This window comes from Biomphalaria glabrata, chromosome 15, assembly GCF_947242115.1.
Source record: "Biomphalaria glabrata chromosome 15, xgBioGlab47.1, whole genome shotgun sequence".
In the NCBI taxonomy this organism is placed as follows: Eukaryota; Metazoa; Mollusca; class Gastropoda; family Planorbidae; genus Biomphalaria; species Biomphalaria glabrata.
Window position 1 is genome coordinate 23,598,258 of NC_074725.1, and position 72,089 is coordinate 23,670,346.

A 72,089-nucleotide genomic window follows, 5' to 3' on the forward strand; every position below is an offset into this window, starting at 1 on the left:
ATCTATCCATTTATTCTTCCTTTTTATCTCTCCATCTATTCTTCCTTTCACATATCCATCTTTTTTTTCTTCCGTCTATCCATCTATTCTTTCTTCCGTCTATCCATCTATTCTTCCTTCCATCTATCGATCTATTCTTCCTTCCGTCTATCCATCTATTCTTCCTTCTATCTATCCATCTATTCTTCATTCCATCTATCCATCTATTCTTCCTTCCATCTATCGATCTATTCTTCCTCCCGTCTATCCATCTATTCTTCCTTCTATCTATCCATCTATTCTTCATTCCATCTATCCATCTATTCTTCCTTCCATCTATCCATCTAACTTTTTTTCTATCTATCCATGTATTCTTCCTTCTATCCATCTATTCTTCCTTTCATCTATCCATCTATTCTTCCTTCCGTCTATCCATCTATTCTTTATTTCTGTCTATCCATCTTTTCTTCCTTTCATCTATCCATCTATTATTCCTTTCGTCTATCCATCTATTCTTCCGTCTATACATCTTATCTTCCTTCCATCTATCCATCTATTCTTCCTTCCGTCTATCCATCTATTCTTCCTTCCGTCTAACCATCTATTCTTCCTTCCATCTATCCATCTATTCCTCCTTCCGTCTATCCATCTATTCTTCTTTACGTCTATCCATCTATTCTTTCTTCCGTCTATCCATCTATTCTTCCTCCCAACTATCTACATATTCTTTCTTCCGTCTGTCCATCTATTCTTCCTTCCGTCTATTTATCTATTTTTCTTTCCGTCTATCCATCTATTCTTCCTTCCTTCTATCCATCTATTCTATCTTCCGTCTATCCATCTATTCTTCCTTCCATCTATCCATCTATTCTTCTTTCCATCTATCCATCTATATATTCTTCCTTCCCTCTGTCCATCTATTCTTCCTTCCGTCTATCCATCTATTTTTCCTTCCGTCTATCCATTTATTCTTCCTTCCATCTATCCATATATTCTTCCTTCCATCTATCTATCTATTCTTTTATCCGTCTATCCATCTATTCTTCCTTCCGTCTATTCATCTATTCTTCCTTCCATCTATCCATCTTTTCTTCTTTTATCTCCTTATCTATTCTTCCTTCTGTCTATCCATCTATTCTTCATTCCATCTATCCATCTTTTTTTTCTTCCTTCTATCCATCTATTCTTCTATCCATCTCTCCATCTGTTTTTCCTTCCATCTATCCATCTATTCCTCCTACCGTCTATCCATCTATTCTTCGTTCTATCTATCCATTTATTCTTCCTTTTTATCTCTCCATCTATTCTTCCTTTCACATATCCATCTTTTTTTTCTTCCGTCTATCCATCTATTCTTTCTTCCGTCCATCCATCTATTCTTCCTTCCATCTATCGATCTATTCTTCCTTCCGTCTATCCATCTATTCTTCCTTCTATCTATCCATCTATTCTTCATTCCATCTATCCATCTATTCTTCCTTCCATCTATCGATCTATTCTTCCTCCCGTCTATCCATCTATTCTTCCTTCTATCTATCCATCTATTCTTCATTCCATCTATCCATCTATTCTTCCTTCCATATATCCATCTATTCTTCTTTCCGTCTATCCATCTATTCTTCCTTCCGTCTATACATCTATTCTTCCTTCCATCTATCCATCTATTCTTTATTTCCATCTATCCATCTTTTCTTCCTTTCATCTATCCATCTATTCTTCCTTTCGTCTATCCATCTATTCTTTCGTCTATACATCTTATCTTCCTTCCATCTATTTATCTATTCTTCCTTCCGTCTATCCATCTATTCTTCCTACCGTCTAACCATCTATTCTTCTTTCCGTCTATCCATCTATTCTTCATTCCATCTATCCATCTATTCTTCCTTCCATATATCCATCTTTTATTCCTACCGTCTATCCATCTATTCTTCCTTCCGTCTGTCCATCTATTCTTCCTTCCGTCTATTTATCTATTTTTCCTTCCGTCTATCCATCTATTCTTCCTTCCATCTATCCATCTATTCTTTCTTCCATCTATCCATCTATTCTTTTATCCGTCTATCCATCTATTCTTCCTTTCACATATCCATCTTTTTTTTCTTCCGTCTATCCATCTATTCTTTCTTCCGTCTATCCATCTATTCTTCCTTCCATCTATCGATCTATTCTTCCTTCCGTCTATCCATCTATTCTTCCTTCTATCTATCCATCTATTCTTCATTCCATCTATCCATCTATTCTTCCTTCCGTCTATCCATCTATTCTTCCTTCCGTCTATTCATCTATTCTTTATTTCCATCTATCCATCTATTCTTCTTTCCGTCTATCCATCTATTCTTCCTTCCGTCTATACATCTATTCTTCCTTCCATCTATCCATCTATTCTTTATTTCCGTCTATCCATCTTTTCTTCCTTTCATCTATCCATCTATTCTTCCTTTCGTCTATCCATCTATTCTTCCTTCTATCTATCCATCTATTCTTCATTCCATTTCTCCATCTTTTCTTCCTTCTGTCTATCCTTCCGTCTATCCATCTATTTTTCCTTCCGTCTATCCATCTATTCTTCCTTCCATCTATCCAACTATTTTTCCTTCCATCTATCCATCTAACTTTTTTTCTATCTATCCATGTATTCTTCCTTCTATCCATCTATTCTTCCTTTCATCTATCCATCTATTCTTCCTTCCGTCTATCCATCTATTCTTTATTTCTGTCTATCCATCTTTTCTTCCTTTCATCTATCCATCTATTATTCCTTTCGTCTATCCATCTATTCTTCCGTCTATACATCTTATCTTCCTTCCATCTATCCATCTATTCTTCCTTCCGTCTATCCATCTATTCTTCCTTCCGTCTAACCATCTATTCTTCCTTCCATCTATCCATCTATTCCTCCTTCCGTCTATCCATCTATTCTTCTTTACGTCTATCCATCTATTCTTTCTTCCGTCTATCCATCTATTCTTCCTCCCAACTATCTACATATTCTTTCTTCCGTCTGTCCATCTATTCTTCCTTCCGTCTATTTATCTATTTTTCTTTCCGTCTATCCATCTATTCTTCCTTCCTTCTATCCATCTATTCTATCTTCCGTCTATCCATCTATTCTTCCTTCCATCTATCCATCTATTCTTCTTTCCATCTATCCATCTATATATTCTTCCTTCCCTCTGTCCATCTATTCTTCCTTCCGTCTATCCATCTATTTTTCCTTCCGTCTATCCATTTATTCTTCCTTCCATCTATCCATATATTCTTCCTTCCATCTATCTATCTATTCTTTTATCCGTCTATCCATCTATTCTTCCTTCCGTCTATTCATCTATTCTTCCTTCCATCTATCCATCTTTTCTTCTTTTATCTCCTTATCTATTCTTCCTTCTGTCTATCCATCTATTCTTCATTCCATCTATCCATCTTTTTTTTCTTCCTTCTATCCATCTATTCTTCTATCCATCTCTCCATCTGTTTTTCCTTCCATCTATCCATCTATTCCTCCTACCGTCTATCCATCTATTCTTCGTTCTATCTATCCATTTATTCTTCCTTTTTATCTCTCCATCTATTCTTCCTTTCACATAACCATCTTTTTTTTCTTCCGTCTATCCATCTATTCTTTCTTCCGTCTATCCATCTATTCTTCCTTCCATCTATCGATCTATTCTTCCTTCCGTCTATCCATCTATTCTTCCTTCTATCTATCCATCTATTCTTCATTCCATCTATCCATCTATTCTTCCTTCCATCTATCGATCTATTCTTCCTCCCGTCTATCCATCTATTCTTCCTTCTATCTATCCATCTATTCTTCATTCCATCTATCCATCTATTCTTCCTTCCATATATCCATCTATTCTTCTTTCCGTCTATCCATCTATTCTTCCTTCCGTCTATACATCTATTCTTCCTTCCATCTATCCATCTATTCTTTATTTCCATCTATCCATCTTTTCTTCCTTTCATCTATCCATCTATTCTTCCTTTCGTCTATCCATCTATTCTTTCGTCTATACATCTTATCTTCCTTCCATCTATTTATCTATTCTTCCTTCCGTCTATCCATCTATTCTTCCTACCGTCTAACCATCTATTCTTCTTTCCGTCTATCCATCTATTCTTCATTCCATCTATCCATCTATTCTTCCTTCCATATATCCATCTTTTATTCCTACCGTCTATCCATCTATTCTTCCTTCCGTCTGTCCATCTATTCTTCCTTCCGTCTATTTATCTATTTTTCCTTCCGTCTATCCATCTATTCTTCCTTCCATCTATCCATCTATTCTTTCTTCCATCTATCCATCTATTCTTTTATCCGTCTATCCATCTATTCTTCCTTCCGTCTATTCATCTATTTTTCCTTCCATCTATCCATCTTTTCTTCTTTCATCTATCCATCTATTCTTCCTTCCGTCTATCAATCTATTTTTCCTTCCATCTATCCATCTATTCATCCTTCCGTCTATCCATCTATTCTTCATTCCATCTATCCATCTTTTTTTTCTTCCTTCTATCCATCTATTCTTCCTTCCATCTGTCCATCTATTCTTCCTTCCATCTATCCATCTATTCTTCCTTCCGTCTATCCATCTATTCTTCCTTACGTCTATTCATCTATTCTTTATTTCCATCTATCCATCTATTCTTCTTTCCGTCTATCCATCTATTCTTCCTTCCGTCTATACATCTATTCTTCCTTCCATCTATCCATCTATTCTTTATTTCCGTCTATCCATCTTTTCTTCCTTCCATCTATCCATCTATTCTTCCTTCCGTCTATCCATCTATTCTTCCTACCGTCTAACCATCTATTCTTCCTTCCGTCTATCCATCTATTCTTCCTTCCATCTATCCATCTATTCTTCATTCCATCTATCCATCTATTCTTCCTTCCATATATCCATCTTTTCTTCCTTCCGTCTATCCATCTATTCTTCCTTCCGTCTATCCATCTATTCTTCCTTCCGTCTATTCATCTATTCTTCCTTCTATCTATCCATCTATTCTTCCTTCCGTCTATCCATCTATTCTTCCTTCCGTCTATACATCTATTCTTCCTTCCATCTATCCATCTATTCTTTATTTCCGTCTATCCATCTTTTCTTCCTTTCATCTATCCAACTATTTTTCCTTTCGTCTATCCATCTATTCTTCCGTCTATACATCTTATCTTCCTTCCATCTATCCATCTATTCTTCCTTCCGTCTATCCATCTATTCTTCCTTCCGTCTAACCATCTATTCTTCCTTCCGTCTATCCATCTATTCTTCCTTCCATCTATCCATCTATTCCTCCTTCTGTCTATCCATCTATTCTTCCTTACGTCTATCCATCTATTCTTTCTTCCGTCTATCCATCTATTCTTCCTCCCAACTATCTACATATTCTTCCTTCCGTCTGTCCATCTATTCTTCCTTCCGTCTATCCATCTATTTTTCTTTCCGTCTATCCATCTATTCTTCCTTCCTTCTATCCATGTATTCTATTTTCCGTCTATCCATCTATTCTTCATTCCATCAATCCATCTATTCTTCCTTCCATCTATCCATCTATATATTCTTCCTTCCGTCTGTCCATCTATTCTTCCTTCCGTCTATCCATCTATTTTTCATTCCGTCTATCCATATATTCTTCCTTCCATTTATCCATCTATTCTTCCTTCCATCTATCCATCTATTCTTTTATCCGTCTATCCATCTATTCTTCCTTCCGTCTATTCATCTATTCTTCCTTCCATCTATCCATCTTTTCTTCTTTCATCAATCCATCTATTCTTCCTTCCGTCTATCCATCTATTTTTCCTTCCATCTATCCATCTATTAATCCTTCCGTCTATCCATCTATTCTTCATTCCATCTATCCATCTTTTTTTCTTCCTTCTATCCATCTATTCTTCCTTCCATCTCTCCATCTGTTTTTTCTTCCATCTATCCATATATTCTTCCTTCCGTCTATCCATCTATTCTTTCCTTCCGTCTATTCATCTATTCTTTATTTCCATCTATCCATCTATTCTTCTTTCCGTCTATCCATCTATTCTTCCTTCCGTCTATTCATCTATTCTTTATTTCCATCTATCCATCTATTCTTCTTTCCGTCTATCCATCTATTCTTCCTTCCGTCTTTACATCTATTCTTCCTTCCATCTATCCAACTATTCTTTATTTCCGTCGATCCATCTTTTCTTCCTTTCATCTATCCATCTATTCTTCCTTTCGTCTATCCATCTATTCTTTCGTCTATACATCTTATCTTCCTTCCATCTATCCATCTATTCTTCCTTCCGTCTATCCATCTATTCTTCCTACCGTCTAACCATCTAATCTTCCTTCCGTCTATCCATCTATTCTTCCTTCCATCTATCCATCTATTCTTCATTCCATCTATCCATCTATTCTTCCTTCTATATATCCATCTTTTCTTCCTTCCGTCTATCCATCTATTCTTCCTTCCGTCTATCCATCTATTCTTCCTTCCGTCTATTCATCTATTCTTCCTTCCATCTATCCATCTATTCTTCTTTCCGTCTATCCATCTATTCTTCCTTTCGTCTATACATCTATTCTTCCTTCCATCTATCCATCTATTCTTTATTTCCGTCTATCCATCTTTTCTTCCTTTCTTCCTTTCTTCTATCTATCTATTCTTCCTTTTGTCTATCCATCTATTCTTCCTTCCGTCTATTCATCTATTCTTCCTTCCATCTATCCATCTATTCTTCTTTCCGTCTATCCATCTATTCTTTCTTCCGTCTATCCATCTATTCTTCCTCCCAACTATCTACTTATTCTTCCTTCCGTCTGTCCATCTATTTTTCCTTCCGTCTATCCATCTATTTTTTTTTCGTCTATCCATCTATTCTTCCTTTCTTCTATCCATCTATTCTATTCTATTCTATCTTCCGTCTATTCATCTATTCTTCCTTCCATCTATCCATCTATTCTTTCTTCCATCTATCCATCTATTTTTCCCTCCGTCTATACATCTATTCTTCCTTCCATCTATCCATCTATTCTTTATTTCCGTCTATCCATCTTTTCTTCCTTTCATCTATCCATCTATTCTTCCTTTCGTCTATCCAACTATTCTTTCGTCTATACATCTTATCTTCCTTCCATCTATCCATCTATTCTTCCTTCCGTCTATCCATCTATTCTTCCTTCGGTCTAACCATCTATTCTTCCTTCCGTCTATCCATCTATTCTTCCTTCCATCAATCCATCTATTCTTCCTTCCGTCTGTCCATCTATTCTTCCTTCCGTCTATCCATCTATTTTTCTTTCTGTCTATCCATCTATTCTTCCTTCCATCTATCCATCTATTCTTCCTTCCATCTATCCATCTATTCTTTTATCCGTCTATCCATCTATTCTTCATTCCATCTATTCATCTATTCTTCCTTCCATCTATCCATCTTTTCTTCTTTCATCTATCCATCTATTCTTCCTTCCGTCTATCCATCTATTTTTCCTTCCATCTATCCATCTATTCATCCTTCCGTCTATCCATCTATTCTTCATTCCATCTATCCATCTTTTTTTTCTTCCTTCTATCCATCTATTCTTCCTTCCATCTCTCCATCTGTTTTTCCTTCCATCTATCCATCTATTCTTCCTTCCGTCTATCCATCTATTCTTCCTTCTATCTATCCATCTATTCTTCATTCCATCTATCCATCTATTCTTCCTTCCATATATCCATCTTTTCTTCCTTCCGTCTATCCATCTATTCTTCCTTCCGTCTATCCATCTATTCTTCCTTCTGTCTATTCATCTATTCTTTACTTCCAGCTATCCATTTATTCTTCTTTCCGTATATCCATCTATTTTTCCTTCCGTCTATACTTCTATTCTTCCTTCCATCTATCCATCTATTCTTTATTTCCGTCTATCCATCTTTTCTTCCTTTCATCTTTCCATCTATTCTTCCTTTCGTCTATCCATCTATTCTTTCGTCTATACATCTTATCTTCCTTCCATCTATCCATCTATTCTTCCTTCCGTCTATCCATCTATTCTTCCTACCGTCTAACCATCTATTCTTCCTTCCGTCTATCCATCTATTCTTCCTTCCATCTATCCATCTATTCTTCATTCCATCTATCCATCTATTCTTCCTTCCAAATATCCATCTTTTCTTCCTTCCGTCTATCCATCTATTCTTCCTTCCGTCTATCCAACTATTCTTCCTTCCGTCTATTCATCTATTCTTCCTTCCATCTATCCATCTATTTTTCTTTTCGTCTATCCATCTATTCTTCCTTCCGTCTATACATCTATTCTTCCTTCCATCTATCCATCTATTCTTTATTTCCGTCTATCCATCTTTTCTTCCTTTCATCTATCCATCTATTCTTCCTTTTGTCTATCCATCTATTCTTCCGTCTATACATCTATTCTTCCTTCCATCTATCCATCTATTCTTTATTTCCATCTATCCATCTATTCTTCCTTCCAAATATCCATCTTTTCTTCCTTCCGTCTATCCATCTATTCTTCCTTCCGTCTATCCAACTATTCTTCCTTCCGTCTATTCATCTATTCTTCCTTCCATCTATCCATCTATTCTTCTTTCCATCTATCCATCTATTCTTCTTTCCGTCTATCCATCTTTTCTTCCTTTCATCTATCCATCTATTCTTCCTTTCGTCTATCCATCTATTCTTCCGTCTATACATCTTATCTTCCTTCCATCTATCCATCTATTCTTCCTTTCGTCTATCCATCTATCCTTCTTTCCGTCTAACCATCTATTCTTCCTTCCGTCTATCCATCTATTCTTCCTTCCATCTATCCATCTTTTCCTCCTTCCGTCTATCCATCTATTCTTCCTTACGTCTATCCATCTATTCTTTCTTCCGTCTATCCATCTATTCTTCCTCCCAACTACCTACATATTCTTCCTTCCGTCTGTCCATCTATTCTTCCTTCCGTCTATCCATCTATTTTTCTTTCGGTCTATCCCTCTATTCTTCCTTCCTTCTATCCATCTATTCTATCTTCCGTCTATCCATCTATTCTTCCTTCCATCAATCCATCTATTCTTCCTTCTATTTTTCCATCTATATATTCTTCCTTCCGTCTGTCCATTTATTCTTCCTTCCGTCTATCCATCTATTTTTCCTTCCGTCTATCCATCTATTCTTCCTTCCATCTATCCATCTATTCTTCCTTCCATCTGTCCATCTATTCTTCCTTCCGTCTATTCATCTATTCTTCCTTCTATCTATCCATCTTTTCTTCTTTCATCTATCCATCTATTCTTCCTTTCGTCTATCCATCTATTTTTCCTTCCATCTATCCATCTATTCATCCTTCCGTCTATCCATCTATTCTTCCGTCTATACATCTTATCTTCCTTCCATCTATCCATCTATTCTTCCTTCCGTCTATCCATCTATTCTTCCTTCCGTCTAACCATCTATTCTTCCTTCCGTCTATCCATCTATTCTTCCTTCCATCTATCCATCTATTCCTCCTTCCGTCTATCCATCTATTCTTCCTTACGTCTATCCATCTATTCTTCCTTCCGTCTATTCATCTATTCTTCCTTCTATCTATCCATCTTTTCTTCTTTCATCTATCCATCTATTCTTCCTTTCGTCTATCCATCTATTTTTCCTTCCATCTATCCATCTATTCATCCTTCCGTCTATCCATCTATTCTTCATTCCATCTATCCATCTTTTTTTTCTTCCTTCTATCCATCTATTCTTCCTTCCATCTCTCCATCTGTTTTTCCTTCCATCTATCCATCTATTCTTCCTTCCGTCTATCCATCTTTTCTTCCTTCCGTCTATTCATCTATTCTTTATTTCCATCTTTCCATCTATTCTTCTTTCCGTCTATCCATCTATTCTTCCTTCCGTCTATACATCTATTCTTCCTTCCATCTATCCATCTATACTTTATTTCCGTCTATCCATCTTTTCTTCCTTTCATCTATTCATCTATTCTTCCTTTCGTCTATCCATCTATTCTTTCGTCTATACATCTTATCTTCCTTCCATCTATCAATCTATTCTTTCTTCCGTCTATCCATCTATTCTTCCTACCGTCTAACCATCTATTCTTCATTCCGACTATCCATCTATTCTTCCTTCCATCTATCCATCTATTCTTCATTTCATCTATCCATCTATTCTTCCTTCCATATATCCATCTTTTCTTTCTTCCGTCTATCCATCTATTCTTCCTTCCGTCTATCCATCTATTCTTCCTTACGTCTATTCATCTATTCTTCCTTCCATCTATCCATCTATTCTTCTTTCCGTCTATCCATCTATTCTTCCTTCCGTCTATACATCTTTTCTTCCTTTTATCTATCCATCTATTCTTAATTTCCGTCTATCCATCTTTTCTTCCTTTCATCTATCCATCTATTCTTCCTTTTGTCTATCCATCTATTCTTCTGTCATTACATCTTATCTTCCTTGTATCTATCCATCTATTCTTCCTTCCGTCTATCCATCTATTCTTCCTTCCGTCTAACCATCTATTCTTCCTTCCGTCTATCCATGTATTCTTCCTTCCATCTATCCATCTATTCTTCCTTCCATCTATCCATCTATTCTTTCTTACATCTATCCATCTATTCTTCCTTCCGTCTATCCATCTATTCTTCCTTTCACATATCCATCTTTTTTTTCTTCCGTCTATCCATCTATTCTTCATTCCATCTATCCATCTATTCTTTCTTCCGTCTATCCATCTATTTTTTCTTTCATCTATCCATCTATACTTTCTTCCTTCTCTCCATCTATTCTTTCTTCCGTCTATCCATCTATTCTTCCTTCCGTCTATTCATCTATTCTTCCTTCTATTTATCCATCTATTCTTCCTTCCGTCTATCCATCTTATCTTCCTTCCGTCTATTCATCTATTCTTCCTTCTATTTATCCATCTATTCTTCCTTCCATCTATCCATCTATTCTCCCTTCCGTTTATCCATGTTTTCTTCCTTCCGTGTATCCATCAATTCTTCTTTCTATCTATTTATTTATTCTTCATTCCGTCTATCCATCTATTCTTCCTTTCGTCTATCCATCTATTCTTCCTTACATCTATCCATCATATCTTCCTTCTTCTTTCCATCTATTCTTCCATCTATCCTTCTATTCTTCCTTCCGTCTATCCATCTATTGTTCCTTCCATCTATCCATCTATTCCTCCTTCCGTCTATCAATCTATTCTTCCTTCCTTCTATCCATCTATTCTTCCTTCCGTCTTTCCAACTTTTCTTCCTATCGTCTATACATCTATTCTTCATTCCATCTCTTCATCTATTCTTCCTTCCATCTCTCCATCTATCCATTCCTTCCGTCTGTCTATATATTCTTCCTTCCGTCTATCCATCTATTTTTCCTTCCATCTATCCATCTATTCTTCTTTCCGTCTATCCATCTATTCTTCCTTCCGTCTATACATCTATTCTTCCTTCCATCTATCCATCTATTCTTTATTTCCGCCTATCCATCTTTTCTTCCTTTCACCGATCCATCTATTCTTCCTTTCGTCTATCCATCTATTCTTCCGTCTATACATCTTATCTTCCTTCCATCTATCCATCTATTCTTCCTTCCGTCTATCCATCTATTCTTCCTTCCTTCTATCCATCTATTCTATCTTCCGTCTATCCATCTATTCTTCCTTCCATCTATCCATCTATTCTTCCTTCCATCTATCCATCTATTCTTCCTTCCGTCTATCCATCTATTCTTCCTACCGTCTAACCATCTAATCTTCCTTCCGTCTATCCATCTATTCTTCCTTCCATCTATCCATCTATTCTTCATTCCATCTATCCATCTATTCTTCCTTCTATATATCCATCTTTTCTTCCTTCCGTCTATCCATCTATTCTTCCTTCCGTCTATCCATCTATTCTTCCTTCCGTCTATTCATCTATTCTTCCTTCCATCTATCCATCTATTCTTCTTTCCGTCTATCCATCTATTCTTCCTTTCGTCTATACATCTATTCTTCCTTCCATCTATCCATCTATTCTTTATTTCCGTCTATCCATCTTTTCTTCCTTTCTTCCTTTCTTCTATCCATCTATTCTTCCTTTTGTCTATCCATCTATTCTTCCGTCATTACATCTTATCTTCCTTCCATCTATCCATCTATTCTTCCTTCCGTCTATCCATCTATTCTTCCTACCGTCTAACCATCTATTCTTCCTTCCGTCTATCCATCTATTCTTCCTTCCATCTATCCATCTATTCTTCATTCCATCTATCCATCTATTCTTCCTTCCATATATCCATCTATTCTTCCTTCCGTCTATCCATCTATTCTTCCTTCCGTCTATTCATCTATTCTTCCTTCCATCTATCCATCTATTCTTCTTTCCGTCTATCCATCTATTCTTTCTTTCGTCTATCCATCTATTCTTCCTCCCAACTATCTACTTATTCTTCCTTCCGTCTGTCCATCTATTCTTCCTTCCGTCTATCCATCTATTTTTTTTTTCGTCTATCCATCTATTCTTCCTTTCTTTTATCCATCTATTCTATTCTATTCTATCTTCCGTCTATTCATCTATTCTTCCTTCCATCTATCCATCTATTCTTTCTTCCATCTATCCATCTATTTTTCCCTCCGTCTATACATCTATTCTTCCTTCCATCTATCCATCTATTCTTTATTTCCGTCTATCCATCTTTTCTTCCTTTCATCTATCCATCTATTCTTCCTTTCGTCTATCCAACTATTCTTTCGTCTATACATCTTATCTTCCTTCCATCTATCCATCTATTCTTCCTTCCGTCTATCCATCTATTCTTCCTTCGGTCTAACCATCTATTCTTCCTTCCGTCTATCCATCTATTCTTCCTTCCATCAATCCATCTATTCTTCCTTCCGTCTGTCCATCTATTCTTCCTTCCGTCTATCCATCTATTTTTCTTTCTGTCTATCCATCTATTCTTCCTTTCATCTATCCATCTATTCTTCCTTCCATCTATCCATCTATTCTTTTATCCGTCTATCCATCTATTCTTCATTCCATCTATTCATCTATTCTTCCTTCCATCTATCCATCTTTTCTTCTTTCATCTATCCATCTATTCTTCCTTCCGTCTATCCATCTATTTTTCCTTCCATCTATCCATCTATTCATCCTTCCGTCTATCCATCTATTCTTCATTCCATCTATCCATCTTTTTTTTCTTCCTTCTATCCATCTATTCTTCCTTCCATCTCTCCATCTGTTTTTCCTTCCATCTATCCATCTATTCTTCCTTCCGTCTATCCATCTATTCTTCCTTCTATCTATCCATCTATTCTTCATTCCATCTATCCATCTATTCTTCCTTCCATATATCCATCTTTTCTTCCTTCCGTCTATCCATCTATTCTTCCTTCCGTCTATCCATCTATTCTTCCTTCTGTCTATTCATCTATTCTTTACTTCCATCTATCCATTTATTCTTCTTTCCGTATATCCATCTATTCTTCCTTCCGTCTATACTTCTATTCTTCCTTCCATCTATCCATCTATTCTTTATTTCCGTCTATCCATCTTTTCTTCCTTTCATCTTTCCATCTATTCTTCCTTTCGTCTATCCATCTATTTTTTCGTCTATACATCTTATCTTCCTTCCATCTATCCATCTATTCTTCCTTCCGTCTATCCATCTATTCTTCCTACCGTCTAACCATCTATTCTTCCTTCCGTCTATCCATCTATTCTTCCTTCCATCTATCCATCTATTCTTCATTCCATCTATCCATCTATTCTTCCTTCCAAATATCCATCTTTTCTTCCTTCCGTCTATCCATCTATTCTTCCTTCCGTCTATCCAACTATTCTTCCTTCCGTCTATTCATCTATTCTTCCTTCCATTTATCCATCTATTTTTCTTTTCGTCTATCCATCTATTCTTCCTTCCGTCTATACATCTATTCTTCCTTCCATCTATCCATCTATTCTTTATTTCCGTCTATCCATCTTTTTTTCCTTTCATCTATCCATTTATTCTTCCTTTTGTCTATCCATCTATTCTCCGTCTATACATCTATTCTTCCTTCCATCTATCCATCTATTCTTTATTTCCATCTATCCATCTATTCTTCCTTCCAAATATCCATCTTTTCTTCCTTCCGTCTATCCATCTATTCTTCCTTCCGTCTATCCAACTATTCTTCCTTCCGTCTATTCATCTATTCTTCCTTCCATCTATCCATCTATTCTTCTTTCCATCTATCCATCTATTCTTCTTTCCGTCTATCCATCTTTTCTTCCTTTCATCTATCCATCTATTCTTCCTTTCGTCTATCCATCTATTCTTCCGTCTATACATCTTATCTTCCTTCCATCTATCCATCTATTCTTCCTTCCGTCTATCCATCTATTCTTCCTTCCGTCTAACCATCTATTCTTCCTTCCGTCTATCCATCTATTCTTCCTTCCATCTATCCATCTATTCCTCCTTCCGTCTATCCATCTATTCTTCCTTACGTCTATCCATCTATTCTTTCTTCCGTCTATCCATCTATTCTTCCTCCCAACTACCTACATATTCTTCCTTCCGTCTGCCCATCTATTCTTCCTTCCGTCTATTCATCTATTCTTCCTTCTATCTATCCATCTTTTCTTCTTTCATCTATCCATCTATTCTTCCTTTCGTCTATCCATCTATTCTTTATTTCCGCCTATCCATCTTTTCTTCCTTTCATCGATCCATCTATTCATCCTTCCGTCTATCCATCTATTCTTCCGTCTATACATCTTATCTTCCTTCCATCTATCCATCTATTCTTCCTTCCGTCTATCCATCTATTCTTCCTTCCGTCTAACCATCTATTCTTCCTTCCGTCTATCCATCTATTCTTCCTTCCATCTATCCATCTATTCCTCCTTCCGTCTATCCATCTATTCTTCCTTACGTCTATCCATCTATTCTTTCTTCCGTCTATCCATCTATTCTTCCTCCCAACTATCTACATATTCTTCCTTCCGTCTGTCCATCTATTCTTCCTTCCGTCTATCCATCTATTTTTCTTTCCTTCTATCCCTCTATTCTTCCTTCCTTCTATCCATCTATTCTATCTTCCGTCTATCCATCTATTCTTCCTTCCATCAATCCATCTATTCTTCCTTCTATTTTTCCATCTATATATTCTTCCTTCCGTCTGTCCATTTATTCTTCCTTCCGTCTATCCATCTATTTTTCCTTCCGTCTATCCATCTATTCTTCCTTCCATCTATCCATCTATTCTTCCTTCCATCTTTCCATCTATTCTTCCTTCCGTCTATTCATCTATTCTTCCTTCTATCTATCCATCTTTTCTTCTTTCATCTATCCATCTATTCTTCCTTTCGTCTATCCATCTTTTTTTCCTTCCATCTATCCATCTATTCATCCTTCCGTCTATCCATCTATTCTTCATTCCATCTATCCATCTTTTTTTTCTTCCTTCTATCCATCTATTCTTCCTTCCATCTCTCCATCTGTTTTTCCTTCCATCTATCCATCTATTCTTCCTTCCGTCTATCCATCTATTCTTCCTTCCGTCTATTCATCTATTCTTTATTTCCATCTATCCATCTATTCTTCCTTCCATCTATCCATCTATTCTTCCTTCCGTCTATACATCTATTCTTCCTTCCATCTATCCATCTATTCTTTATTTCCGTCTATCCATCTTTTCTTCCTTTCATCTATTCATCTATTCTTCCTTTCGTCTATCCATCTATTCTTTCGTCTATACATCTTATCTTCCTTCCATCTATCAATCTATTCTTTCTTCCGTCTATCCATCTATTCTTCCTACCGTCTAACCATCTATTCTTCATTCCGACTATCCATCTATTCTTCCTTCCATCTATCCATCTATTCTTCATTTCATCTATCCATCTATTCTTCCTTCCATATATCCATCTTTTCTTTCTTCCGTCTATCCATCTATTCTTCCTTCCGTCTATCCATCTATTCTTCCTTACGTCTATTCATCTATTCTTCCTTCCATCTATCCATCTATTCTTCTTTCCGTCTATCCATCTATTCTTCCTTCCGTCTATACATCTATTCTTCCTTCCATCTATCCATCTATTCTTAATTTCCGTCTATCCATCTTTTCTTCCTTTCATCTATCCATCTATTCTTCCTTTTGTCTATCCATCTATTCTTCCGTCATTACATCTTATCTTCCTTGTATCTATCCATCTATTCTTCCTTCCGTCTATCCATCTATTCTTCCTTCCGTCTAACCATCTATTCTTCCTTCCGTCTATCCATGTATTCTTCCTTCCATCTATCCATCTATTCTTCCTTCAATCTATCCATCTATTCTTTCTTACATCTATCCATCTATTCTTCCTTCCGTCTATCCATCTATTCTTCCTTTCACATATCCATCTTTTTTTTCTTCCGTCTATCCATCTATTCTTAATTCCATCTATCCATCTATTCTTTCTTCCGTCTATCCATCTATTTTTTCTTTCATCTATCCATCTATACTTCCTTCCTTCTCTCCATCTATTCTTTCTTCCGTCTATCCATCTATTCTTCCTTCCGTCTATTCATCTATTCTTCCTTCTATTTATCCATCTATTCTTCCTTCCGTCTATCCATCTATTCTTCCTTCCGTCTATTTATCTATTCTTCCTTCTATTTATCCATCTATTCTTCCTTCCATCTATCCATCTATTCTCCCTTCCGTTTATCCATGTTTTCTTCCTTCCGTGTATCCATCAATTCTTCTTTCTATCTATTTATTTATTCTTCATTCCGTCTATCCATCTATTCTATCTTCCGTCTATCCATCTATTCTTCCTTCCATCAATCCATCTATTCTTCCTTCTATTTTTCCATCTATATATTCTTCCTTCCGTCTGTCCATTTATTCTTCCTTCCGTCTATCCATCTATTTTTCCTTCCGTCTATCCATCTATTCTTCCTTCCATCTTTCCATCTATTCTTCCTTCCATCTGTCCATCTATTCTTTTATCCGTCTTTCCATCTATTCTTCCTTCCGTCTATTCATCTATTCTTCCTTCTATCTATCCATCTTTTCTTCTTTCATCTATCCATCTATTCTTCCTTTCGTCTATCCATCTATTTTTCCTTCCATCTATCCATCTATTCATCCTTCCGTCTATCCATCTATTCTTCATTCCATCTATCCATCTTTTTTTTCTTCCTTCTATCCATCTATTCTTCCTTCCATCTCTCCATCTGTTTTTCCTTCCATCTATCCATCTATTCTTCCTTCCGTCTATCCATCTATTTTTCCTTCCGTCTATTCATCTATTCTTTATTTCCATCTATCCATCTATTCTTCTTTCCGTCTATCCATCTATTCTTCCTTCCGTCTATACATCTATTCTTCCTTCCATCTATCCATCTATTCTTTATTTCCGTCTATCCATCTTTTCTTCCTTTCATCTATTCATCTTTTCTTCCTTTCGTCTATCCATCTATTCTTTCGTCTATACATCTTATCTTCCTTCCATCTATCAATCTATTCTTTCTTCCGTCTATCCATCTATTCTTCCTACCGTCTAACCATCTATTCTTCATTCCGACTATCCATCTATTCTTCCTTCCATCTATCCATCTATTCTTCATTTCATCTATCCATCTATTCTTCCTTCCATATATCCATCTTTTCTTTCTTCCGTCTATCCATCTATTCTTCCTTCCGTCTATCCATCTATTCTTCCTTACGTCTATTCATCTATTCTTCCTTCCATCTATCCATCTATTCTTCTTTCCGTCTATCCATCTATTCTTCCTTCCGTCTATACATCTATTCTTCCTTCCATCTATCCATCTATTCTTAATTTCCGTCTATCCATCTTTTCTTCCTTTCATCTATCCATCTATTCTTCCTTTTGTCTATCCATCTATTCTTCCGTCATTACATCTTATCTTCCTTGTATCTATCCATCTATTCTTCCTTCCGTCTATCCATCTATTCTTCCTTCCGTCTAACCATCTATTCTTCCTTCCGTCTATCCATGTATTCTTCCTTCCATCTATCCATCTATTCTTCCTTCCATCTATCCATCTATTCTTTCTTACATCTATCCATCTATTCTTCCTTCCGTCTATCCATCTATTCTTCCTTTCACATATCCATCTTTTTTTTCTTCCGTCTATCCATCTATTCTTCATTCCATTTATCCATCTATTCTTTCTTCCGTCTATCCATCTATTTTTTCTTTCATCTATCCATCTATACTTCCTTCCTTCTCTCCATCTATTCTTTCTTCCATCTATCCATCTATTCTTTATTTCCGTCTATCCATCTATTCTTCCTTCCGTCTATCCATCTATTCTTCCTTCCGTCTATTTATCTATTCTTCCTTCTATTTATCCATCTATTCTTCCTTCCATCTATCCATCTATTCTTCCTTCCATCTATCCATGTATTCTTCCTTTCAAATATCCATATTTTCTTCCTTCCGTCTATCCATCTATTCTTCCTTCCGTCTATCCATCTATTCATCCTTCCGTCTATTCATCTATTCTTCCTTTTATCTATCCATCTATTCTTCTTTCCGTCTATCCATCTATTCTTCCTTCCGTCTATACATCTATTCTTCCTTCCATCTATCCATCTATTCTTTATTTCCGTCTATCCATCTTTTCTTCCTTTCATCTATCCATCTATTCTTCCTTTTGTCTATCCATCTATACTTCCGTCTATACATCTTATCTTCCTTCCATCTATCCATCTATTCTTCCTTCCGTCTATACATCTATTCTTCCTTCCGTCTATCCATCTATTCTTCCTTTCGTCTATCCATCTATTCTTCCTTCCATCTATCCATCTTTTCTTCCTTCTTCTTTCCATCTATTCTTCCATCTATCCTTCTATTCTTCCTTCCTTCTATCCATCTATTGTTCCTTCCATCTATCCATCTATTCCTCCTTCCGTCTATCAATCTATTCTTCCTTCCGTCTATCCATCTATTCTTCCTTCCGTCTATCCAACTTTTCTTGCTATCGTCTATCTATCTATTCTTCCTTCCATCTCTCCATCTATTCTTCCTTCCATCTCTCTATCTATCCATTCCTTCCGTCTATCTATATATTCTTCCTTCCGTCTATCCATCTATTTTTCCTTCCATCTATCCATCTATTCTTCTTTCCGTCTATCCATCTATTCTTCCTTCCATCTATCCATCTATTCTTCATTCCATCTATCCATCTATTCTTCCTTCCGTCTATCCATTAATTCTTCATTCCGTCTTTCCATCTATTCTTTCTTCCGTCTATCCATCTATTTTTTCTTTCATCTATCCATCTATACTTCCTTCCTTCTCTCCATCTATTCTTCCTTCCATCTATCCATCTATTCTTTATTTCCGTCTATCCATCTATTCTTCCTTCCGTCTATCCATCTATTCTTCCTTCCGTCTATTCATCTATTCTTCCTTCTATTTATCCATCTATTCTTCCTTCCATCTATCCATCTATTCTCCCTTCCGTTTATCCATGTTTTCTTCCTTCCGTGTATCCATCAATTCTTCTTTCTATCTATCCATTTATTCTTCCTTCCGTCTATCCATCTATTCTTCCTTTCGTCTATCCATCTATTCTTCCTTCCATCTATCCATCTTTTCTTCCTTCTTCTTTCCATCTTTTCTTCCATCTATCCTTCTATTCTTCCTTCCGTCTATCCATCTATTGTTCCTTCCATCTATCCATCTATTCCTCCTTCCGTCTATCAATCTATTCTTCCTTCCTTCTATCCATCTATTCTTCCTTCCGTCTATCCAACTTTTCTTCCTATCGTCTATCCATATATTCTTCCTTCCATCTTCTCATCTATTCTTCCTTCCATCTCTCCATCTATCCATTCCTTCCGTCTATCTATATATTCTTCCTTCCGTCTATCCATCTATTTTTCCTTCCATCTATACATCTATTCTTCTTTCCGTCTATCCATCTATTCTTCCTTCCGTCTATACATCTATTCTTCCTTCCATCTATCCATCTATTCTTTATTTCCGCCTATCCATCTTTTCTTCCTTCCGTCTATCCATCTATTCTTCCTTCCATCTATCCATCTTATCTTCCTTCCATCTATCCATCTATTCTTCCTTCCATCTATCCATCTATTCCTCCTTGCGTCTTTCCATCTATTCTTCCTTCCGTCTATCCATCTATTCTTCCTTCCATCTATCCATCTATTCTTCCTTCTATCTATCCATCTTTTCTTCCTTCCGTCTATCCATCTATTCTTCCATCCGTCTATCCATCTATTCTTCCTTCCGTCTATCCATCTATTCTTCCTATCGTCTATCCATCTATTCTTCCTTCTATCTCTTCATCTATTCTTCCTTCCATCTATCCATCTATGCCTCCTTCCGTCTATCCATCTATTCTTCCTTACGTCTACCCATCTATTCTTTCTTCCGTCTATCCATCTATTCTTCCTCCCAACTATCTACATATTCTTCCTTCCGTCTGTCCATCTATTCTTCATTCCGTCTATCCCTCTATTTTTCTTTTCGTCTATCCATCTATTCTTCCTTCCTTCTATCCATCTATTTTATCTTCCGTCTATCCATCTATTCTTCCTTCCATCTATCCATCTATTCTTCCTTCCATCTATCCATCTATATATTCTTCCTTCCGTCTGTCCATCTATTCTTCCTTCCGTCTATCCATCTATTCTTACTTCCGTCTATCCATCTATTCTTCCTTCCATCTATCCATCTATTCTTCCTTCCGTCTATCTATATATTCTTCCTTCCGTCAGACCATCTACTCTTCCTTCCGTCTATCCATCTTTTTTTCCTTCCGTCTATCCATCTATTCTTCCTTCCATCTATCCATGTATTCTTCCTTCCAAATATCCATATTTTCTTCCTTCCGTCTATCCATCTATTCTTCCTTTCGTCTATCCATCTATTTTTCCTTCCATCTATCCATCTATTCTTCCTTCCGTCTATCCATCTATTCTTCTTTCCGTCTATAATTCTATTCTTCCTTCCATCTATCCATCTATTCTTTATTTCCGTCTATCCATCTTTTCTTCCTTTCATCTATCCATCTATTCTTCCTTTTGTCTATCCATCTATTCTTCCGTCATTACATCTTATCTTCCTTGTATCTATACATCTATTCTTCCTTCCGTCTATCCATCTATTCTTCCTTCCGTCTAACCATCTATTCTTCCTTCCGTCTATCCATGTATTCTTCCTTCCATCTATCCATCTATTCTTCCTTCCATCTATCCATCTATTCTTTCTTACATCTATCCATCTATTATTCCTTCCGTTTATCCATCTATTCTTCATTGTGTCTATCCATCTATTCTTCCTTTCACATATCCATCTTTTTTTTCTTCCGTCTATCCATCTATTTATCATTCTATCTATCCATCTATTCTTTCTTCCGTCTATCCATTTTTTTTTTCTTTCATCTATCCATCTATACTTCCTTCCTTCTCTCCATCTATTCTTCCTTCCATCTATCCATCTATTCTTTATTTCCGTCTATCCATCTATTCTTCCTTCCGTCTATCCATCTATTCTTCCTTCCGTCTATTCATCTATTCTTCCTTCTATTTATCCATCTATTCTTCCTTCCATCTATCCATCTATTCTTCCTTCCATCTATCCATCTATTCTTCCTTCCATCTATCCATCTATTCCTCCTTCCGTCTTTCCATCTATTCTTCCTTCCGTCTATCCATCTATTCTTCCGTCCGTCTATCCATCTATTCTTCCTTCTTTCTATCCATCTTTTCTTCCTTCCGTCTATCCATCTATTCTTCCATCCGTCTATCCATCTATTCTTCCTTCCGTCTATCCATCTATTCTTCCTATCGTCTATTCATCTATTATTCCTTCTATCTCTTCATTTTTTCTTCCTTCCATCTATCCATCTATTCTTCCTTCCGTCTATCCATCTATTCTTCCTTACGTCTATCCATCTATTCTTTCTTCCGTCTATCCATCTATTCTTCCTTCCAACTATCTACATATTCTTCCTTCCGTCTATCCATCTATTCTTCCTTCCGTCTATCCATCTATTTTTCTATTCGTCTGTCTATCTATTCTTCCTTCCTTCTATCCATCTATTCTATCTTCCGTCTATGAATCTATTCTTCCTTCCATCTATCCATCTATTCTTCCTTCCATTTATCCATCTATATATTCTTCCTTCCGTCTGTCCATCTATTCTTCCTTCCATCTATCCATCTATTCTTCTTTCCGTCTATCTATATATTCTTCCTTCCGTCAGACCATCTACTCTTCCTTCCGTCTATCCATCTATTTTTCCTTCCGTCTATCCATCTATTCTTCCTTCCATCTATCCATGTATTCTTCCTTCCAAATATCCATATTTTCTTCCTTCCGTCTATCCATCTATTCTTCCTTCCGTCTATCCATCTATTCTTCCTTCCGTCTATTTATCTATTCTTCCTTCCATCTATCCATCTATTCTTCTTTCCGTCTATCCATCTATTCTTCCTTCCGTCTATACATCTATTCTTCCTTCCATCTATCCATCTATTCTTTATTTCCGTCTATCCATCTTTTCTTCCTTTCATCTATCCATCTATTCTTCCTTTCGTCTATCTATCTATTCTTCCGTCTATACATCTTATCTTCCTTCCATCTATCCATCTATTCTTCCTTCCGTCTATACATCTATTCTTCCTTCCGTCTATCAGTCTATTCTTTCTTCCATCTATCCATCTATTCTTCCTTCCATCTATCCATCTATTCTTTCTTAAATCTATCCATCTATTCTTCCTTCCGTCTATCCATCTATTCTTCCTTTTGTCTATCCATCTATTCTTCCTTTCACATATCCATCTTTTTTTTCTTCCGTCTTGCCATCTATTCTTCATTCCATTTATCCATCTATTCTTCCTTTCATATCTCCATCTATTCTTCCTTCCATCTATCCATCTTTTCTTTCTTTCGTCTATCCATCTATTTTTTCTTTCATCTATCCATCTATACTTCCTTCCGTCTCTCCATCTATTCTTCCTTCCATCTATCCATCTATTCTTAATTCCATCTATCCATCTATTCTTTCTTCCGTCTATCCATTAATTCTTCATTCCGTCTTTCCATCTATTCTTTCTTCCATCTATCCATCTATTCTTCCTTCCATCTATCCATCTATTCTTTCTTCCGTCTATCCATCTATTATTTCTTCCGTCTATCCATCTATTCTTCCTTCTGTCTATCCATCTATTCTTCCTTCCATCTATCCATCTATACTTCCTTCCGTCTATCCATCAATTCTTCATTCCTTCTTTCCATCTATTCTTTCTTCCATCTATCCATCTATTATTCCTTCCATCTATCAATCTATTCTTCCTTCCGTCTATCCATCTATTCTTCCTTTCATCTATCCATCTATTCTTCCTTCCATCTATCCATCTATTCTTTTATCTGTCTATCCATCTATTCTTCCTTCCGTCTATTCATCTATTCTTCTTTCATCTATACATCTATTCTTCCTTATGTCTATCCATCTATTTTTCTTTCCGTCTATTTATCTATTCTTCCTTCCATTTATCCATCTATTGTTCTTTCCGTCTATCCATCTATTCTTCCTTCCGTCTATACATCTATTCTTTCTTCCATCTATCCATCTATTCTTTATTTCCGTCTATCCATCTTTTCTTCCTTTCGTCTATCCATCTATTCTTCCGTCTATACATCTTATCTTCCTTCCATCTATCCATCTATTCTTCCTTCCGTCTATCCATCTATTCTTCCTTCTGTCTAACCATCTATTCTTCCTTCCGTCTATCCATCTATTCTTCCTTCCATCTATCCATCTATTCCTCCTTCCGTCTATCCATCTATTCTTCCTTACGTCTATCCATCTATTCTTTCTTCCGTCTATCCATCTATTCTTCCTTCCAACTATCTACATATTCTTCCTTCCGTCTGTCCATCTATTCTTCCTTCCGTCTATCCATCTATTTTTCTTTCCGTCTATCCATCTATTCTTCCTTCCTTCTATCCATCTATTCTATCTTCCGTCTATCCAACTATTCTTCCTTCCATCTATCCATCTATTCTTCCTTCCATCTATCCATCTATATATTCTTCCTTCCGTCTGTCCATCTATTCTTCCTTCCGTCTATCCATCTTTTTTTCCTTCCGTCTATCCATCTATTCTTCCTTCCATCTATCCATCTATTCTTCCTTCCATCTATCCATCTATTCTTTTATCCGTCTATCCATCTATTCTTCCTTCCGTCTATTCATCTATTCTTCCTTCCATCTATCCATCTTTTCTTCTTTCATCTATCCATCTATTCTTCCTTCCGTCTATCCATCTATTTTTCCTTCCATCTATCCATCTATTCATCCTTCCGTCTATCCATCTATTCTTCCTTCCGTCTATTATTCTATTCTTTCTTCTGTCTATCCATCTATTCTTCCTATCGTCTTTCCATCTATTCTTCCATCTATCTCTTCATCTATTCTTCCTTCCATCTATCCATCTATTCTTCCTTCCGTCTATCCATCTATTCTTCCTTCCGTCTATCCATCTTTTCTTTCTTCTGTCTGTCCATCTATTCTTCCTTTCGTCTATCCATCTATTCTTCCTTCCATCTCTCTATCTATTCTTCCTTCCATCTATCCATATATTCTCCCTTCCGTCTATCCATCTATTCTTCCTTCCATCTATCCTTCTATTCCTCCTACCGTCTATCCATCTATTCTTTCTTCCGTCTTTGTATATATTCTTCCTTCCGTCAGTCCATCTACTCTTCCTTCCGTCTATCCATCTTTTTTTCCTTCCGTCTATTCATCTATTCTTCCTTCCATATATCCATCTATTCTTTTTTCCGTCTATTCATCTATTCTTCCTTCCGTCTATTCATCTATTCTTCCTTCCATCTATCCATCTATTCTTCTTTCCGTCTATCCATTTTTTCTTCCTTCCGTCTATCCATCTATTTTTCATTCCATCTATCCATCTATTCTTCCTTCCGTCTATTCATCTATTCTTCTTTCTGTCTATAATTCTATTCTTCCTTCCATCTATCCATCTATTCTTTATTTACGTCTATACATCTATTCTTCCTTCCGTCTATACATCTATTCTTCCTTCCATTTATCCATCTATTCTTTCTGAAATCTATCCATCTATTCTTCCTTCCGTCTATCCATCTATTCTTCCTTTCACATATCCATCTTTTTTTTCTTCCGTCTTGCCATCTATTCTTCATTCCATCTATCCATCTATTCCTCCTTCCGTCTATCCATCTATTCTTCCTTACGTCTATCCATCTATTCTTTCTTCCGTCTATCCATCTATTCTTCCTCCCAACTATCTACATATTCTTCCTTCCGTCTGTCCATCTATTCTTCCTTCCGTCTATCCATCTATTTTTCTTTTCGTCTATCCATCTATTCTTCCTTCCTTCTATCCATCTATTCTTCCTTCCATCTCTCCATCTATTCTTCCTTTCGTCTATCCATCTATTCTTCCTTCCATCTTTCATTCTATTCTTCCTTCCATCTATCCATCTATTCTTCCTTCCGTCTATCCATCTATTCTTTCTTCCGTCTATCCATCTATTCTTCCTTCCGTCTATCCATCTATTCTTCCTTCCGTCTATCCATCTATTCTTCCTTCCGTCTATCCATCTATTCTTCCTTCTGTCTATCCATCTATTCTTCCTTCCGTCTATCCATCAATTCTTCATTCCGTCTTTCCATCTATTCTTCCTTCCATCTATCCATCTATTCTTCCTTCCATCTATTCATCTATTTATCTTTCCGTCTATCCATCAATTCTTCATTCCGTCTTTCCATCTATTCTTCCTTTTATCTATCCATCTATTCTTCCTTCCATCTATCCATCTATTCTTCCTTCCGTCTATCCATCTATTCTTCCTTATGTCTATCCATCTATTCTTCCTTCCGTCTATCCATCTATTCTTCCGTCTATCCATCTTTTCTTCCTTCCATCTATCCATCTATTCTTCTTTCCATCTATCCATCTATTCTTCCTTCTGTCTATCCATCAATTCTTCATTCCGTCTTTTCATCTATTCTTCCTTCCATCTATCCATCTATTTATTTATTCTCCCTTTCGTCTATTTATTTATTTTTCCTTCCGTCTGTCCATCTATTCTTCCTTCCATCTATCCATCTATTCTTCCTTCCGTCTATCCATCTATTCTTCCTTCCATGTATCCATCTATTCTTTTTTCCGTTTATCCATCTATTCTTCTTTCTGTCTATTCATCTATTCTTCCTTCAATCTATCCATCTATTCTACTTTCCGTCTATCCATCTATTCTTCTTTCCGTCTATACATCTATTCTTCCTTCCATCTATCCATCTATTCTTTATTTCCGTCTATTTATCTATTCTTTATTTCCGTCTATCCATCTATTCTTCCTTCCGTCTATCTATCTATCCTTCCTTCCGTCTATCCATCTTTTCTTCCTTCTATTTATCCATATATTCTTCCTTCCATCTATACATCTATTCTTCCTTCCGTCTAACCATCTATTCTTCCTTTCATCTATCCATCTATTCCTCCTCCTATCTATCCATCTATTCTTCCTTCCATTTATCCATCTATTCTTCCTTCCGTCTATCCATCTATTCTTCCTTCCATTTATCCATCTATTCTTTCTTCCACCTATCCATCTATTATTCCTTCTGTCTATCCATCTATTCTTTCTTTAATCTATCCATCTATTTTTCCTTCCATCTATCCATCTATTCTTCCTTCCATCTATCTATCCATGTATTCTTCCTTCTATCCATCTATTCTTCCTTTCATCTATCCATCTATTCTTCCTTCCGTCTATACATCTATTCTTCCTTCCATCTATCCATCTATTCTTTATTTCCGTCTATCCATCTTTTCTTCCTTTCATCTATCCATCTATTATTCCTTTCGTCTATCCATCTATTCTTCCGTCTATACATCTTACCTTCCTTCCATCTATCCATCTATTCTTCCTTCCGTCTATCCATCTATTCTTCCTTCTGTCTAACCATCTATTCTTCCTTCCATCTATCCATCTATTCCTCCTTCCGTCTATCCATCTATTCTTCTTTACGTCTATCCATCTATTCTTTCTTCCGTCTATCCATCTATTCTTCCTCCAAACTATCTACATATTCTTCCTTCCGTCTGTCCATCTATTCTTCCTTCCGTCTATCCATCTATTTTTCTTTTCGTCTATCCATCTATTCTTCCTTCCTTCTATCCATCTATTCTTCCTTCCATCTCTCCATCTATTCTTCCTTTCGTCTATCCATCTATTCTTCCTTCCATCTTTCATTCTATTCTTCCTTCCATCTATCCATCTATTCTTCCTTCCGTCTATCCATCTATTCTTTCTTCCGTCTATCCATCTATTCTTCCTTCCGTCTATCCATCTATTCTTCCTTCCGTCTATCCATCTATTCTTCCTTCCGTCTATCCATCTATTCTTCCTTCTGTCTATCCATCTATTCTTCCTTCCGTCTATCCATCAATTCTTCATTCCGTCTTTCCATCTATTCTTCCTTCCATCTATCCATCTATTCTTCCTTCCATCTATTCATCTATTTATCTTTCCGTCTATCCATCAATTCTTCATTCCGTCTTTCCATCTATTCTTCCTTTTATCTATCCATCTATTCTTCCTTCCATCTATCCATCTATTCTTCCTTCCGTCTATCCATCTATTCTTCCTTATGTCTATCCATCTATTCTTCCTTCCGTCTATCCATCTATTCTTCCGTCTATCCATCTTTTCTTCCTTCCATCTATCCATCTATTCTTCTTTCCATCTATCCATCTATTCTTCCTTCTGTCTATCCATCAATTCTTCATTCCGTCTTTTCATCTATTCTTCCTTCCATCTATCCATCTATTTATTTATTCTTCCTTTCGTCTATTTATTTATTTTTCCTTCCGTCTGTCCATCTATTCTTCCTTCCATCTATCCATCTATTCTTCCTTCCGTCTATCCATCTATTCTTCCTTCCATGTATCCATCTATTCTTTTTTCCGTTTATCCATCTATTCTTCTTTCTGTCTATTCATCTATTCTTCCTTCAATCTATCCATCTATTCAACTTTCCGTCTATCCATCTATTCTTCTTTCCGTCTATACATCTATTCTTCCTTCCATCTATCTATCTATTCTTTATTTCCGTCTATTTATCTATTCTTTATTTCCGTCTATCCATCTATTCTTCCTTCCGTCTATCTATCTATCCTTCCTTCCGTCTATCCATCTTTTCTTCCTTCTATTTATCCATATATTCTTCCTTCCATCTATACATCTATTCTTCCTTCCGTCTAACCATCTATTCTTCCTTTCATCTATCCATCTATTCCTCCTCCTATCTATCCATCTATTCTTCCTTCCATTTATCCATCTATTCTTCCTTCCGTCTATCCATCTATTCTTCCTTCCATTTATCCATCTATTCTTTCTTCCACCTATCCATCTATTATTCCTTCTGTCTATCCATCTATTCTTTCTTTAATCTATCCATCTATTTTTCCTTCCATCTATCCATCTATTCTTCCTTCCATCTATCTATCCATGTATTCTTCCTTCTATCCATCTATTCTTCCTTTCATCTATCCATCTATTCTTCCTTCCGTCTATACATCTATTCTTCCTTCCATCTATCCATCTATTCTTTATTTCCGTCTATCCATCTTTTCTTCCTTTCATCTATCCATCTATTATTCCTTTCGTCTATCCATCTATTCTTCCGTCTATACATCTTATCTTCCTTCCATCTATCCATCTATTCTTCCTTCCGTCTATCCATCTATTCTTCCTTCTGTCTAACCATCTATTCTTCCTTCCATCTATCCATCTATTCCTCCTTCCGTCTATCCATCTATTCTTCTTTACGTCTATCCATCTATTCTTTCTTCCGTCTATCCATCTATTCTTCCTCCCAACTATCTACATATTCTTCCTTCCGTCTGTCCATCTATTCTTCCTTCCGTCTATCCATCTATTTTTCTTTCCGTCTATCCATCTATTCTTCCTTCCTTCTATCCATCTATTCTATCTTCCGTCTATCCATCTATTCTTCCTTCCATCTATCCATCTATTCTTCTTTCCATCTATCCATCTATATATTCTTCCTTCCCTCTGTCCATCTATTCTTCCTTCCGTCTATCCATCTATTTTTCCTTCCGTCTATCCATCTATTCTTCCTTCCGTCTATTCATCTATTCTTCCTTCCATCTATCCATCTATTCTTCTTTTATCTCTCCATCTATTCTTCCTTCCGTCTATCCATCTATTCTTCATTCCATCTATCCATCTTTTTTTTCTTCCTTCTATCCATCTATTCTTCTATCCATCTCTATATCTGTTTTTCCTTCCATCTATCCATCTATTCCTCCTACCGTCTATCCATCTATTCTTCGTTCTATCTATCCATTTATTCTTCCTTTTTATCTCTCCAACTATTCTTCCTTTCACATATCCATCTTTTTTTTCTTCCGTCTATCCATCTATTCTTTCTTCCGTCTATCCATCTATTCTTCCTTCCAAATATCGATCTATTCTTCCTTCCGTCTATCCATCTATTCTTCCTTCTATCTATCCATCTATTCTTCATTCCATCTATCCATCTATTCTTCCTTCCATCTATCGATCTATTCTTCCTCTCGTCTATCCATCTATTCTTCCTTCTATCTATCCATCTATTCTTCATTCCATCTATCCATCTATTCTTCCTTCCATATATCCATCTATTCTTCCTTTCATCTATCCATCTATTCTTCCTTTCGTCTATCCATCTATTCTTTCGTCTATACATCTTATCTTCCTTCCATCTATCCATCTATTCTTCCTTCCGTCTATCCATGTATTCTTCCTACCGTCTAACCATCTATTCTTCCTTCTATCTATCCATCTATTCTTCCTTCCATCTATCCATCTATTCTTTATTTCCATCTATCCATCTTTTCTTCCTTTCATCTATCCATCTATTCTTCCTTTCGTCTATCCATCTATTCTTTCGTCTATACATCTTATCTTCCTTCCATCTATCCATCTATTCTTCCTTCCGTCTATCCATCTATTCTTCCTACCGTCTAACCATCTATTCTTCTTTCCGTCTATCCATCTATTCTTCCTTCCATCTATCCATCTATATATTCTTTCTTCCGTCTGTCCATCTATTCTTCCTTCCGTCTATCCATCTATTCTTACTTCCGTCTATTCATCTATTCTTCCTTCCATCTATCCATCTATTCTTCTTTCCGTCTATCTATATATTCTTCCTTCCGTCAGACCATCTACTCTTCCTTCCATCTATCCATCTATTTTTCCTTCCGTCTATCCATCTATTCTTCCTTCCATCTATCCATGTATTCTTCCTTCCAAATATCCATATTTTCTTCCTTCCGTCTATCCATCTATTCTTCCTTCCGTCTATCCATCTATTCTTCCTTCCGTCTATACATCTATTCTTCCTTCCATCTATCCATCTATTCTTTATTTCCGTCTATCCATCTTTTCTTCCTTTCATCTATCCATCTATTCTTCCTTTCGTCTATCTATCTATTCTTCCGTCTATACATCTTATCTTCCTTCCATCTATCCATCTATTCTTCCTTCCGTCTATACATCTATTCTTCCTTCCGTCTATCAGTCTATTCTTTCTTCCATCTATCCATCTATTCTTCCTTCCATCTATCCATCAATTCTTTCTTAAATCTATCCATCTATTCTTCCTTCCGTCTATCCATCTATTCTTCCTTTTGTCTATCCATCTATTCTTCCTTTCACATATCCATCTTTTTTTTCTTCCGTCTTGCCATCTATTCTTCATTCCATTTATCTATCTATTCTTCCTTTCATCTCTCCATCTATTCTTCCTTCCATCTATCCATCTTTTCTTTCTTCCGTCTATCCATCTATTTTTTCTTTCATCTATCCATCTATACTTCCTTCCGTCTCTCCATCTATTCTTCCTTCCATCTATCCATCTATTCTTAATTCCATCTATCCATCTATTCTTCCTTCCGTCTATCCATTAATTCTTCATTCCGTCTTTCCATCTATTCTTTCTTCCATCTATCCATCTATTCTTCCTTCCATCTATCCATCTATTCTTTCTTCTGTCTATCCATCTATTCTTCCTTCCATCTATCCATCTATACTTCCTTCCGTCTATCCATCAATTCTTCATTCCTTCTTTCCATCTATTCTTTCTTCCATCTATCCATCTATTATTCCTTCCATCTATCCATCTATTCTTCCTTCCGTCTATCCATCTATTCTTCCTTTCATCTATCCATCTATTCTTCCTTCCATCTATCCATCTATTCTTTTATCCGTCTATCCATCTATTCTTCCTTCCGTCTATTCATCTATTCTTCTTTCATCTATACATCTATTCTTCCTTATGTCTATCCATCTATTTTTCTTTCCGTCTATTTATCTATTCTTCCTTCCATTTATCCATCTATTCTTCTTTCCGTCTATCCATCTATTCTTCCTTCCGTCTATACATCTATTCTTTCTTCCATCTATCCATCTATTCTTTATTTCCGTCTATCCATCTTTTCTTCCTTTCGTCTATCCATCTATTCTTCCGTCTATACATCTTATCTTCCTTCCATCTATCCATCTATTCTTCCTTCCGTCTATCCATCTATTCTTCCTTCTGTCTAACCATCTATTCTTCCTTCCGTCTATCCATCTATTCTTCCTTCCATCTATCCATCTATTCCTCCTTCCGTCTATCCATCTATTCTTCCTTACGTCTATCCATCTATTCTTTCTTCCGTCTATCCATCTATTCTTCCTCCCAACTATCTACATATTCTTCCATCCGTCTGTCCATCTATTCTTCCTTCCGTCTATCCATCTATTTTTCTTTCCGTCTATCCATCTATTCTTCCTTCCTTCTATCCATCTATTCTATCTTCCGTCTATCCAACTATTCTTCCTTCCATCTATCCATCTATTCTTCCTTCCATCTATCCATCTATATATTCTTCCTTCCGTCTGTCCATCTATTCTTCCTTCCGTCTATCCATCTATTTTTCCTTCCGTCTATCCATCTATTCTTCCTTCCATCTATCCATCTATTCTTCCTTCCATCTATCCATCTATTCTTTTATCCGTCTATCCATCTATTCTTCCTTCCGTCTATTCATCCATTCTTCCTTCCATCTATCCATCTTTTCTTCTTTCATCTATCCATCTATTCTTCCTTCCGTCTATCCATCTATTTTTCCTTCCATCTATCCATCTATTCATCCTTCCGTCTATCCATCTATTCTTCCTTCCGTCTATTATTCTATTCTTTCTTCTGTCTATTCATCTATTCTTCCTATCGTCTATCCATCTATTCTTCCATCTATCTCTTCATCTATTCTTCCTTCCATCTATCCATCTATTCTTCCTTCCGTCTATCCATCTATTCTTCCTTCCGTCTATCCATCTATTCTTTCTTCTGTCTGTCCATCTATTCTTCCTTTCGTCTATCCATCTATTCTTCCTTCCATCTCTCTATCTATTCTTCCTTCCATCTATCCATATATTCTCCCTTCCGTCTATCCATCTATTCTTCCTTCCATCTATCCTTCTATTCCTCCTTCCGTCTATCCATCTATTCTTTCTTCCGTCTTTGTATATATTCTTCCTTCCGTCAGTCCATCTACTCTTCCTTCCGTCTATCCATCTATTTTTCCTTCCGTCTATTCATCTATTCTTCCTTCCATCTATCCATCTATTCTTCCTTCCATATATCCATCTATTCTTTTTTCCGTCTATCCATCTATTCTTCCTTCCGTCTATTCATCTATTCTTCCTTCCATCTATCCATCTATTCTTCTTTCCGTCTATCCATTTTTTCTTCCTTCCGTCTATCCATCTATTTTTCATTCCATCTATCCATCTATTCTTCCTTCCGTCTATTCATCTATTCTTCTTTCCGTCTATAATTCTATTCTTCCTTCCATCTATCCATCTATTCTTTATTTCCGTCTATACATCTATTCTTACTTCCGTCTATACATCTATTCTTCCTTCCATCTATCCATCTATTCTTTCTGAAATCTATCCATCTATTCTTCCTTCCGTCTATCCATCTATTCTTCCTTTCACATATCCATCTTTTTTTTCTTCCGTCTTGCCATCTATTCTTCATTCCATCTATCCATCTATTCCTCCTTCCGTCTATCCATCTATTCTTCCTTACGTCTATCCATCTATCTATTCTTTCTTCCGTCTATCCATCTATTCTTCCTCCCAACTATCTACATATTCTTCCTTCCATCTGTCCATCTATTCTTCCTTCCGTCTATCCATCTATTTTTCTTTTCGTCTATCCATCTATTCTTCCTTCCTTCTATCCATCTATTCTTCCTTCCATCTCTCCATCTATTCTTCCTTTCGTCTATCCATCTATTCTTCCTTCCATCTTTCATTCTATTCTTCCTTCCATCTATCCATCTATTCTTCCTTCCGTCTATCCATCTTTTCTTTCTTCCGTCTATCCATCTATTCTTCCTTCCGTCTATCCATCTATTCTTCCTTCCGTCTATCCATCTATTCTTCCTTCCGTATATCCATCTATTCTTCCTTCTGTCTATCCATCTATTCTTCCTTCCGTCTATCCATCAATTCTTCATTCCGTCTTTCCATCTATTCTTCCTTCCATCTATCCATCTATTCTTCCTTCCATCTATTCATCTATTTATCTTTCCATCTATCCATTAATTCTTCATTCCGTCTTTCCATCTATTCTTCCTTTTATCTATCCATCTATTCTTCCTTCCATCTATCCATCTATTCTTCCTTCCGTCTATCCATCTATTCTTCCTTATGTCTATCCATCTATTCTTCCTTCCGTCTATCCATCTATTCTTCCGTCTATCCATCTTTTCTTCCTTCCATCTATCCATCTATTCTTCTTTCCATCTATCCATCTATTCTTCCTTCTGTCTATCCATCAATTCTTCATTCCGTCTTTTCATCTATTCTTCCTTCCATCTATCCATCTATTCTTCCTTCCGTCTATTTATTTATTCTTCCTTCCGTCTATTTATTTATTTTTCCTTCCGTCTGTCCATCTATTCTTCCTTCCATCTATCCATCTATTCTTCCTTCCGTCTATCCATCTATTCTTCCTTCCATGTATCCATCTATTCTTTTTTCCGTTTATCCATCTATTTTTCTTTCTGTCTATTCATCTATTCTTCCTTCAATCTATCCATCTATTCTACTTTCCGTCTATCCATCTATTCTTCTTTCCGTCTATACATCTATTCTTCCTTCCATCTATCCATCTATTCTTTATTTCCGTCTATTTATCTATTCTTTATTTCCGTCTATCCATCTATTCTTCCTTCCGTCTATCTATCTATCCTTCCTTCCGTCTATCCATCTTTTCTTCCTTCTATTTATCCATATATTCTTCCTTCCATCTATACATCTATTCTTCCTTCCGTCTAACCATCTATTCTTCTTTCCATCTATTAATCTATTCTTCCTTCCGTCTATCCATCTATTCTTCCTTTCGTCTATTCATCTATCCTTCCTTCCGTCTATCCATCTATTCTTCCTTTCATCTATCCATCTATTCCTCCTTCTATCTATCCATCTATTCTTCCTTCCATTTATCCATCTATTCTTCCTTCCGTCTATCCATCTATTCTTCCTTCCATTTATCCATCTATTCTTTCTTCCACCTATCCATCTATTATTCCTTCTGTCTATCCTTCTATTCTTTCTTTAATCTATCCATCTATTTTTCCTTCCATCTATCCATCTATTCTTCCTTCCATCTATCCATCTATTCTTCCTTCCGTCTATCCATCTATTCTTCCTTCCGTCTCTCCATCTATTCTTCCTTTCGTCTAACCATATATTCTTCCTTTTTTAAAGATAAAATTTAACTTCTATTTCCAGTGTATGTGTTAACCTTTAGTATTGCCTTGCTACTTGCAGGTGTGCTGAAACTTGAACTGGGAGACCAACTTCAACTCAAAACAATGGTACCAAACTTACAGCTTCTACTGGACCGTCCTGAGAGTATTTCATGGCTACTGCTGACAGAGATTTGACAAGAACAAGCCTTTTAACAGACACTTTTTACATTCTTTCTGAATGTCTGGTAAAAAGTGTGTATACGTAATTTCTCCCACACCCATTTCCGGATCAAGCTGAAACTTCGCATAATTATTCATTGACATACACAAGACATGAATCAATAAAAAACGTAACCAATTAGAAAATTAATAAAACAAAGGAAACTAATACTTTAGTATAGTATTAACATATATAATTTGTTGGGCTTAGTCCCCTTAAATAATTGCTAACGCTATTTCTCCCCCATCCGTTCATGAATCAAGTTGATACTTCAAACAATTATTTGTTGTACCAAACAAATCATGACTAAATAAACGAAAACACCCGGTCAATTTTAATAATTTAGGCTATTCTGAATAAGGGGAAAAAATGTATTGTTATAAGGTGATGTGATATATTTGTGAATGAATGACACATGATATACGCCTGAAAACATTATCCGTCACATTGCTAGTTCAAACTTCAATATGCTATCATCTTTAAGTAACACATTTTAGCCTCATTGTAAATACTTTACCCAATTGAACGCCTAGTTGCATATTTCATCTGAACGAATGTCAGTTCAGGTTGTGTCCCCTAGACAATGTTGTAATAATTTTGGATGAAGCCTAAAATATTTCTTTATGATTTGTCGTTTATGAAATGTTGCATAGTGTTATAAAAATCTTTCTAATAGTTTTATTTAGCTCAACAAATTTTTAATGATGATAAAATAAGCCTATATTGTATTGCTATTTATAAACATACAGTTAAATAACAATATTCTATCCAATTATCTATCCAAGGAGATAATTGCTATAATGTAAATTACAGAATTCTCCATAGATGAAAAAATAGAATATTTGCAATAGTAACGATGATTAATAATCCTACGCAATTTTGCATTGTCATTTTATGAATAAATAATAACTCAAATATTAGATTGCAGTTGTATAGACTCAAAACTTTTTGATTCTTCGATTGTTTCCCCTAATTAACTCGATTGTTTACCCTAAATTTTAAGCTACACTATTTGTTTCTAACATTTAATTCTTTTCTTTACATTATAACTAACAAAATGGCAAGAAAATAATGTGAATAAAAGAATTCTAAACAAATACTGGAAAAGTATATTCCAAAAATTATAATTATGTTTCTACTTTGTGAATTATGAATGAAATTGAATGAGGTTTCATTTTGCGTTTCTTTCATACTGTTTATGGTTGTATAAATATGAAACTAAATGCTTCTTATCTTGAAATAAACAACATAACATTGCCACCAGAATGTCTGTATTTTATTTCACAAATGAAAAATAACTGTACACATTTACAATAAAATATGAAGTTCATTATTTACACACACACACACACACACAGAGTTTTACAGAATAAAATAATGAATATACAATGTTGAGAAAAGGTTTGAAGTATTAACATAGATATACATTTTTTTGTAAGAACAAGTCCAGCAAGAATTGTAGCCAAATTTTTGTGCAATTATTATTGCTTTCCCTCTTTGAATAAAGAAAAACATTATAAAAAACTTTTTAAAAAAAGCTTATATTTAGCGTACTTGTATCAATTAGTTTAGATCAGTCATGTAACTAAATTTTGTAATACATCTAGACTAACAATAAAAAGAGCATTTATAAAAATAAATGTTAAAAAAAGGGCACGACATGAAATTAAACTTGTGGACTTAAACTTTCTCAGCTTCTTGAGCCAACGCGGTAGCCACTCTGCTAGCGAAGAGTCTATGAACTTGAAGATTGTATTGCATTGTATTGTTTCTATTTAACGTTTGTGTTCACTATGCCCTGGACGGCAGCCTAATATAAAGGGGACTAATTCAGCTTATACCACCGCTTCAGTCAAGTACTATTTCTTTCCCTTGTTTGAGATACCAAACAAAGTATTTTATTAAATTATATTTTTTTTGTACTTACTCGTGCGTTGTCAGGAAAATAATTGTATAAAATTTCAGCGTGATCCGAGATTGGGTGTAGGAGAAACAACATGTACATGGGTGTATGAGAAACAACATGTACACATTTGTGGTCAGACAGACAGACATGATATAAGCGTTGTAAAAAAAAAAAGGTAGGCCTACTCTTTTCAGACCTTACAACCTATGGGGGCTAATGCTGTACAATTCATCGGTGGTTAACTAGCGTGTCATGTGGCCAGCACAAAGAAAGCGACCAAGCACCTTTACATTTCGTTTCTCAAGTACTTATTAAAGTTGTGTGGACTCAAGGGGGTCCTAAAAAGGTCTTTCAAAAGAGCTTTAAACCTGTCAGCCACTTCAAAATAAAGAGACGCTTATAAATTGTCAATGACTACATGATGAGTTAATACAATACAGAAAAGAACAAAGATAAAATACAGGCCTAGATAAAATGCAATGGAAGTATATAAAACAAACAGAGAGGGTCCTACATTAGAAAATAAAAAAAAGGAATCTAAAGATCTAGCATACAGTTCATTACAGGAACATGTTGCCGACAAGATACTACTCATTAGAATATAAAATAATTAGACAAATAGCCAGCTTCAAAAGAAAAAATGCTCGGAGACACACACAAATCTTTTATACAAATTTACAAACTTCACATTTTTGCAAGCAGAGACTTCGATCATTTAATTAAGAATTTGTTGACAAAGCTTAGACTTCGATCATTTAATTAAGAATTTGTTGACAAAGCTTAGACTTCGATCATTTAATTAAGAATTTGTTGACAAAGCTTAGACTTCGATCATTTAATTAAGAATTTGTTGACAAAGCTTAGACTTCGATCATTTAATTAAGAATTTGTTGACAAAACTTAGACTTCGATCATTTAATTAAGAATTTGTTGACAAAGCTTAGACTTCGATCATTTAATTAAGAATTTGTTGACAAAGCTTAGACTTCGATCATTTAATTAAGAATTTGTTGACAAAGCTTAGACTTCGATCATTTAATTAAGAATTTGTTGACAAAGCTTTGGGAACTTTTGTTGTTGGTTTACACTAGAGGGACTAAACAACAACTGTAGGGGAGGATTCTTATAAACAAAACTATAAGATAAATATTTAAAACACTATTGAGAGCATGGACATTTCCAAGACAGTTCATATTTTAAAATATATCTTACTATCTACTCAATGATCAGACCAGTAATGCTTTATTTCAAAAAGTAATATTTTCTTAATTCAAAATATAAGAAGGATTTATTTCATTGCCACTCTCCAGTCATTAAAAAGTTTGTTTTCACATTTAATTTTTACACTCATTAGAAGTTTAAATTCAATTTGTTCTCTCTCTCTCTGTCTGAGAGTCTCTTTCTCTCTTGTTTTTTGTTTTATTTAATTTCTAGCGTTATCACCTCTTTCTTCACAAGCGGAAATGTGCGTTGCTATGCAATGTTTCCAAACAAACTTCTAACGACTGAGGAGCCTGAGTATATTATGCCTGTTCTGAAGATCTTTTTAGTTTGTAGCATGCAACAAAACCATTTTAAATAGAGACACCTGATGTAATCTGACTGTCATGTTCTCCTCCATTGTATGGATCTGAATGGAGTCTCCAGTCTTTACATTCACAACGCCTGAATTAAAAAAATATAGATATAGATAATTGTTTAATATTTACATAAACGAGATCGATACATCCATGCCATCCATCTATGTATCTATCAGTCCACATCAATCAATCAATCAATCAATCAATCAATCAATCAATCAGTCGATCCTTCAATCATTCCATAACCCTATCTATCTATCTATCTATCTATCTATCTATCTATCTATCTATCTATCTATCTATCTATCTATCTATCTATCTATCTATCTATCTATCTCTATCTATCTATCTATCTATCTATCTATCTATCTATCTATCTATCTATCTATCTATCTATCTATCTATCTATCTATCTATATCTATCTATCTATCTATCTATCTATCTATCTATCTATCTATCTATCTATCTATCTATCTATCTATCTATCTATCTATCTATCTATCTATAGACTCACCATCTATGCTACACAGTCTATATCTTTTTACTGGCTCGTAAGGAAGCAATAATCCTCCTTTAGGGCAAGCTAGAACAGCGTTTGAGTTGACAAGTATACCGACCGAAAGATTATTATGTTCTCCAATCATTACAATCTGGTGAGAGATGTCAAAGTAATGGTTTCATGGTGATGTATTCGTTAGCCAACTCTACGCACAGCAATTCAATGTTAAGCAACTAATTTTATCAATAACCTACAAGCCTTTCTCTATTCTTGGTCTACACTCTACGCAGTACTTATTGAACTCAGTGAGTGTCCATTAAGGGTCTAGCTTGCACCTTTTTATGATCCTGACCAAAGGGCCTAGAGACCAGGAATAGAGTAGGGATGCACCTCTTTCCCGAGGTTTCACAATAACTAAATGATCATTTTATCACATCCCTTGAACATTGGCCTGTGTTAACACCATCCCTGTGAGGGTGGAGTGGTCCCTATCTGTTCCTATACGCTACCACCACTTATGAAATGGTGTCGTCTTTAACCTTTGCTTGTCAACCTATCTAATAAATAATTTTTAGGCTTACAATGAAACATCTTAAAAATGATGGTTTTGTCTGGTCAAGCTAACAAAAATATGTAAGACTTTTTCGCACTGAGTTTCATTGTAAGCCTAAAAATTTTGCTTAGTTATCCTAAAGCACTCTGACGTAGTCCTCCCTGGATCCTTCTCGTGATGTTATTTTTATTGTTTATAATTTTGGTTCATTTTTCATTATTGTTGTGTAAACATTGGTTGTCATTTGGTCTGTCTTAATAAACGTCAAAGGAGAACAATCAAAGTCAACACAGGCAGAACGTTCCAATGTATGAGCAGTCTTTGAATGTCGCAAAAGTTTAAAGTTTTCTTTCTGGCATTTATCCTCAAGCTGTTTGTCCTTCTCATTATGTTGCATTTAATAGCAGCCTTGCGATGTATACTTATTTACAAAGTACCTATCCAGCTTTAACAAGCTCGATCATATCGTAGATCATATCATTGTTATAAAAGGCCTGAACACTGAATAGCAACATCACAACCTGTGGGCAGTGTAGACCAATATTTCATTGCTACATCACAAGTCTATAACGAATGGTCTCGATCCGATCTCCAATATTCTTCTAAGACACTTCATCAATTCGGCCCTCAGAATCATAGTCTGAACTAATGGCTGCTTTTTTTTAGTAAAATAAAGGTTTGTAAAAACTGTGTTTGCAGTGGGGCGCGAAAGCGAAAACATTTAGATAATCTTGCCGAAATTCAAACAGCAAAAGTTGTCTAAAATGCTTATCAATCGTATCCTAAATTACTGTAAACATCTAATTTATCAAATTTATAATTAGAAACAAAAAGTTACATTTAAATGTAGTAAGTATGAGCCTGAAGTGACTGTCTCAAATGTTGTCTTGTTCACCATCTTGATCAGTTTGTCTGAGTAGTTGGCTTTCTTCTGATAAAAGTGAAGAGGCGAATCTGGCAGTGACATAGTGACATCAGAAAGAAATGTATTACAACTTAAGTATGTACAAATGACTAATCTCGAGACATTGATGAAGTAAAAGTTAAAATACATTTTATAATGATTAACAAAAATATATTTGCATGGAGTCTTACGAAGCTTCATTAATGTATAGAGTAGTGTATAGAAAAACCAACAGAGATAGTGCTCAAAACGCTTGTTCTATCCCAGACTAAGGATGAACAAAATGCAGTAACTGCTCGTGTTTCCTGTGTACAGAGTAATGGTCTGGCTCCCTAATTGCGAGTCCCAAGTTATTAATATACTTCTAGTTCGAGGTTATTAATATACTTCTAGTTCCAAGTTATTAATATACTTCTAGTCCCAAGTTATTAATATACTTCTAGTTCCAAGTTATTAATATACTTCTAGTTCCAAGTTATTAATATACTTCTAGTTCCAAATTATTAATATACTTCCAGTTCCAAGTTATTCATATACTTCTAGTTCCAAGTTATTAATATACTTCTAGTTCCAAGTTATTAATATACTTCTAGTCCCAATATATTAATATACTTCTAGTCCCAATATATTAATATACTTCTAGTTCCAAGTTATTAATATACTTCTAGTTCCAAGTTATTAATATACTTCTAGTTCCAAGTTATTAATATACTTCTAGTCCCAAGTTATTAATATACTTCTAGTTCCAAGTTATTAATATACTTCTAGTCCCAAGTTATTAATATACTTCTAGTTCCAAGTTATTAATATACTTCAAGTTCCAAGTTATTATTATACTTCTAGTTCCAAGTTATTAATATACTTCTAGTTCCAAGTTATTAATATACTTCTAGTCCCAAGTTATTAATATACTTCTAGTTCCAAGTTATTATTATACTTCTAGTTCCAAGTTATTAATATATTTCTAGTTCCAAGTTATTAATATACTTCTAGTCCCAAGTTATTAATATACTTCTAGTTCCAAGTTATTAATATACTTCTAGTTCCAAGTTATTAATATATTTCTAGTTCCAAGTTATTAATATACTTCTAGTCCCAAGTTATTAATATACTTGTAGTTCCAAGTTATTAATATACTTCTAGTTCCAAGTTATTAATATACTTCTAGTCCCAAGTTATTAATATACTTGTAGTTCCAAGTTATTAATATACTTCTAGTTCCAAGATATTAATATACTTCTAGTTCCAAGTTATTAATATACTTCTAGTCCCAAGTTATTAATATACTTCTAGTTCCAAGATATTAATATACTTCTAGTTCCAAGTTATTAATATACTTCTAGTTCCAAGTTATTAATATACTTCTAGTTCCAAGTTATTAATATACTTCTAGTTCCAAGTTATTAATATACTTCTAGTCCCAAGTTATTAATATACTTCTAGTCCCAAGTTATTAATATACTTCTAGTTCCAAGTTATTATTATACTTCTAGTTCCAAGTTATTAATATACTTCTAGTTCCAAGTTATTAATATACTTCTAGTCCCAAGATATTAATATACTTCTAGTTCCAAGTTATTAATATACTTCTAGTCCCAAGTTATTAATATACTTCTAGTTCCAAGTTATTAATATACTTCTAGTTCCAAGTTATTATTATACTTCTAGTTCCAAGTTATTAATATACTTCTAGTTCCAAGATATTAATATACTTCTAGTTCCAAGTTATTATTATACTTCTAGTTCCAAGTTATTAATATACTTCTAGTTCCAAGATATTAATATACTTCTAGTTCCAAGATATTAATATACTTCTAGTTCCAAGTTATTAATATACTTCTAGTTCCAAGATATTAATATACTTCTAGTTCCAAGATATTAATATACTTCTAGTTCAAAGTTATTAATATACTTCTAGTCCCAATATATTAATATACTTCTAGTTCCAAGTTATTAATATACTTCTAGTTCCAAGTTATTAATATACTTCTAGTCCCAAGTTATTAATATACTTCTAGTTCCAAGTTATTAATATACTTCTAGTTCCAAGTTATTAATATACTTCTAGTTCCAAGTTATTAATATAATTCTAGTTCCAAGATATTAATATACTTCTAGTTCCAAGTTATTAATATACTTCTAGTCCCAAGTTATTAATATACTTCTAGTTCCAAGTTATTAATATACTTCAAGTTCCAAGTTATTAATATACTTCTAGTCCCAAGTTATTAATATACTTGTAGTTCCAAGTTATTAATATACTTCTAGTTCCAAGATATTAATATACTTCTAGTTCCAAGTTATTAATATACTTCTAGTCCCAAGTTATTAATATACTTCTAGTTCCAAGTTATTAATATACTTCTAGTTCCAAGTTATTAATATACTTCTAGTTCCAAGTTATTAATATACTTCTAGTTCCAAGTTATTAATATACTTCTAGTCCCAAGTTATTAATATACTTCTAGTTCCAAGTTATTAATATACTTCTAGTCCCAAGTTATTAATATACTTCTAGTTCCAAGCTATTAATATACTTCTAGTTCCAAGTTATTATTATACTTCTAGTTCCAAGTTATTAATATACTTCTAGTTCAAAGTTATTAATATACTTCTAGTTCCAAGTTATTAATATACTTCTAGTTCCAAGTTATTAATATACTTCTAGTTCCAAGTTATTAATATACTTATAGTCCCAATATATTAATATACTTCTAGTTCCAAGTTATTAATATACTTCTAGTTCCAAGTTATTAATATACTTCTAGTTCCAAGTTATTAATATAATTCTAGTTCCAAGATATTAATATACTTCTAGTTCCAAGTTATTAATATACTTCTAGTTCCAAGTTATTAATATACTTCTAGTCCCAAGTTATTAATATACTTCTAGTTCCAAGTTATTAATATACTTCAAGTTCCAAGTTATTAATATACTTCTAGTCCCAAGTTATTAATATACTTGTAGTTCCAAGTTATTAATATACTTCTAGTTCCAAGATATTAATATACTTCTAGTTCCAAGTTATTAATATACTTCTAGTCCCAAGTTATTAATATACTTCTAGTTCCAAGTTATTAATATACTTCTAGTTCCAAGTTATTAATATACTTCTAGTTCCAAGTTATTAATATACTTCTAGTTCCAAGTTATTAATATATTTCTAGTTCCAAGTTATTAATATACTTCTAGTTCCAAGTTATTAATATACTTCTAGTTCCAAGTAATTAATATACTTCAAGTCCCAAGTTATTAATATACTTCTAGTTCCAAGTTATTAATATACTTCTAATCCCAAGTTATTAATATACTTCTAGTTCCAAGTTATTAATATACTTCTAGTTCCAAGTTATTATTATACTTCTAGTTCCAAGTTATTAATATACTTCTAGTTCCAAGTTATTAATATAATTCTAGTTCCAAGATATTAATATACTTCTAGTTCCAAGTTATTAATATACTTCTAGTTCCAAGTTATTAATATACTTCTAGTCCCAAGTTATTAATATACTTCTAGTTCCAAGTTATTAATATACTTCAAGTTCCAAGTTATTAATATACTTCTAGTCCCAAGTTATTAATATACTTGTAGTTCCAAGTTATTAATATACTTCTAGTTCCAAGATATTAATATACTTCTAGTTCCAAGTTATTAATATACTTCTAGTCCCAAGTTATTAATATACTTCTAGTTCCAAGTTATTAATATACTTCTAGTTCCAAGTTATTAATATACTTCTAGTTCCAAGTTATTAATATACTTCTAGTTCCAAGTTATTAATATATTTCTAGTTCCAAGTTATTAATATACTTCTAGTTCCAAGTTATTAATATACTTCTAGTTCCAAGTTATTAATATACTTCTAGTTCCAAGTTATTAATATACTTGTAGTCCCAAGATATTAATATACTTCTAGTTCCAAGTTATTAATATACTTCTAGTTCCAAGTTATTAATATACTTCTAGTTCCAAGTGCTAGTTAAAAATTATTTTTGGCGTCAGAATTTTTTTAAATCTTCGGCTTCATAAAACTAAATTGTCATTAATTAATGCTTAGCTTAAAGAAGATAAAAAAAATCCTTATGATCATTTTGTGGATTTGTTTGTAGCAAAGCAGAATCACATTTTTTTAAGCTCTTATGTTTGCAGCTTTTATTTCGTTGAAACATTAAGTTCAATTTAGAATCCTTATCATTGTATAGTTTATATTAAACGAACATAGTCTTCTTAGATCAAATACACAGTCACTATCTCAAGACTTACATTTGTGAGGATATCGAACGGTTGTCACTTTACAAACTTCACAGGAGTACTCTGTATCGTTGTAACACTCTTCTGCTTTCAAAACCAAAATGAAACACACACACACAAATATTAATTTTTTTTTTCCAAAAATAAATTACTGTAAAAAGAATTATTCAAATTCACTCTTGTAAAAAAATACAAAAAACAATAAAATTTGCATTCAAATATATAACAATATATAGCAATAGTAACATAAACTAATTAGCCTACACCTTTACACCCCTACACCCAAAACTATGACCAGCAATAAAAACAAAAAATAAAGTCGATGACATCATGTCTGATTCAAACTTATTGATACACTTAATATAAGTTTTATCTTTTTCTAAAATGTAGTTGTGTGCGTGTGTGTGTGTGTGTTTTGCTTATTACAAAATAGGAACAAAAAGTTTAGGAGCAGCTAACATGACGGAGTCAAACAAAAAGTGTAGGAGCAGCTAACATGGCGGAGTCAAACAAAAAGTGAAGGAGCAGCTAACATGACGGAGTCAAACAAAAAGTGTAGGAGCAGCTAACATGGCGGAGTCAAACAAAAAGTGTAGAAGCAGCTAACATGGCGGAGTCAAACAAAAAGTGTAGGAGCAGCTAACATGGCGGAGTCAAACAAAAAGTGAAGGAGCAGCTAACATGACGGAGTCAAACAAAAAGTGTAGGAGCAGCTAACATGACGGAGTCAAACAAAAAGTGAAGGAGCAGCTAACATGACGGAGTCAAACAAAAAGTGTAGGAGCAGCTAACATGACGGAGTCAAACAAAAAGTGAAGGAGCAGCTAACATGACGGAGTCAAACAAAAGTGTAGGAGCAGCTAACATGACGGAGTCAAACAAAAAGTGAAGGAGCAGCTAACATGACGGAGTGAAACAAAAAGTGAAGGAGCAGCTAACATGACGGAGTCAAACAAAAAGTGAAGGAGCAGCTAACATGGCGGAGTCAAACAAAAAGTGTAGGAGCAGCTAACATGACGGAGTCAAACAAAAAGTTTAGGAGCAGCTAACATGACGGAGTCAAACAAAAAGTGTAGGAGCAGCTAACATGGCGGAGTCAAACAAAAAGTGTAGGAGCAGCAAACATGGCGGAGTCAAACAAAAAGTGAAGGAGCAGCTAACATGACGGAGTCAAACAAAAAGTGTAGGAGCAGCTAACATGACGGAGTCAAACAAAAAGTTTAGGAGCAGCTAACATGACGGAGTCAAACAAAAAGTGAAGGAGCAGCTAACATGGCGGAGTCAAACAAAAAGTGAAGGAGCAGCTAACATGGCGGAGTCAAACAAAAAGTGTAGGAGCAGCTAACATGACGGAGTCAAACAAAAAGTGAAGGAGCAGCTAACATGACGGAGTCAAACAAAAAGTTTAGGAGCAGCTAACATGGCGGAGTCAAACAAAAAGTGTAGGAGCAGCTAACATGACGGAGTCAAACAAAAAGTGTAGGAGCAGCTAACATGATGGAGTCAAACAAAAAGTGAAGGAGCAGCTAACATGACGGAGTCAAACAAAAAGTGTAGGAGCAGCTAACATGACGGAGTCAAACAAAAAGTGAAGGAGCAGCTAACATGACGGAGTCAAACAAAAAGTGAAGGAGCAGCTAACATGGCGGAGTCAAACAAAAAGTGAAGGAGCAGCTAACATGACGGAGTCAAACAAAAAGTGTAGGAGCAGCTAACATGACGGAGTCAAACAAAAAGTTTAGGAGCAGCTAACATGACGGAGTCAAACAAAAAGTGAAGGAGCAGCTAACATGACTGAGTCAAACAAAAAGTGAAGGAGCAGCTAACATGACGGAGTCAAACAAAAAGTGTAGGAGCAGCTAACATGACGGAGTCAAATAAAAAGTGAAGGAGCAGCTAACATGGCGGAGTCAAACAAAAAGTGAAGGAGCAGCTAACATGACGGAGTCAAACAAAAAGTGTAGGAGCAGCTAACATGACGGAGTCAAACAAAAAGTGAAGGAGCAGCTAACATGACGGAGTCAAACAAAAAGTGTAGGAGCAGCTAACATGACGGAGTCAAACAAAAAGTGTAGGAGCAGCTAACATGACGGAGTCAAACAAAAAGTGAAGGAGCAGCTAACATGGCGGAGTCAAACAAAAAGTGTAGGAGCAGCTAACATGACGGAGTCAAACAAAAAGTGAAGGAGCAGCTAACATGGCGGAGTCAAACAAAAAGTGTAGGAGCAGCTAACATGACGGAGTCAAACAAAAATTGAAGGAGCAGCTAACATGACGGAGTCAAACAAAAAGTGTAGGAGCAGCTAACATGACGGAGTCAAACAAAAAGTGAAGGAGCAGCTAACATGACGGAGTCAAACAAAAAGTGTAGGAGCAGCTAACATGACGGAGTCAAACAAAAAGTGTAGGAGCAGCTAACATGACGGAGTCAAACAAAAAGTGAAGGAGCAGCTAACATGACGGAGTCAAACAAAAAGTGTAGGAGCAGCTAACATGACGGAGTCAAACAAAAAGTGAAGGAGCAGCTAACATGACGGAGTCAAACAAAAAGTGTAGAAGCAGCTAACATGACGGAGTCAAACAAAAAGTGAAGGAGCAGCTAACATGACGGAGTCAAACAAAAAGTGAAGGAGCAGCTAACATGACGGAGTCAAACAAAAAGTGTAGAAGCAGCTAACATGACGGAGTCAAACAAAAAGTGAAGGAGCAGCTAACATGACGGAGTCAAACAAAAAGTGTAGGAGCAGCTAACATGACGGAGTCAAACAAAAAGTGAAGGAGCAGCTAACATGACGGAGTCAAACAAAAAGTGTAGGAGCAGCTAACATGACGGAGTCAAACAAAAAGTGTAGGAGCAGCTAACATGACGGAGTCAAACAAAAAGTGAAGGAGCAGCTAACATGACGGAGTCAAACAAAAAGTGTAGAAGCAGCTAACATGACGGAGTCAAACAAAAAGTGTAGAAGCAGCTAACATGACGGAGTCAAACAAAAAGTGTAGGAGCAGCTAACATGACGGAGTCAAACAAAAAGAATCACTACCAAAAAATGTTTGTGCGCGCCTGTTTGTTATGTCACTAAGACTACAAATAAACACACACAAACACACAAGATTTCAACCTACTTTTTGTAAAATTATTGTAGCTGTAGTACTTGTAAAAGTCCCCCACAAACTCCACTGTCTCCAGCTGAAAAAAAAAAGTCGTTACTTTCAAACATGCAATAATTTCATAAGCATTTCTCTGGTACAGTTGTTAGTGTATGGGCTTGAAAAAGCTAGAGCCCTTGAACTTTTAACTTTTTTGTGTATAAAGGCATTTCAAACTGTAATATTGACTCAGATATCCCCTTCTTTCTCCCTCTATCCCTTTCCCAACTGGTCCAGACAAGTGATAGGATCTTAGCGCATTGAAAAAACTAAAAGCATGAAATTGTGCTAAACAAAAACAATTGGTAAAAAATGTTATAAATCGCAGAGATCTATTATTATTAGATCTATAACAAATTGAATAAGACGACTGAGCCAAACTTATAGATAAAACCACGTTTAATTTAAGCTTTGTTTTTATAAAGTAGTTTTTGTACATTTTCTTTTATTGTAATTCTATTCTCAAACCATCCCAGGCTGCACTGTTGAAGCCTACTGCGTTCCTCCAGGGACCCAGCTGGTTAGGGGAACGCGAACAAAAGTTTTACCATTTAGAGGGCACCACACGTTTGAGAAACTGAAATAGTTGGATTTGAGTGAAATGTCACATTCTAATGAAATCATACTCGACTAAGCAAACCCAGTTGCGACCTGGATCTCTCCCAAATATATCTGCAGACTGATATAAATATATATTACACAATTTCTAAATATAACTAAATAAAAGACCTATTAAAAAGGGTTGCTAATATTAAATTTTAAAAACAAAACTTATTTAAAAATAAAATGGAACTTACTTGTTTACCTGTTCAAAAATGAAAAGAAAAAAAATAGTTAACATATGTTAACAAATTTGGGCGTAGCCAGGATTTTTTTTCGGGGGGTTGGGGGGTTTTGAATTTACCCCCCTCCCTTTTTTTTCAGCGGGGTTTGAAGCTAAACAATACCTCTTCAATATAAAAAAAAGCAAATTACACACTCAAAATGAGCATATCCATAGCTTTAAAACCCCTCCAGATGGTTTTGAGTTCAAAATCTCAAATACAGAGAGTTTTGAGATTGTAATTTGCTTTAGAATAAAATTAAAGAGAGTCACCAAATTCTATAAGCGTAGCTAAGGAGGTTTTGAATTTGATAAAAAAAAACTCTAGAAATTTTTTAGTTTAGCTTAACCCCTCCCCCAACAGATGAGGGGGGGGGAGGAATTTCATTTCGGGGAGGGGGGGACCCCAACCCATCCTTGCTACGCCCATTCAAAATCCCCATGGAATTTGGAAACTTTAACCTTAAAAATGTACAACAAACATATTTTGAAGTCTAAATCCAGCCTTGTATAAATAGATGTAGGTCCAACTGAGATTTCGTAACATGCTATATATGCTATACGATTTATTGAGTATGCAGGTTGATATTAAACATCTTGATGTTTTGTTGATTTCAAACTAATAGCACAAGCTATAGCTATACAAATGTATAGTAGAGTTTAGGCCTAGAGGTTTTGGACGCCATCTTAGCATTCTCTGTCAATTATTAGACCATCCACCTCGTAGAGTCCCGTATTTTTTGTTTTTAAATTTGCTTTTAAAAATTGAATTCAAATGTAATTTATGAATGTTTTAAAATACATGTATTTTGGCCTTATATAAATGTGCACAACTTTTAACCAAAACTTTTTTTGTCTTAGTCTGTCACCGGTTCATTATTTATGTGATGCTAAGTTTCTTCTTAAGTAGTTGTTCTATTAATTGTTATATGGATGTGTGGCTTAGTGGACACAGCGTTTGTCTCTTAATCAAATCTCATTCTAGGGTACGAGTACGAATCACGATAAGGGTAGAATTATTTTCATAGTCTCTCATGATTTAAAAAAAAATAATTTAAAATTGATAGTTTAATACAACTAATGGTTTGTGATAATGTTAAAATATAACGGGTTAATGTATGAATTGCTACTGATCACGTAGCTTGGATAGGATACACATGGGGTGAGTAAATATGCATATGGCCCTGTAGAACAGATGTACACGGGAATATTACACATATAGAATAGATAGAATAGAGATGCACATGGGCTTGTACATATGTAGTGTTATATGTAGATAAATGTGCACATAGGCCCTGTAGAGGATAAGGATGCATATGGATGGATAGACATGAATACATGGGATGCACATGGGAGGGAAGTACAGGTATCCTACATATGTAGGATAGCGTTGTAGGATAGGCATGTGCACATGGGCGGGCCTGTAGGTTAGGGATGCACTTGGGCACATAAATAGATGTAGGTAATAAATGTGCACATTGGCCCTGTAGAGGATAAGGATGCACATGGATGGATAGGCATGAATACACGGGAGTGAAGTACAGGTGCATATGGATAGGCGGGCCCTGTAGGATAGGGATGCACATGGGATGTGCACATGGGTTTTATAGGATAGGAATGTACATGGGTTAGGGTTAGGGCCTGTAGTTTAGAGATGCACATGGGATGTGCACTTATGGTTAGGATGCACATGGCCCTGTAGGATAAGGATGCACATGGGCTTGGATAAACATGTGCACATAGGCCCTGTAGGATAGGGATGTACATGGGATGTGCACTTATGCGGGCCCTGTAGTTTAGGGGCACATGTGATGGATAGCATGTGCACAAGGGCTTGGATAAGCATGTGCACGTGAGCCCTGTAGGATGCACATGGGGTGGATAGCACGTGTACATATTAAAAATTTTACGAAAAATGCAGGAGCCCGGGCCCCCAAACAATGGAAAATTCCTAACTAAGCTGTATATCTTCTTTTTTTCCATTCCAGAAATTCTCCAAAACTTCATCGTACCAGTACGAAAGAAACCAAACTTAAAGGTTTTCCGCCCTGTAGCACTAACAACATATGTTTTGAAAAATTATTGACTGTATCTTTCTTCATTAACATCTGTCTTTTCTCGGCCTAGATTCTTTGCTATTCGACTAATTCAGTGATGTCCAAAGTACTGCCCGCGGGCCACATCCGGCCAGCGATGTGATTCAATCCGGCCAGCTGAAACGACGGCATAAAGTGTAGAAAATCACCTTTTTACCTTTTTGTTGATGTGGCCCGCGACACGAGTGTTTGACATTACAATGGCCCGCCGGCCAAATAATTTTGAGCATCACTCGTCTAATTCTATGGTCTCACCTGTGTTGTTCTTCTGCGTGAATTGACAATAGCTATCAATGGCTTCCTGGCCCAGTTTACTTCCATGGCTCTCTGGAATGCAAGGGTTCTGACAACATTTTTGAACTTTAGTTTTCTTTTTGTCTCGGCGCTTTTTCTGCTTGGGATTGGCTTGACGTCTAAGACGGTGAGAGATAATTTTATAAGACAAGAGTGATCTATCAGACGTGGACGTAGATCTGAGCAGAATGTTGTCTTGGGACGCTACCTGGAAAAGTAAAGAACTATCATTCCTATTGTCACATACAGCTGAAGAACAAAAAAAAGTCATAAATGTTTAGACTAAACCTTTAAATCTGAGATGAGTAGCTTTACTTTTTTTATTTAATAACTTTTCTGGGGTAATATATTTCTACTACAGCGTCACTAAATTCAATGACTAACTTTGTAGAAAGTTAAGTGCGAAGATAGCGAATAAATAATTTACATGAAAATATTAATGGTAATATGAAAAATCAACAAAATTAAATAGAATAGTTTTTAACATCTTCAAATGACTTTTAGGGCTCCTTGAGTAGCAGCCATTAGTTGGGACGATTGGTCGTTGTGCTAGCCATATGAAACACTCGTTAACAGTTGGCAACAGAAACAGATGACTTTTACATCACCTGCTCTATAGATCACTAGGTCTGAAAGAGGTACTTAATTGCTTTTTTACTTTAACATTAGATGTTTACCTTACTTTCATGAAAACTTTAGTTTAACATGGTCTTTTTACATTAGTTAAATGTTTGATTTTTACATGTTTAATGAATTAATAAGCCTAACGGAACATTGGTTGAACGTTGGTTACACATTATTTTAACATTTGCTAAAGATTGGGTTGAACGTACCTTTTCTTCAAGTCCACGATGACCAATTCTCAAAGATTTTAGCTCAGACTCAAAGTGGTCAAGCTTGACTTGTAAATTGACCACAATGGACAACAGCATGACTACCAGGAGTAATAAAACGACCACTATTGTGGTTAGAATGTACAGCCATTTGGAACATCCTTCCCTACAACAATGGCGAACATACCACTTTGTTTGTGATACATTATCGGAAGGTCCTAAAGTTTCAAAATGCTTCACCAAACTTTTCCGGCTACTGTGTCCAGAAGTCGAAACGTAGAAGTCCCGCGTGAACATGTTACATCCTTGGAGTTTGTCACTCATTATGATTTTTTAAAAAAATTTAATATCTAGATTTATTTTAGTAATAAAATAATTAATCAATGCGATAACTTTTTAATCAGCTGCATTCATTAAAGGCTTGGTTGTTTCCCCTGCATTATAATTTTCCTAAAACAAGTCTAGCTAGTTCTCAGAAATAGATTTAAGAAATCAGATCCAAGAAGTAGATCTGGATCTAGTCAGTTTGCTTCCTGGTTTGATTGTATATCAAACTGTCACATAGAAGTGCATCCTATGAATAATAATACAGGTCCTCTTTTGAACTGTTGATATTGTAGGAAGAGATCAAGATTTTATAAAATGAACTTTTTTTTTTTTTTTGCTTTTTTTTTTAAACTATTGACTTTGTCCTAGTACTGCAGAAAGTATCTTTTGTCTTTGTACTGCAGAAAGTATCTCTTGTCTTTGTACTGCAGAAAGTATCTCTTGTCTTTGTACTGCAGAAAGTATCTCTTGTCTTTGTACTGCAGAAAGTATCTCTTCACTCAACGGATTCCACGTGGTCTACATGTCCTGCATTGGGATGAGCTAAAATGGCCTGCAAGATGCTATGGAAGAGACATAAAAACTCTTTTTAAAAATATCTCACAATGATAGGTTTTAGGTTGAAACGATTCAATGACCATATCTTGAGCATGGAGTAAAGAGTATGGAGTTGAATCTGCTCCGTCACTTTGTAGTTAGTTTTTAATATGAAATCGAATCGTTATTTCAATATGTGCTGAGACCCTCGTTAACCTCGGCTATAGAATCAGATGACATTTAATCGTCTGCCCTGTAGGTCTGAAATTTAACTAAATTATATAATGAATGGCATGAGACTGCTTGATAAGTTTTGTGTTCCATCCTATAGGCGACAGTAATATACCATGTTAGTGCACAAAATGTCTTTTAACAGCGATATACAAATTAAATTAAATTATTATAATATTATTACATTTTACTCAATCAATTGGCTATTTAGTTTTAGTTTTTATTTAATAATAAAATCATTCATTTTTAGTCCAAAGATTTTATATTTTTTTAAATATCTCAAACACATTGAACACATAAAATGTGTACATTAAAATAGCCAATATGTGAAATGAAACGTAATCATCAATATCTCCCTATGTTCTAGGCTTTACAGCATTACGAAGTCGGGCACCATACTTGTCTGAGTTTACTATATTCAACAGTCAAATCATTTCGACACATGTTTAGAATAACATTTAAGGAACAATTTCATTTAAAATCATTTGCATTTCTAGTTAAGATCTATACTAAGTTCGGCTACAATTTAAAAACACACACACATTTCAAGAAACTCTGATACATAGGAATTTCTTTTTATTTGATGTTCTAAATACATGTAGATAATGTTAATCGTACTGACATGGTCTTAGACTGGTATTTCTAAACGGTTAATTTTCTTTAATGTCATAGACTCTAACCGATGTGTACATTGTCAAATTAAACAAAAACTTACCACTGCACATTCCAATCTAACTGACCACTAGCTTGGCATAATGATTGAACCAATCACTCCATACTTAAACCTACATAAACAAGGGGAGGGAACTCTACTGAAACCGCAACATATATAGCGGCATCGCCTAGTCACCGCCAGCTGATATATAGGTAGTTGACACCTGTTTCTAGTTTACCATTTATTGCATTGGTTGATTCGGACAGTATGGTTGAAAACTGCTACACTGAAAGTAGCACAGGTATATTCCAAGAAATTCTATTTACCTTTTAACGCCACATCATCGGATTGATTGTTCTTTAGCTTCCCCTATCATGATTCTCCTACTAAACGTCTGTTGACAGTGTTACAGTGGCTGTGTTATTGTTTGTTTCTTATAAGATACGAAACCAACTTTGATCTAGGGCAAAGATTTCGTTGGCAAACAATAATATATAAATGACTAACTAGCCCTGGTTATAACACAGGTGTGATGACGTCACTGTCTCTGATTTAGGTAGTGTTTTTTATATTTTTATTTCCAGGAAGTTGGGTTACTAAACTGCAGTTTTGTTTGTTGTTATATAGTAGTTGATTGACGTATAAATATTGCTTCACGCAACAACTATGTTTTAATAATTAGTTTTTAATAAATGCGGATTAACAGAAACATTTTAAGGTCCTAAAACGCAATGATTAAAGATTACATAAAAGAGAAAAAATATTATTTCTTTATATTCTGTCTTGTTTCAAAGAAAAAAAGCAACACTTCTCGGCCACTCCATCGTCTCCAGACAGGAGGATTCCCCACAAAAAGAAGGAGGCTGGGGGGGGGGGTAGGAGTATATGAAGCAATCTCCCTTCAAAGCCTATTTCATCGGTGGAACCATCCGAAGTGGTGGACCGATGTAAACAGAGGTCACCTAACAATGGCAATCTTACAAATCAACAATAATGGCCTTGAAAAAAACATCTAGAAATTCCTCATTGAGAAGCTATTTTGTTTTCCTAAGCCTAACGTTTATTCCAATCTCCCTAGTCTACTGTCTCTGAGAGGCTGTAAGAGCGATGTCATCACTACTCAGTTTTAAAAGAGATAAGCCGCTATTCAATGGGCGAGTAGAGCCTTATCTTCTTGTGAAGAGCACCAGTTATCACGTTTCATTTAAAGTATCACGAAAATTCTTGGAAAATTTTGATTCTTAAAAAAATAACATGTATAATAATAACGCGTGCTGTAGAACTGTACAGCTATTATGCCTAAAAACATGTTAGCTTAAGTATGACTTTATATACAGCTGAATATAACGCAGCCTATTATGGACATTTTGTATTGTGAATTTTTTGTATTAATAACATTCAATCTGTCCACAGTGGACTCCATCCGCCCCTTGCCCTTTCACCATTGTGTGGCTATTTAAGTATCTAGAGAAAGCTAGAGAAAAAGTTTCATTTGCTTACAGCTGTGTCTATTCTACACGTCAACAATGGTTTAAGTAGCCTGTTGGCCTTGGAGTATGTGTGGCTTTATGTGATCTACAGTCGAAACAATTACATGATTGATTCAAAATAATTGATACAATTTCACTCGAAATAAGCTTTTGTTTTTTAAAAAAGAATTTTTAAATATTTTACTTTTAATTTTTTGGTCCAACTATGACTATGTCCATATTGCAGTCTTTACACTCAACTAGACGACAGATAAATAATGCACTGAGTACTGTCCATCAGATATTGTCTAGGACTAAAACGCCAGCATTTTAAACCAATATTTCTCAAGTTTGATTTCCAGTAAAAGTTTAACATTTTCCTTCGAGATTTTTTTTCTTGTAAACTAAAGGTTGTTGTGACCGACACTCTTGTTATATACTCTTGAAGTACTTCTACTGTGCACCATTTACCGTCGAAGTATGGCTAAACGAATTAATTCTACCTTGACATTGAACAGAAGTAGAGTGTACAATAGTTTGATACTTTATTCAAATTTGTCTTATTTATTATTGAGAGAAACACAAGAATATAACTATTGTATACATGGGCGTAGCCAGGATTATTTTTCGGGGAGGGTTTTGGGGGGGATTCCCCCTCCCCCCCCCCCCCCCGCGGACAAAAATTACATATATATGTGTGTGTGTACATATTTAATCTTTATTACATTCTGACCCTTTCGGAAGACGTTTATTGTTTATTGTAGACTCCCCGCCCTTGTCAGCAAGGGGGTCTGGGGGAACTCGCAGCGCTCCCCCAGCGCGGGGCGAAGCCCCGCCGCCGAGCACTATTTCTGGTATTGAAAGCCAACAAAATGCATATTCTGAGGTATCTACAGTGCATTATCTTGCTATTAAAAAGTTTTATTTCAAAAACCTAATGTGCTGTTCTTACTGACTTAGACCCTCTCGCGCCGTTCGGCGCATTTTCCGGCAAGCTGTTTCCGCAACTCTTATTTTACGTAATTCATTTTGTCGGAGAACATGTCCCGCAAAACCTCATGCGACGCTCTGTCACAACCTTACTAAGGATTCGACTCACAGTTCGGCATATGATTTCTTTGATTTAGACCCGATCTCTATAACTGACTCCTAAAATCTCTCTTTGTTGAGCCACATTTAATGTTTTTCAATTTCGGCAGAAGACTATTCACACTTTAGGCCTATTAATGGAGCCCAAGCCACTGGTAGAAATTTGTAACCTTTCTTGACTACGCTCTTGGAATTACATGCCTGTATTTCGCTTTAGATTTTATATCGAAAAGGAAAGTTTTTTCGTCAAATCATCTGTTGAGGGGTTTTAAAAAAAAAACTTGGAGTTTTTTTGTTGTTTTTTTTAATTCAAAACCCCATTTAGCTACGATCATAGAATTTGGTGACTGTAGTTTGCTTTAAAATAATATTGAAGAGAGAGGTTTTCAAATCTAAACGCTCTGTAGGGGAATTTTAAACTCAAAACCATCTGGAGGGGTTTTAAACTTTAAAGAAAAAACCATCAACTCAAAACCCCTTTGGCTACGCTCATAGATTTTATAGTGTGTAATTTGCTTTTTTTTTATATTGCAGAGGTACTTTTTAGCTTCAAATCTCAACTGGAGGGGGGGGGGGGTTAAACTCAAAACCCCTTTGGCTACGCTCAAAGAATTTTAAATGTGTAATTTGCTTTTTTTATATTGAAGAGGGGGTTTATCGTAAATTTTGGAGGGGGTTTTAAAATCAAAATCTTCCTTAACTGTGCTGTTGGAATTTAGGGATTGTGGTTTGCATTTTTTTTGTTTTGTTTTATAGAAGAGGGGGGTTTAACTGCAAAAACCTCTGGTAGGGGGTTTAAAACTCAAAACCCCCTGTAGGGGGTTTTAAACTCAAAGCCCCTGGTAGGGGGTTTTAAACTCAAAACCCCCTGGTAGAGGGATTTGTATCTCAAAACCCCCTGATAGTTTTTTTTTTAATTTCAAAACCCCCTGGTAGGGGGGTTTAAACTCAAAACCCCCTGGTAGAGGGTTTTTAACTCAAAACCCCCTCGGCTGTGCTGTGGTAAGTGATGATTTAGTATTAAAATCTCACCTAAAATAAACAAAATGAAAGCAAAAATCAGGCACTTAATTCCGTTCCCCCCCCCGGGGGGGGATTTCATTTCGGGGGGGGGGGGTTGAACCCCAAGAACCCCCCCCCCTGGCTACGTCCATGATTGTATAGTTCCTTATGGCAGGATAAAACTTGTATAAGAATTTTTCTTTAGGATGGTCATACTTCCGAAACATTGGAAATTACTCCACTTCCGGTACACGCTTCAATGGCAAGTCAGTTTAATGAAAAGGTTGTTTTTGAAATGCTGTCCCCCCTCCCGTTTTGAAACAGGTGTTCCACTCAGTGGAGCTGTCGGCTCTAAATAAAAGTTTTTTAAAACTCAGAAAGCTTTTAGGAAACACAAAAATATCGCAATCTTTACATGACAATTTCCACTTGTCGCTGACTGACTGAAGAGAGCCATAATTACTTTAACAAGCCAGTATTCGGTAATACAGAAGAATTTTTTAAAAAATACACCCTAATTTACTACAAAAACTGGCTAAAAGAAGAAGTTTTAATCACAATCTTTATTAATGCATAAATAAATATGAATAATTCCAGCTGCTTATAATTAAAGCACCTCAAAAATGTACTTCCTCCTTTTTTTTTAGTATCTTTAGCTCTAGATGTAGGCACAAACACATTGGTGTTCATTTTCTCAGAAAATCTCTGGCTAAATCACTGATTGCGATCTATTTATAAGTCTTATGTCATTCTATTAAAGCACACACACTCTTGTCGGATACAGTCATTCAACGTATAGTCTCTGTCGCCTGTGTATTCTGTGTGTATACACTTGAGTTTAAATGTAGGCCTTCGAGGTTTCAGAGTACAGGACTCTATTCAGCTGATTTGGTCTTCTGATTGAACTTCAGAGCGAAACATTGCTTTAAGACTTGCGTTTGATTCTGTTCGATAAGTGTACCAAGCAAACACAAATAATTTTAAAAGTTAAAGTTATCAGGATCTGTTTTTAAACAATAAAAATATGTTGAAGATATTAAAGCTATTAAAGAAATAGAGTCCCAGAACACAATGAAACCAAAACATACTAAAACAAAACAAACAAAAAAAAAGGATACTATTTAAAAGTGTATCAATTTAAATTCATTTTATTGTTATCACGCCTTTAATAAAGTAATAATAAATAATTGCAACACGCGTGACCTAAAACACAGTCATTTCACGCGTATTGTCTGTTTACTATAGACAATACCGAGCTGTGACTGAACCAGTTTGAAAAAAATAATTACAGTCACTAGTGATATCGCATTAATACTATACAAAGAAGTTTTAAAAAGCAAGCAATATATTTAAAATCTGGCTACTGTTTATACATCAACGTGGTTTCATATTTACATGATCTACATTCAAGTAAAATTAAACAAACAACTTTTGGTCCGTGAAATCAGTATAATCAAGAATGTTTTCTTAGAGCTCATGTGAGAGCCCGAGTCCATTGCACTGGATGGGGATGAAAGAAAGCCCCAACAAACATGTCACTGTCCACACACCGTTTCTCAAAGAAAACGGTTCAATGACTGGTGTGGTACAGAGTTTCCCTGATGTGCTCAGACATTGGCCTCGCTTCTAATTCGAGCGTTTTGGGATATGAGCAATCAGTAATAGGGATGTAATAAATCATTGATATCTGTTTGGATCTTTCTCAGACAGAAGTTTGTTCAGACAGGCAGATGGAGACAAGCTTCCATAGAGTTCCAAGATTTATAGACTCAACTTTTATGAGAACAATTAGAAGAAGAGGAAATTAATCTACTTATTAAATTTTCCCCTGTCTTGAACTAACGCCAGGACAGTTATTTATGGAAGTCAAATGTATTTATATCAAGAAGTGTATGCAAAACAAAACAAAAATGACCATGCGAATATGTAGCAGGGAATGGAAGCAGTAGGTATTTAGAAAAGTGGGTGGGAAATAACTCAACACAGATATATATGTATATTTTTGAAAGCGCTCTCTACCGGGATATAAATTGATCAAATGATCACGAAAAAATAAGTCTGATTCTTAGAATAGAAAAACAAATGTGCACACACTAGAAGATCACTAAATCCTTTTGAGGTAAACAATGAAAAGAAACAAAACAGTGTAACAAATTGGACTAGTTGTAAACAGAATAATCTGGAAACGTGAACTACAAGTCAACAGGACACTTTCAGTCTTTACGTTGATGTTGTTATCCCTTCAGTTAATTCACTTCACGGAAGCTTCAACTGAACACGGACTAAACGCCACGTTAGAATGCAAACATTTTGGAGACAAAACGGACATGTTGACAGCAGATTAGCAGAGTTACAGAGTTCGTGCAGGCATGTTATATGTTTATTTTTTCAGCGCCGAACTTGACATTACTCCTTCAATTGAGCTTAATTAACAATAGAAACTAATTGCTCAAATAATAAAAAAAATAATTAGGAAAACTGAAAGTCCGACTCTGGAGCCATTACAAAAACATTAAAAAAGCAACAAAAAACATTGTCAACCTTTATCAACTCATTTTTTTCTTACTATTGTTGAATAAATGTTATACATTAACTTTTTTCTCTAAAAAAGTTTAAAAAAACAGAACAGGCTCAAACCAACAAGTTCTTGTTGAAAAAGTGAATCAATTCTAAAACGTCAGCATAGAAGCTTCAGTATGTTGTTATTAACACTTCAATATGTTGTTATTAATACTTCAATATGTTGTTATTAACACTTCAATATGTTGTTATTAACACTTCAATATGTTTTTATTAACATTTTTTCTTTCTGCTGGTCTCAGACATTTGGTGGAGAAGGATAGCTTTAAACTGGGACTGTCGATGGTTCTCAATACGGATTACAGTGTTATCTTCAAGGGTTCGAATCTGTAGATGATCATTCTCCAACAATTCAAATATACCTGTGGGATTGTATTAAATAGAAATGTGCAATTATCATTACCAACACTTGTTATACAAATGCTGTAACAACACACGAGAAAGTCTGTATAATGTATAGCTATTTAATTAAATCTTGACTAATAAATGATCTCCATGTCTTGACGTTTACTTACCGTGCATATTACAGATTCGGTACTTGAAAGATCCAGGTTCATTTGTCCTGGGACATCTAAAACCTCCATTAGGACACGCGAGCATGGCATGACCATTCAGAAACAGAGCCACGGAGTGGTTTGTATGCTTTTCTAGGACCATCGTTATCTGATAAGATGTATAGAATGTTGCGATAATGAGATCTATCAATCTATCTATCAATCTATCTATCAATCTATCTATCTATCTATCTATCTATCTATCTATCTATCTATCTATCTATCTATCTATCTATCTATCTATCTATCTATTGTTGTTACCCTGTTCCTCCCTGACTAACCATTTTTCCACGTGCAAAGTAGGTTGATTTTTTCTTTCTGCTGTCCAAGGTAAATGACCTGAACTAGTGTGTAAATGTGTTAAGAAATGATTTTTGGATTTCTCGACTAAGGATTGTGGATTGTTTTCTCTGTGTTAGTGAATCGGGATGTGTCAATTTAAATTTGGAGATTGTGACATTATCTCTTTTTACCGGGAGTATTGATACAATGTAGTTGCAAACAGAGAGATACCAGCAACATGAGAATCGGTGAGTTATTTTCTTTTGTTCAATCCTACGTCTAAACACTATCTTTCTTAACACTTTCTATCTATCTATCTATCTATCTATCTATCTATCTATCTATCTATCTATCTATCTATCTATCTATCTATCTATCTATCTATCTATCTATCTATCTATCTATCTATCTATCTATCTATCTCTTTCTCTCTATATATATCTATCTATCTGTCTGTCTGTCTGTCTATCTATCTATCTATCTATCTATCTATCTATCTATCTATCTATCTATCTATCTATCTCTTTCTCTCTATATATATATCTATCTATCTATCTATCTGTCTGTCTGTCTGTCTGTCTGTCTTTCTTTCTTTCGTGATCTCATTCCCTTACATTCACATTGAGAGCATATATGCCTGGAACTCGGACTCTAAAATTTCCAGATTTAAAATCTACTAGCTCTAGAAGTTGGTCACACGCTTTCTTCTTCTGTTCTTTGACAGGTCTGTAGAATCCCAGGGATGAGTCTAAGGATGTAAATGATCGCATGATAAAAAGTAGTAAAATATCGCTAATAAGCATAATAAGAATTCTGTCACCAAAGATAAACCTGGTTATAATTAACTAGTTGTTCACGTTTAGTTCTTCTGTCTCAAAAACAAAAGTAAACAAAAATTGAGATGAATCTATACATTATAATAATCAAATTTTTGGCAAACATTTTTTTCTTTGTAAAATGAAAATTAAAGCAAATTAATTTTGAACACAAATTTAAGAAACTTTACATGACTACAATACTAGTTTCAAGACTCGTATATAGTCTAGACTTGGATTTGAACTGACCTTGATGTGGGTATAGCACTGTTGCTTCTTTACAGACATAAGGTTTGGTTGGTAAACTTGTATCGACAAAACAATCCCGAAATTCTGACGACACAGAGATAAGCAATATAAATGTTAAATCTAGTGCAAGACAGATATTCTCAAAAATAGTCTAAAGACATTTCTCGTACAGCGATTGGACCCCACGATCACGATGGCCTCCTAACTACTGTCAAAAACGCAAATGAAAACTCTACATGTCCATATCACATGGACCATGGTTCTTAGGGCTTGCAATGGCCTTCCTTGAGGGAGCAGTACCAGAATGAAGAAGAGGAGGCAAGGCAGAGAAAGAGAAAAGCAAATGTCAATGAGGAATGAAGAAAGATGGTCAACAGATCTTGTGTGGTGCCCCAAACGGTCCAACAGACTAATGGAGAGGGGATGGTGAAATAGTCTCACTTAGTGTTGCCGTAATACATATTGGCAAAGGTACAATGAAACATCATTTAAATTAGACTAAATTCAGCTGAAAGAGAAACTTATTGAAGACAAATGTATTCCATACAAATTTACGTGAGACACATTTACGTGAGACACATTTACTTGAGACAAATTTACGTGAGACACATTTACTTGAGACACATTTACTTGAGACACATTTACCTGAGACACATTTACTTGAGACACATTTATTTGAGACACATTTACTTGAGACACATTTACTTGAGACACATTTACTTGAGACACATTTACTTGAGACACATTTACTTGAGACAAATATTTGACAAAACTAAAATGTACTGGACACTTACGTTTAGTAAAATCTTTTTTATAGTCATAGACATGATAGAAGTCTCCGATAAACAGTTGGGCTGGTAACTAGAAAGAGAGAACAATTATCTATCTATCTATCTATCTATCTATCTATCTATCTATCTATCTATCTATCTATCTATCTATCTATCTATCTACATCTATCTATCTATCTATCTATCTATCTATCTATCTATCTATCTATCTATCTATCTATCTATCTATCTATCTATCTATCTATCTATCTATCTATGTATCTATCTATCTATCTATCTATCTATCTATCTATCTATCTATCTATCTATCTATCTATATATGTATGTATGTATCTATCTATCTATCTATCTATTTGTCTTTCTGTCTATCCATCAATCTTTCAATTCTAAGTCTATCTGTTTGCTTATGTCATGTCTCTCTCGTGTAGATGTATCAGTCGCCAGTCTCTTCAAGCTTTGGCTTGTCTTCACATATCTTTTAATCATTTTTTTAAATATGTTTTAACGTTTCTGTGTAAAAAATGTGATTTTGAAAAAGAACTATTTGTATTCATGTTCTTCTCTAGTCGCTACAAAGATAAATAATAAAACGTACTTACTGTTAAAGCTGTAAAGAAAAAAGAAATGTTTTTACTAACAAATATAATCTAGACAAAACCACCATAAAAGTAACAGTACAATATAGCAGTGTGTGTAAAGTATGAGTGAAAAGTACTATAATTTTTTTGATGACCGAAGATTAGAGTAAGAAAATTGTAGGGGCTAAACCAATCCTCCCCAAGATTTTCTGATGGAGCCATTAGCGGGTCACGGTGTAGAATTAATGTACTTTGTAGTTCTGGCAGAGAGAAAACAAGAAACTTCTCATCAGATATTGAAAGAAACAATTTTTTTGAGTGCCATTCTAACATACTCAATGTTTTTGAATTTATTTTGTAATAACAGGGCCTCTCCTCTGAAACCACATGAGGAGACAACCCTGGTAATGCACACCGAGTCAAGGATTCAGTCCCTTTACGTCAGACTTAGTCATTAACGGGTAAATAGACAAACAAGAACTGAAGAAAACTTTGAACACACAAATTATTTGTAGACTTTATAAACCATATTTGTCTTTGGCCACCTCCCCCCCAAGCACACATCATGCATATGGTCAGAGACTATGTAATATTATATAACTCAAGTTTGTCTACATCAATTTGTGGCCCCCTTCTATCTAAGCACCAATCATGCATATGGTCAGAAGAGAACACCTGGTTGCATACGGACTCAAAACGAGACAGCTGGAGGTCACTTACAAAGACCGCGGAATACACTTTTGAGATCTAAAGAAAATCCGCTGCCAAGGACAGACGTAGACGGCGAAAGGAAAATCTTAATCGACCACTGGCTGACAATGATTATGCTTGCCTAGGATGTGGTCACGGCTGGGGCTGCGTATCCACGGAAAAAATTACATTTCTCATTAATCTTCAGACTCAAAGAAAAGCCTATGTATGTAGTATTACATACATCAAGTTTGTCTACAGCAAAACTCAACATTAAAGACATTAGCAATATAAATTTCTAAACGACCTCAAATGAAATTAGGACTAATCCCCCCATTTTTCATTTCAGGTCATCCTAGTTTTACTAATAGTATCTTTGGATAGCTCGATAGAATTGTGCCAGTCTTTTCATTTATAGATTTACTTTTGAAATTATTGCTATTTGGGAAGTGTATTCATTATAATCGAAGAGCTCCACAAATATGCCTAGTTCTATAAACTCTCTTCTAGTATTCATTGTAAAAAAACAACAAGATTACAAAGAGAGTTTGAGTTATCGGATCCACCTTATTCAAGACGTGATTTTATTTTGATTGTCAAAAGTAATAATGTTTCAAAGATTCATTTGCCGTTGTTAAAAAGTGTTTTACATGTTTCGGCTGTTCCTTCAAAGTTAAAGATAATTAACTTCCTTGTCCAAACCTCCCGCTGGACGACGTGGGATGGCAGCGAGCAGGGTATGAACCCGGGACCGTCGAGATAATCAGTCCAGCACGCTAACTGCACGACCAGGCATTGCTGTTAATTTAATAGCAAAATGGTTACAAACCAATAGCCTATTATTGATAAAGAGATATATTACACATTACGACATGACATCTACGGATGAGAGATTTTCAGCATTGATTTGTAATTGAAAAAAAAAAGAAGAAAAGAACAGATATCATGATCTATCATGATCTAGAAAGTAGAATCCACAATGATTTAAATTAGAATATATATCTAGATCTAGTTTTAAAAATCTAGATATACTGTAAAAAATCTAGAGCTTATTTTTTTTTTAAATTTAGATAAGATCTAAATCTAGCTATTATATTTTTTAAAAATACGAGCCAGGTAACTAGGTTTAATAAACATTACTATACCGGGGTGTTTTAGCATTTCATGGGTAGAATTCATTCCATATGACGGTATGACGTCAGAGAAAAAAAATCCACTACGTCACACGGCCTAGTTAGACTTAAAAATGTCTTCATCAATATGAGCAAGTTGTCGAGGGTTCATATACATTGTTGCACCGAGTGAGTTCTTTTAGCATTACATTTAAATAATTCATTCATATGACGTCAAAGGAAAAAAAATCCATTACGTCACAATGGGCTAGTAGCAAAAAATGTCATTAACACGAAAGATTTGACGAGGGTTCAATGAGTTCTAATAGAAGTTTCTTAAAGAGGATTAAAGCCGCATTTTTTTGTGTGCTGTGTCTGTCAGTCTGTCTTCCGTCATGTTAATATAAAAAAAAACTAAAAGCTATTGAAAATTTGATTAACCTTTAATTTTTCTTCCGAAACATCGCAATAGTTTTAAGTATGTATAATGATTCCAGAGAAATCCAATACCGTTAATTCAATTTTTGGGATGGTCTCGTATGAAAATTAGATGTACCATAGCCTTGTGGAGAGATTTTCATACCATACTTTAGTGTTTGGAAGTTGTTTTCCTTAAAAATTTAAACATAATATTAACGACAATTAGATTTGTAACGTTTTAGCTAAAAAATTAAATATACTGTAAGAGAGAAATGAGATTTTACATAAATAGAGTTAAAATATTTTTCATTAAAAATCCGAAAAATCTATTTACGTAAATGAGAAGATTATTTGTTTTATTAATTAGAAGAGAGATTTTCATATAAAATTCAGAAATTTTTGGCGACGATTTGGAAGAAAATACAAATTCGTTTTCTTTTTCCAAACAAAATCCGGAACATTCTTTACCGATTAAAAAACTTTTGTTATGTTTCAGCAAGAAAATTAAATGTACAATAAGATGAAAATAAGGAACAATTTGATATCGATAATTAAACTATAGTGACGTATTGTCAAAGAATATAATATACACAATTATGCGATTTCAAACAATCATTTGACATAATTTATTTTTTATAAAACAATATCCGGAACAACTTTATAGTTAATAGTCAGTATAGAGATTTTCATTGAGCAACGAACCGAACAACATATTATTGATCATGAGTTTTTGCAACGTTTAAGCATGGAAATTAAATGTAATATAAGTTATAAGAGCCAACGTTGGCATTAATTTGTTTTTCACAAAAACATCTGGAACAATATATTATACATATTGAGATGTTTTGAATGGAACATAAAAGATTAAAAGCAGATTTTGAATAGCTTTTAGAGTTGCTGTTTTTTATTTAAACGTGACGGACAGACCGACCGACAGACAAAACGCACAAACATAAGCGTCTTTTATTCTAATGGGGGCACTAATAAAAAATTAATAAAATCTGATTATTAAAAAAATTTTGAGGAATCTGATAAGTACCATGTCTTGCCCCTGCTTGTCACGCCACTGCACAAAAGTCGATGCATAAAAAGTCCATTTTCAAAAATGTGCGTGATATTTACATACAAATTGCATTCTTAGTCTTTTTAAAGAAACATACATTTTTTCTTTTAATTTTAGCAGCTAGTTGACCCGAAAAAACACCATTAAGTAATATTTATATTTGATGTGAACATTTCTTGTACTTTCTATAAATATATTTGACTTAGAGATACAAGAAATGTCTTTCATTGTTAACATATTGTAACATTATCTCCCTTACATTGTTTTAGAATTGGTGTATTTTTATGAAAAAATCGCTTGCATAATTAATTTTATAAATTAAACGGTCTGCTTTCAGAAAACCAAAAGCAGCCGTAGCACCTAAACATTTGAAGCCTCATAGCATAGTAAAATATTTTTTTTATTTCTCTTCTAGTTTTCGAGATCTGAATGTGACGGACATTTTGCACAAACCTAATAGCGGCTTTTCCCCTTACTGGACCGCTAAAAAGACTATTTGTCTACTGATAATGTATAAAATAACATTAAACATTTTTTTACCTCTTTCTTTCTTCTTCTTACAAACTTGGGATAAACAAAATTTGATTAGCTCTTCTTCTGATTTGGCACTTCTTCGAAATCGATTATTAGAGATAATTGATTTCTCTTGACTTGATGCTAGACCTATCTGTTGCTCAAAGCTATTTATGCCTTCATTGTTTTCTACATTGGAGTCGGAGATGTATTGTTTAACTTCAGGTTGTACACTTGATGTCTCGGGCGTAACTACGTGATCAGAAAGAACTGCTGGGTCGTTTCCCTGTACAAGGTCGATTTTTGTATTTTCCCGTTTAATTGTCAGTGGCAAAGCTGAATAAGTCTTTTCATATTCTTCCATGTCATTCTCCGGATCTTCCCGATGAATCACTAGTGGGGCAATAAACCCGAAACTTTCTGACGTGGACAGTTCTTTGATATTTTGGTTCACTGAGAACTGAACTTCATTACCATCGGATGGTACTTGTGTCTGTGACAAGAAAACGATATGTGACCATTGTTTTTTTTTCTTATATCTAGAGACAATACACTTTGAATAATAAGTTAGGAGAAAAAAACTTTTTAAGCTTCTGTATAATTGTAAACATTTTATTATTTTTACATAAAAATAATTATGTCTGATAGCCTGCTAATGGATATTGCTAATAGTGCTGATAGCTTGCTAATGTATATGGCTGACAGTTTTCTAATGGATATGGCTTAAATTAAGCTTCTGTATAATTGTAAATGTTTTATAGGTTTTACATAAAAACATTTAAGTCTGATAGCTAGCTAATGGATATGGCTCATAGCTTGCTAATAGATGTGGCTGATAATTTGCTAATGAATATAGCTTGCTAATGGTATAGTTGATAGTTTGCTAATGGTTATAGCTGATAGTTTGCTAATGGCTAATGGATATGGCTGATACATGCCTAATGGATTTGGCTGATCTGATAGTTGGCTAATGAATATGGCTGATATCTGGCTATTTGATATGACTGATGGTTTGCTAATGTATATAGCTAATAGTTCTCTAACGGATATGACTGATAGCTTGCTAATGGATATGGCTGATAGCTTGCTAATGGATATGGCTGATAGTTTGCTAATGAATATGGCTGATAGTTTGCTAATGAATATGGCTGATAACTTGTAAATGGATATAGCTGATAGTTTGCTAATGGATGATAATTGGTTAATACATATGGCTGATAGCTGGCTAATGTTTATGGCTGATTGTTTGTTAATTAATATGGCTGATAACTTGCCAATGGATATGATAGTTTGCTAATGGCTAAAAAAATATGACTGATAGCTGACTAATGGATATGACTGATAGCGTGATAATGGGTATGGCTAATAGCTTGCTAATAAATATGGCTTATTGTTTGCTAAAGAATATGGCTTGCTTATAGATATAGCTGATAGTTTGCTAATAGATATGATTGATTGTTTGTTAATGAATATAACTAGATAGCTGGCAAATGGATTTGGCTGATAGCTTTTAAATGGATATGGCTGATAGCTGGATAACTGGATATGGCTGATAGCTTTTAAATGGATTTGACTGATGGTTTGCTAATGGATATGGCTGATAGCTGGCTAATAGATAAGGCTGATAGCTTTTTAATGGGTCTGTCTGCTAGCTTGCTAATGGATGTGACTGATAGCTTGCTAATGGCTAATGGATATTGCTGAAAACTAGCTAATGATTAAGGCTGATAGTTTGCTAATAAATATGGCTGATAGCTGGATAATGGATATGGCTGATAGTTTGCTAATGGCTAATAAATATGGCTGATAGCTGGATAATGGATATGGCTGATAGCTGACTAATGGATATGGATAATAGGTTGTTAATGGATATGGCTTATAGCTTGCTTATAGTTATAGCTGATAGTTTACTATTAGATATGGATGATTTTTTGGCTAATAAATATAGCTAGATAGATGGCTAATGGATATGGCTGATAGCTGGCTAATGAATATGGCTGACAGCTTTTAAATGGATATGACTGATGGTTTGCTTATGGATATCTAGCTAATAAATATGGCAGATAGCTTGTTAATGGATATGGCTGAAAGCTTGCTAATGGTTGTGACTGATAGATTGCTAATGGAAAAAGCTGATAACAGGCTAATAGATATGGCTAATAGTGGGCTAATGAAGGCTGATAGCTAGATAATGGATATGCCTGATTATCTGACTAATGGATAAGACTGATACCTGGCTAATGGATATGGCTTATAGCTGGCTAATAGATATGGCTGATATCTGGCTAATGGATAAGGCTATTGTACTAATGGAAAGCTTAAATCAATTTTTCATGAGTTCAAAACTTCAATATGGCGGCTTTAGATGAGAACGTGACATGAAACTCATCTATACATGTGGTGAAGTTTACATTTTATGTACATCATATATCATGATACATTTAAGATACCATTCTACTTGTACACGTGTACCATCTAAATTATTGAAAATGACTTAGCTACACGAATGACATACACGATGATCATTTATGATTTATACACATGCTTGACATCTATCTAAGTAAGACTTCTCTGCAGGGGAGCGATGAGAAAGTGGATGTTGGCCATTAATTTTCTTCAATTCGAAACTGTCAAGTAGAGTTCAGCTAAAGGCTCTTGAAACTCTAGAGCAGCAAAAAAGAACCTTTCACAGGCCTGGTTGTACTGAATCATTTTATGTCTATGTTAGTCGGACGCTCAGGACACGCGAAATAGAAAAGGCCACCTGCTGAACGGCGTGTGAATTGTTGACATGTTCGTGAGAGCTCTTTGACAACCTCGCCCAGTGCCATAGGAAAGCTCGTACCCCTAAGGAATTTTCACGGGAGTCCTGTTTGCCTAGTTGGCCTTAAATCTTAGCAGTGCGCGTGGCCTTGGGCGAGTGCCACATCAGACCACAAATATTTATACCATAGGCTGACAGTGACGAAATATTCTCTTCATCGCGGAGCCCCCTTAAGTCGCGGGCCTGGAGCTTACTCGCCATCCTATAAGGCCACCTCAGCTCCCCTTCTAAAACCAGTTTTCTTGACATGGAAACAATATTAACTAAACGATTGAAACTAACCAATGAGATGTTCAATAGTATTTCAGAAAACCAATACACAATGAGTGAGACCAACCTAAACATGGCATCAAATATGCAGAGGAAACAAATGGCGTTTATTTTAAATTTAGCGAAAGATGTTTGTGCGCCTTGGTAAGGAAATAAGCCTACTATCTACTTGATACTTTTTGTAGCAGGCAACCTTATAGTTTAGACTAGGGTCTCATTATACCTAACGACACTATCAAAATGATATTAATTCCAAAACCGAATAGCACTGCGGAAAGGGCTGGAATGTCCCTTACACCTAAGTTCGGACATATCTGTGAAAAACTTTAGATTTTGCGTAAACTCTGCAGTTTGTTTAATTACTGACGTACATGCTCTGCAGTTTGTTTAATTACTCACGTACATGCTCTGCAGTTTGTTTAATTACTGACGTACATGCTCTGCAGTTTGTTTAATTACTGACGTACATGCTCTGCAGTTTGTTTAATTACTGACGTACATGCTCTGCAGTTTGTTTAATTACTGACGTACATGCTCTGCAGTTTGTTTAATTACTGACGTACATGCTCTGCAGTTTGTTTAATTACTGACGTACATGCTCTGCAGTTTGTTTAATTACTGACGTACATGCTCTGCAGTTTGCTTAATTACTGACGTACATGCTCTGCAGTTTGTTTAATTACTGACGTACATGCTCTAAACTTTGAACGCTTTTCGGTAGCACAGAACTGTTTAAATTCTCAAACGCTGGGTTTGTACCTTTTTTACATTGGGGAGGAGGGACGTAACAAAAAATAGATTGAGAAAAAATTTTGGAAGATACTTTTCTTTTCTCTTTTTGAGTCAATTAATTTCACGTGGTTCATGTACCGGTCACAGAAGTCTCCTAGTACTTATAATTTTAAATATACTGTGAGGTTTCCATTGGCCTATCTGCTGGGGTTTTAAGCCCGAGGCTCCGTTTTAGGTGGCCAGCCACACATCCCATATCATTAGAAAAGAATGTGTAACTTACCTGGCTACATTTTTGAATAGCATCGCTCAGCCTCTGTACAGTGTTCTCCAGGTGGTCAACTCGACCTTGTAAACGCACAGAGGACCAGATCAGACCAAACAACAGTATTGCCATAATGAGTTTTGTTGTCCAGTATTTTCTATAAGTCGTGACATTCTGCACACGCGACCTTTTCAAAGCTTTGTTAGGAATATATCGTAGTTCATCAAAATGGGGCCGAATCTTCCGATTCAACACAAGAGTCTGGTCTATAAAGCGGGATGGCTCTTTCCTGTGTGTAGTTTTTGGCTGCTGTTGTTTGTAGCGTTCAGAAAATTCACTGAGCTTCTCAAATATAGAATCTTTCAAATGAGCGTCAGAGATCTCTTGTATTTCATCTACAGACGTTTGTTCATGAAACTTTCTCATAAGGTTTTCCTCTTTGATCTCTTCGTGTCCTTGCAGATTGTCGTAGCGATCTCTTTTGGAGGAATCTGTAGCCGTCATTGGGCTGTACACGTTTTCATTCTCAGACATCAAGTTACTGGAAATTTGTCTTTGTGTCTCTGGACGTGCTTCTGTTAATCCTAGAGACAGTCTTTCTTGGTAGTTTTCTGTAACCAGTTTCTTATAATCACTTGGCCACGTGTCTTCACCAAGATCAAGACTTACATCAAGAGCACAGCTGTCCTGACGAGTGACAACACGACCCGGTAACGTGCATGGAGCATTGGCTATGTCATGGCAATATCTGTCGGCATTTCTGAAGTGCACGTTGGAGATAGCGTCCTCCTGATTCATTCTTTAGAAATTACTTGAACAATAAGTAAACTTCTCAGAATGAAGATTTGTTAGTATTTTATTGCATGGTCATTTTGAGAAAACTCAGGAATAATGTAGAAGGAAGTCTTAATCAGTAATCTGGATAACGCCCTTTTTCTGTAAACCAATAATAAACATTCATTACATTCTTAACACTTTCATATTCTTAATCGTACCTACCACTTTAAAAGTTCACCTTTCAGACTTTACATCATCTACCCTATAGATCGCAAAGTATAAATAGGAACTTTACTTTTACAGATCATGCGGAGGTTGTTGGTTCAACCCGTATACTGGCCATTTATTTTA

The 72,089-nt window shown here is 35.2% G+C and overlaps 2 protein-coding genes across 2 annotated transcripts; both read right to left on the bottom strand.

Moving 5' to 3' along the window:
* Positions 1–36,285: 36,285 nt before the first annotated feature.
* LOC106059188 (uncharacterized) lies at positions 36,286–47,907 on the bottom strand. Its single transcript, XM_056012454.1, has 5 exons — positions 47,844–47,907; positions 44,733–44,807; positions 40,402–40,517; positions 39,026–39,161; positions 36,286–38,595 (listed from the first exon to the last, which is right to left on the bottom strand). Exons 3-5 carry the CDS (start codon positions 40,459–40,461, stop codon positions 38,477–38,479), a joined length of 315 nt encoding a protein of 104 aa, XP_055868429.1. The 5' UTR covers positions 40,462–40,517; positions 44,733–44,807; positions 47,844–47,907; the 3' UTR covers positions 36,286–38,476.
* A 10,448-nt stretch (positions 47,908–58,355) lies between these two features.
* On the bottom strand, positions 58,356–71,759 carry LOC106059187 (uncharacterized). Its single transcript, XM_056012145.1, has 8 exons — positions 70,980–71,759; positions 66,898–67,363; positions 63,094–63,101; positions 62,498–62,564; positions 61,704–61,787; positions 61,254–61,387; positions 60,319–60,466; positions 58,356–60,165 (listed from the first exon to the last, which is right to left on the bottom strand). The coding sequence occupies exons 1-8, from the start codon at positions 71,757–71,759 to the stop codon at positions 60,017–60,019; spliced, it is 1,836 nt and encodes a 611-aa protein (XP_055868120.1). The 3' UTR covers positions 58,356–60,016.
* Between the last annotated feature and the right edge of the window lie 330 nt (positions 71,760–72,089).

What these genes read in the sequence shown, in the direction of transcription:
- LOC106059188 (XM_056012454.1), bottom strand. Translation starts at nt 40,461, where the DNA reads ATGGTGAACAAGACAACATTTGAGACAGTCACTTCAGGCTCATACTTA. An exon ending in CATACTTACTACATTTAAAT is followed by an intron (nt 39,162 to 40,401) that starts GTAACTTTTTGT and finishes ATCTCTCACCAG; the next exon opens with ATTGTAATGATTGGAGAACA. An exon ending in TAGACTGTGTAGCATAGATG is followed by an intron (nt 38,596 to 39,025) that starts GTGAGTCTATAG and finishes TTTTTAATTCAG; the next exon opens with GCGTTGTGAATGTAAAGACT.
- LOC106059187 (XM_056012145.1), bottom strand. Translation starts at nt 71,759, where the DNA reads ATGAATCAGGAGGACGCTATCTCCAACGTGCACTTCAGAAATGCCGAC. An exon ending in CTATTCAAAAATGTAGCCAG is followed by an intron (nt 67,364 to 70,979) that starts GTAAGTTACACA and finishes TTCTTGTCACAG; the next exon opens with ACACAAGTACCATCCGATGG. An exon ending in TAAAAAAGATTTTACTAAAC is followed by an intron (nt 61,788 to 62,497) that starts GTAAGTGTCCAG and finishes CTGTGTCGTCAG; the next exon opens with AATTTCGGGATTGTTTTGTC.